Source organism: Mixophyes fleayi, chromosome 6 (assembly GCF_038048845.1).
Source record: "Mixophyes fleayi isolate aMixFle1 chromosome 6, aMixFle1.hap1, whole genome shotgun sequence".
Lineage (NCBI taxonomy): Eukaryota > Metazoa > Chordata > Amphibia > Anura > Limnodynastidae > Mixophyes > Mixophyes fleayi.
In genome coordinates, this window is record NC_134407.1 from 2257760 (window position 1) to 2329848 (window position 72089).

The 72089-nt window shown below is 40.9% G+C and overlaps 2 protein-coding genes across 3 annotated transcripts; both read right to left on the bottom strand.

The window, feature by feature from the left end:
- Positions 1-2967: 2967 nt before the first annotated feature.
- LOC142160707 (pancreatic lipase-related protein 2-like) lies at positions 2968-31677 on the bottom strand. The gene is made up of 13 exons (XM_075215585.1): positions 31603-31677; positions 29062-29147; positions 17521-17675; positions 11953-12078; positions 10199-10339; positions 9349-9457; positions 7554-7664; positions 7367-7471; positions 7060-7178; positions 5294-5417; positions 4419-4530; positions 3561-3728; positions 2968-3399 (listed from the first exon to the last, which is right to left on the bottom strand). The coding sequence occupies exons 2-13, from the start codon at positions 29108-29110 to the stop codon at positions 3279-3281; spliced, it is 1440 nt and encodes a 479-aa protein (XP_075071686.1). The 5' UTR covers positions 29111-29147; positions 31603-31677; the 3' UTR covers positions 2968-3278.
- Positions 31678-43044: 11367 nt separating this feature from the next.
- Positions 43045-70203, bottom strand: LOC142160708 (pancreatic lipase-related protein 2-like). Of its 2 annotated transcripts, none has more exons than XM_075215587.1 (13): positions 70111-70203; positions 62838-62916; positions 57226-57380; positions 55770-55895; positions 54293-54433; positions 53070-53178; positions 48567-48677; positions 48386-48490; positions 47138-47253; positions 44544-44673; positions 44337-44448; positions 44041-44205; positions 43045-43605 (listed from the first exon to the last, which is right to left on the bottom strand). In XM_075215587.1, exons 2-13 carry the CDS (start codon positions 62887-62889, stop codon positions 43524-43526), a joined length of 1404 nt encoding a protein of 467 aa, XP_075071688.1. In that variant the 5' UTR covers positions 62890-62916; positions 70111-70203; the 3' UTR covers positions 43045-43523. The 2 variants fall into 2 exon arrangements, with proteins under 2 accessions (XP_075071688.1, XP_075071689.1); XM_075215588.1 differs by lacking the exon at positions 70111-70203 and adding an exon at positions 68174-68234.
- Positions 70204-72089: the final 1886 nt, after the last annotated feature.

A 72089-nucleotide genomic window follows, 5' to 3' on the forward strand; every position in this document is an offset into this window, starting at 1 on the left:
TATATACTAAGAACATCTCTCTTATCATATTCGCGTTGTCTAAAATAGATGGAAAAACACATTCTGATTGAAATCTATTCAGTGTTTTGAAATTTGAATCTGCTTAAAGATACACATATGTCTGGGATACAAATATACTGAAAATATCTATTTTTCTTTTTTATGGTAACATGCAAACGTGTTAGAGTCTATTATGACATGAAATGCTGTGTGCTCTATTGACCTATTCAATGCATTTCTTTAGGTTAATTCTTGTTTTCATTATTTTCCATATCACCTTTTGTTGCTACAAATGTAATGGTCTCCTAATAGCTATTAGAAGAGCCGAACGCTTAGTTGCCCACGTTTCAATTAAGTGTAAACAGTTTAAAGAGATGTGAAACGAATGAAAACAAGTCGATAATATTCAATAATGACAAATGTCGTGTTTGTGGCTGGATGTGTAGACTCGATCTTGTCCTTTGAAATAGTGCAGAAAAGGCTGACAGATTGGAGAGCTGACAATTGAGCGCTCTCCTTTGTTCTGTGTACAGAAGAGTCTGTTAAGTGAATTCCTCAGCGTGTTAGAGCGTTTGTGCGGTAATGGGGTCGCAGAGGGGCAAGGTAGGTACTTCAAGGTAACCGCGTGGAAGCAGCCGTGGTACGTTGTGTTTTCATTAGCTGGCGCTACCTGGGGAAGAGGTGTAGAGGGGTCACGGATTCTCCCATTCTCTGCCTCAGTAATAACAGCTAGCAGAGTACATTATTACCCTTACAATGGAATTCTCTCACCAGTTGACAATTGCCGCAGTTAGTAAAGAGGGCTTTCATTTTGAGTGGGTTTTTATTCACATTAGTAAAAAGCCTTTCCCTGCTTGTAGCCATGTGCTTCTTATACCCAGCACTTAACCCTCTCTAACAGTACAGATCAGCAGAACCTGGGTCGCCAGCAAGAAGGTTCAATAGGGAGAGATTGGTGACCCCTTTTCTAGCTACAATCTCTCTTGCCCTGATCAGCCGCATGCTCGTCACTCTTAGGGGGGCTGCTGGGGGCTATTGAATAGATTAGGGATGGCTGCTGCTTTGGCTCAGGAGATAAAGGCCACTCCACGATCTAGAATCGGAGCAGAACTGGACGGCACCTCATCCGTCTGCGGAACAGCGACCTGTAAACGGTCATCGAGTGGAGAATGATGATTTACACCCTCGCAAAACACTGGGCCTCATTTAGGAAGCACAAAGCGGTTTACCCCGGTAGGTCTGGATTACTGCCGCAGCGAACAGGCGTTTGGAGCTCACAAAGAGCGAGGCGCCTAGTCTCCGCCCTTGGATATATATAGGCCCCTAAACTAGGAGCTGGCAGCACCAAATGCACCAATTTTCCCATTTCCCATCCATAGAGGTTCTGTGGCTCCTCAGACCAAATGGACTCTGTCCAATAGTTTGAATTGTTGGAATCATCTGAGAACAGGGAACTTATTTTAGAGTGAAGTTCATGTTATATTGATTGGGTAATGTAAGACCACCGCACATCTGTCTCAGGGGCACACTTAGGGCTCTGCGATAGGGGGTGATCGTCCAGGGTGCAGGGCTGAGGGAGGGCGCAGTTTATGAATATTTTAGATTCATTTGGTTAAACTTGAGGGCTAGGTGGCGGCCTTTTTCTTTCTCCCTCCAGGGGGTAAAATTTTAAGCTATGGCTGTGATCTGACTATAGTAACTTATGTAAGGTTTTATAGAGATATCTGCGCTACTTTATTGTGTTATTTTTTGGTGAGATCCTTTCACAATAAAAGCCCATTGGTGATGAGGCCACGGACCACCTCCCCCCTCTCTGCCTCACGCTCATCAGAGATCCTCAGACCAGCTCACCACCTCGTTCCACCAAGGTCTTCAACACCACAAGTATAAGTGGCTGTAATAGACTAGAATTATCTCCCAATGGTGGAGTTGAGACCATTACAGAGCGTCCTACAGATTACTATCTCCACGATCTGTAATACTATAGATCTTAAGGACTCTATGTGGACGATGGTGGGCTCACCGGGACCGCTGGCCTGAAGAACACACAGCACCATGACCACACAGATATCTTACATATAGGGACCAGTGACTGTATATAAACATATATATTTATATTAATGTTGTTTGGGATAAAAAACCTATGAGGAATTTGGTCTGACTTTTTTTGTGTAGTATCAAACTCTGAACTGTGGGAACCTCACTTCTTACTAATCTATTGCAATATCTCTGAAGCTGCTGGAGTGTTATAATATTATAGGTATTGTGCTTTAACGGTGACTTGATTGAGATTATTTACATATATTGTGAGCTGTTGATACACTTGTGAAGTCAAAGTGAAGTAATTCCATAATAAGAACACAATTTTGGGTTGCCCGTCCTTGCTACCTGTGTCCTTATTGTGCATCGTGGGTGAGACAACCAGAGGTTTTCCTGGGTCTACACCGGTGGCTTCAAGAAGAGGGGGACAATACAGACAGGGGGGGGGGGCACTGAAGACGGCAGTGTTTGTTCATCACTTTATGCCCACTGGGTACCACCACCCCGGGGTTTACATTACATTCTGTACTGGAATATAGGAACTGTTTAATGTGACATTAAGGTTTATACTGACAGCAACGGATCTTCAAGCAGTTGGGGGATCTGATCAGTGGATGAACGTGACGCTTGTAGACTGATATTGTATTTATCTAACAGGTAAATATTCATAAATCATTCAATATTAGTTCTATAACTGTGTCCTATAAGGCTCACACATGCACTCGACTAAGCAACTTACCCCGGGGAATCAGTATAATAACTCTCCACTCTGGGCGAGTAGATGCACTGGTGCAAAACCTAGGTCTTTAGTGGTGCACATCATTAATGACCTATCACCAGTAAAAGCGGGCACACTAGCACAAAAGTAGGGACTGGATGGCACGAAACAGCCTTTGTACATTCATTAATGAGCCTTTCTGTTTTTAGCTTAAAATCAAAACAATATATTTTTTATTGAATTGTCTGGTTTATAAAAAGAGCATCTTTCATCCTATTTGTCACGCCTGAAGATCTGTCTGTACCCAGACTGGGTAGTGTCCAGGGGCAGACAGGGGTGGGCGACAGGGGGGCACCCGGCCCAGTCCCATTGAGGACTACCTTGGGCTAGGTCACTGGGCCACGGGCATTTTTTTCATTTAAAATGTTGAATCTTGTCCCCAGAGCGTGTTATGTAGCGGGTGCAGGTGGGGGACGGTTTATGAAGGAATCCAGCGTTCTGCGTGTCGGTGATGATTTGGCTACAAATATTCAACTTGGGATCCGGAGTTGGGGCACAGGTAGGCGACAGGCCGGTCCTTGCAGGGGCCCAGAGACTGCACAACGTTCTTGCTGACAGTTCCAGTTGTACAGAATGAAGATCTGTGGGAAGAAAGCAGAATTCAGCGTCCATCTCACATCATGGAAGTAAAGAGCTTTATTCAGACAGAAAGATCAGAGCAGTTTATTTGCCTCTGTTACAGTTTTACACTTTCCCCTTTGTTTTGCTGAGTATTATAAATACAATATTATAAGATACTTACATGGTTCCGTCTTCCCCTGCCTGTAACTCTATTCTCTCTGCCCCCAACTGGAAACAATAGAAGTTCAGCAGAAGCGGAGTCCAGCGGAAATTCACAGAACTAACGTCATCCAACTTAACATCCGAATCAATAAATCCAAAGTGAGTGTTACCAGGAAGGAAATTACCCCTAGATAAAGACAAATGTCATCATGAATAAAGGATCCGCCTGGGGAATGCAGTGTGAGCTGCCATACAAGTGTCTGACGGAGGTCGGTCTCGCCATATGAAAGGTCTAATGCTATGATTGGCTACAAGTTGGACTAGTCCTTTGATTGTTCTAATGATCTGATTGGTTATAAGTTATTCTTGTTATCATTTATTTATATAGCACCATCATATTCCACTAAGCAGTAAGTATCAGGGAGACACATTTGAACAATAAATTACATTAAATGACACAACTGGAGAATCGCAGACACAGAGAACAAATATCAGGTTTGAGGATAACACTACGGTGGGAGCACAAGAACGAGACATATAGGAAACAGCTAAGATATATTCAGAGATGGTCACTACTAGACTGGGTGAGGGTCTCTGATACAGGGGGCACCGCTGGATATCATAAGCAAAGAAATGGTGCTGAAAACCATCTGATGGTTCTATGAAGAGGAGATAAGAAGGGGACTCATTACTGTCTCTGGTGCAGCCTCAACCTGATACATGAAGTGGGAGGTGGGGGGGGGGGGGGGGGGGGTACTGGCTACAAGGAAACATTGAGAGATTGTTGGTTGACGTACGATCCGATCCGTGATGGTCTCTATATCTCCCCCCATATTTAACACACACTGTTTGAGCTTAGTGTTACATTGTAACTTACTGCACAACCTCATACTCTGTTGTACGGACTCCGTTACCAAACAGGGCTATAAAGATTTGTCCCGAAATCATACATTCTCCACATAAAGAAAGATACAATTTATACCTATAACCTAAAATAAGAAAGAAGAAAATGTGATTGGTTTTGTCAGTTATACAAAGTAGAAGGTTCTATAAAATAGTCAACTATAATCATACAGACCACGTGACCGGGGGTAACTATAATCATACAGACCATGTGACCGGGGGTAACTATAATCATACAGACCACGTGACCAGGGGTAACTATAGCCCTACAGACCATGTGACCGGGGGTGTAACTAAAGCCCTACAGACCATGTGACCGGGGGTGTAACTAAAGCCCTACAGACCATGTGACCGGGGGTGTAACTAAAGCCCTACAGACCACGTGACCGGGGGTGTAACTAAAGCCCTACAGACCACGTGACCGGGGGTGTAACTAAAGCCCTACAGACCATGTGACCGGGGGTAACTAAAGCCCTACAGACCATGTGACCAGGGGTAACTATAGCCCTACAGACCATGTGACCAGGGGTAACTATACACATACTGACCACCTGACCAGGGGTAACTAAAGCCATATGGACCATGTGACCGGGGGTAACTATATGTGTGTATGTAATGGTAGAAGTAAGTAGTGCAGCATACAGCAGCCAATCATATTCCCACATTTTCTTATATAGATTAAATAAAATATAGAAGAAAAGCAAAGATAAGTTGGTTGCTCTGAGCTACGGCACCTTCCATACATCATCCTATACAGCATCTCCCATTACATTGATAAGACAACTAATTAACCACACATCACCTAACACTGTACTGTGACACTGAGGCTTCTATTCCACAAATATTTACTTGAGAAGTGGTTGATTCCCCCAGTGTTTAAATAGAAGGTTTGACGATCAGTGATGCTGTATGATGCTTCTGAGTAATACCCCATCGAAGGGCATCCACCAGCTGGGCAAGGGAAACAGGAGCCCTGGAGAAGATACGTAGATGCCAATCACTATACACAGAGAGTCCGGGTAACTGAGCAGAGTATAATATGGTTTAGAGTATTACATAAAAATCTACATACATACATACATACATACATACTGTACATACATACTGTACATACATACATACATACATACTGTACATACATACATACATACATACATACTGTCCATACATACATACATACATACATACTGTACATACATACATACATACATACTGTCCATACATACATACATACATACATACTGTACATACATACATACATACATACATACAGTACATACATACATACATACTATACATACATACTGTACATACATACATACATACATACAGTACATACATACTGTACGTACATACATACATACAGTACATACATACTGTACATACTGTACATACATACTGTACATGCATACATACATACTGTACATACATACTGTACATACATACTGTACATACATACATACATACAGTACATACATACTGTACATACATACATACATACTGTACATACATACTGTACATACATACAGTACATACATACTGTACATACATACATACAGTACATACATACATACATACATACTGTACATACATACATACATACAGTACATACATACTGTACATACATACATACATACATACTGTACATACATACTGTACCTGCATACATACATACATACATACTGTACATACATACATACAGTACATACATACTGTACATACATACATACAGTACATACATACTGTACATACATACTGTACATACATACATACTGTACATACATACTGTACATACATACAGTACATACATACTGTACATACATACATACATACAAACATACAGTACATACATACATACATACTGTACATACACATATTGGGCAGGAACATTTATTAAACATCTACATTTTTACTTAGTAAAATTTACATAGATTGGGGGTATTTAGTAATCACTTGTGACCATTAAGAGATCATTTACCCATATGGGCAACTTGTGCCTCACAGTGCTGGGGTTGTGAGTTTGATTCTCGACAATGGCCTTATCTGTGTGGAGTCTGTATGTTCTCCCTGTGTTTGTGTGGGTTTCCTCCGGGTGCTCCGGTTTCCTCCCACACTCCAAAAACATACTGGTAGGTTAATTGACTACTATTAAATTGACCCTAGTTTCTCTCTCTCTCTATTTGTGTGCGTGTCTGTATGTGTCTATATGTTAGAGAATTTAGACTGTAAGCTGCAATGGGACAGGGACTGATGTGAGTGAGTTCTCTGTACAGCGTGGTGGAATTAGTGGCGCTATATAATTAACTGGTGATGATGATGATATAGGAATCATTTATCCATATATAGGGATCATATATGCAGCCTTTACACATGTATAGCAGCCATTAATGGTCTCTCTAGCCACTAGCTATCAATCACCTCCGTGTGCATCCCACGGCCATATATTCTGCCCAATTATTTCTTGACTCTCCCTCTGCCTAATGCATTGACTTTGTAGCATCAGGCCAACTGCACCTTCTGCCCTGGTCCATACATTCATTTTCCTAACCAAACAATTTTCCCCAACCTGCCCCTTCATTAATGTCTGTCTCACCGAGAAGAGAACAGTAACTTACTTTTGTGAACATGTCATAGCTTGAACAAGGATAACTAAGGAAGCCCCGGGGGTTTCTGACGCTCTCCGTGAAGTACTTGAGAGGTCGGAGGTGATTACACGCCACAGCTTCAATTAGTGCTACGGAGACAAAACACCACAACACATTGGGTGTCAGGTTGTTAATCACACAACCACCTGCAATGGGATGATGACCCCTTAGAGGTTAGTGCACCCTAGAGAGAGTCTCCCAGGCGAGAGAAACACAACTTGTGCCAGTTATAAGATGAATAAAACTTTGAGTAATGTGATATAAGATGAATCTGTACCGTTCATGTTAGCAATGGAGCTAAACTTGTTCCCACATCCAGTCATGTGGACGCCTCCGTTTGGATAAAAGTCAAAGTGTCCCACTGGTTTTACTATACCTAAACCTTCATGAAGGAAATGGGACAACATTAATGTGCGATGATGGAAACTGTTTCCTTACAGAGCTTTGTGGATCTGTATTATTACCAATAAGTGGGTTAGTGTCAGTGTGGATCACATCAACAAAAGCAGCATCAGATGGATCCAGGGAGACTTCATCAGGAGTGTTCTCGAAATGCAGCCGAGCTGGGTCCAGACCTGGAGGAATCACACAAATATGTATTTCCATCTAATACTCCAATTTCCCTCCAGCCACAACTTTCAGGTAACTATTAGGTATTGCTATATGAATTAAGTGTTAGTCTTGTCAATTATCAGGTGGTGTGCGGCGTAGACATCCTCTCAGTGATATCACTAAAGGCAGAAGAGTGTGGACTTTTATATAACAACTCTGGGTGTCATTCAATCGAATTGAGAAGCTGTCCCCTCCTGCACTTCCTCCAGCATATAGATTATACTATATAAGTGTTCTCTGTAATTGCCACTGTATCACTTTTATTTATTTATTTATTTAATGTTTATTCTATTTATGTCATATGTCATTTATTGTATGTTTTATTATATCCAAAGTGTTTTTTATGTTAAATCTAAAATTTAATAAGTTTATCTATGTTGTGTTAACAAATCCAAAAGCCTTTTAAAAAGAGAAGTATTAGCTTGTGTGTTAACCCTTTGGGGGCGATTAAATTCGGCCACGTTAGTGTAGGAATATCGCGGCGCTAATTGTATTACCGTTAATACAGTAATTTTAACCCAGATTTTTGCTCACGACCCAGAGGACTGCGAGCTAAAACTACCGTACTGACGGTAAGAATGTGCCCTAATACCGTATTAACTGTGATACTTTCAGCAATAACGAAGCCAATTGAATTCCCCCCTTTGATTGCTACGGTATGAAGTGTTAACCCCTTTGATTAACAAAGAGCATAGCGTGTGCATAGTATGTGCATAGCGTGTGCATAGTGTGTGCATAGTGTGAGCATAGTATGTGCATAGCGTGTGCATAGTGTGTGCATAGTGTGTGCATAGTGTGAGCATAGTGTGTGCATAGTGTGAGCATAGTGTGAGCATAGTGTGTGCATAGCGTGTGCATAGTGTGTGCATAGTGTGTGCATAGTGTGAGCATAGTGTGTGCATAGCGTGTGCATAGTGTGTGCATAGTGTGAGCATAGTGTGTGCATAGTGTGAGCATAGTGTGAGCATAGTGTGAGCATAGTGTGTGCATAGTGTGAGCATAATGTGTGCATAGTGTGAGCATAGTGTGAGCATAGCGTGTGCATAGTGTGTGCATAGTGTGAGCATAGTGTGTGCATAGTGTGTGCATAGTGTGTGCATAGTGTGAGCATAGTGTGAGCATAGTGTGTGCATAGTGTGTGCATAGTGTGTGCATAGTGTGTGCATAGTGTGTGCATAGTGTGTGTATAGTGTGTGCATAGTGTGAGCATAGTGTGTGCATAGCGTGTGCATAGTGTGTGCATAGTGTGTGCATAGTGTGTGTATAGTGTGTGCATAGTGTGTGCATAGTGTGTGCATAGTGTGTGCATAGCGTGTGCATAGTGTGTGCATAGCGTGTGCATAGTGTGTGCATAGTGTGTGTATAGTGTGTGCATAGTGTGAGCATAGTGTGTGCATAGCGTGTGCATAGTGTGTGCATAGTGTGTGCATAGTGTGAGCATAGTGTGAGCATAGTGTGTGCATAGTGTGTGTATAGTGTGTGCATAGTGTGTGCATAGTGTGAGCCAGCATGTACATTAATGTGACAGTAACGCCAGCGAGGGCATCCATGACCATTGTATGATAACGTAATCATTTATCATAGTCCTGCAACAAATCTTTATGTCTGAGTGACACAGGTATCACCTACCTGTGATATTCTACCTACCTGTGATTCTCCTAATTCCAAGGTGTCTCTTCCCGGCTTCTGCGGCCACCTGAGCTCCCAGACTGTGCCCAATTATGTGAACGTTTGCTGGAGAATATCCCAGCTCTTCCTAGAGACAGATATATGAATATAAAGGTGCGTTTCATACAGAAATATAATCCAGATAAACTGCAAACATTAATATAGTCACCAACATGTGAATAACATTCCTGCTGCTCACAACTAATACTGATAACTGCAGCGTAAGAGGAAATATAAATATATATATATAGGAGCCTCACGTGCTGCTCTTCCCTCATCTTCTCTATGATTTGTTCAGCAATATAAGTGAATGAGCTCAGCTGATATTTGCTATGCAGAGAGCCAGAGCCGCTTATTATCCTAGAGTCAGATCACCCATTAGGTAACGTTGGCTCCTGCCTACGGCCCAGTAGAGATTGACAGGGCCCAAGTTACTGTAACCCATTTTTATGTGAGTTTTCTTCGGGGATAATATAACATACATGGGGGCACCGTGCTGTCTATGATGACAACTAATCCGATGCTGTCTTATATATAATGCTACAATATCAAACCTGCCAGAAATGTGAGAACAGCTCAGGTTGTGACAGATATATTTTGATAATAAGTAATGTAGTTATGGTGCAGGGGGGGGGGCTCAGAAATATGTTACTTAGATTAAGTAGTGAAAGGACTTTAATAACCATGGTCTGAATTAGTGGTAATAATGGTTACAGAGAGGAGATGATGACGGAAGCTGGAATAGTCCAGATACTGACATAAGTCTCTACCACTATCTGCCGTACTGGATCATACAACCTTCTTCTACACACACATTATCTACCCTCACCTGCCATCTCCGCAGCAGATAGGCCATCTCCGCTCCCACGACACGGATGTTGCTGGTGGCATCTGGGTATTGGAATAAGTTCCCTGAGCCTTGATGCCAGTCCACCCCGACGCAGTTCACATCTTCTGCCAGTAGAATCTCCTGTAGATACACGGACTATGAGAGACGACAAATACGGCAGGTATATTGGTCCATAGTGATTGGTGTGTAACCATCGCGAGTCAGGACATTGGAAGAGACGTACTGATGCCAGGTAAGTTATATTGTCTGGCAGCACTATAGAAGGGACCCCTAAGGGCGCTCCTCCTACACCCCTGGCTGGTGGGCGTGGGGTAATAATAAAAATAAATAAACAGTAATAATAAACCATTTTGTCCGTGGTGTATTACAGGTCCCAATAAGCCCAGGCTGCCTTTATCTGTTTGGGCATGCTGGTGATTGTAGTACTACCAGGGACTTCCTTCTTCTCAAAGCAAAAAACTCAAACCGATCCAGGGAATTCCGTCTTGTCCATGAAAGAAACCAAAATAAATCCAGAGACTATCTGCTTTTCAAAACAAAATACCCAAATAGATCCACAGGATCCTTGCTTGTCAAAAAAAACCATTTCCAATGACGCTTAACTAGCTCCTCACATGAAGAGCTCTCATCGCATAATGAGCTAAGTACACTGCTGGGGCTATTTATAATATGGGGATTTCCTACGACCTCAGTGCTCAGGACATATGTAATTCATAATAGATATAATTACAGTATTCACTGCTGCAATGCTTATCTACTACAGGAAAACTTCATGACCCCAGCACAGCACTGGGATCATGAGTTCAACTTCCGACCATGGCCTTATCTGTGTGGAGTTTGTATGTTCTCCCCGTGTTTGTGTGGGTTTCCTCCGGACGCTCCGGTTTCCTCCCACACTCCAAAAACATACTGGTAGGTTAATTGACTGCTATTAAATTGATCTTAGTCTGTGTGTGTGTTGGGGAATTTAGACTGTAAGCTCTTATAGGGCAGGGACTGATGTGAGTGAGTTCTCTGTACATCGCTGTGGTATTAGTGGCGCTATATAAATAAACAAATGATGATAATGTTTAGATTTTAAATGGTTATTTTTTCCTTCCCCAGCTAGAGGCATCACGATAACCCACCTCGTACAGATCGGAGTCTGTAAAGAGAGAAGGAATAAATCTTCTATATATAAAGGTGTCTCATTGCCCAGAGCAGACACCGTCCCCGGTATCCTTACTGCTCTTTTTAAGAAACAAATGAAAACATTAATATATTCAGGGCTGACACAGAGTCTACAAACACATCTATAAGAAAATATTACACATCCACGAACATCTTTAGTTGGATCGTTCCCTTGACCTCTAAAGCAATTAGTGATATTTTGAGAATCATTTCCCAGTTTCTCACAGCTTTCTACTTAGCACTGAAGACTTTTCAATGCTTGTAAACAAATGGCAGCTAAACAGAAGGTGTGTGCGGCACTGGAGGGGTGTTTTTAGGGGAGAAGCGATGGGCGAGTCACAGGGGGACACCCCCTACTCCTGGGCCCCACTAATCTCCTAAAACACCCCAGGCAGAGGTCTGGGCAGGGGGCAATAAGCAATATAATAAAACACATCAATGTATGTAATTACAGAGAGGGGCGATAAGAGAAACCAGATCACTGTCATCTGGGATAATAAAACCAATATTTAGCAGGTTCTCCCCGTCTCTAGATGTCAGGATTCAGGTATATAGCGACTTACACGGCACAAGACGGGCACCCAGTTATCTTCCGCTCTGTCGTTCAGCCCATGTACGATAAAACACGTCTTTCTGGATGTCAGGAATAATGAAGCTTTAACGTTCATTAAATCCCTCGCATGGAATTCCTAGAGAACAAGATTCAAGTTAATCTTTATTTTTTTTATCTCAAGAGACATAAAATGTCAGATTATGGAGACTATTCCTGCAATCATCATCATCATCATCATCATCATCATCATCATCATCATCATCATCATCAGATAAATCCTCACATAAGTCATGACATAAATCATTAGATAGATTATCACATACATCTTGCATTTACAAAATTATTGTTATTAACCCTTCATTAGGCCCCAACCAGCCAGTCCCTGTTAGTTTTCTGTTGTAGTAAAGAATGGATATTATATTATATATCTTTCTAGTCCTCCCCATACAGAAGTAGGTCGTCCACACATATATCCTGCAATAATCCTTCAGCCCTTTAATAACCGGAGGTGTTACATCCCTCATTGACCAGACCCATTTTCATGTACCTGGATTATATGAGATTTATCAGGAATTCAGAGATTGTTCTCTTAGGATAACAAATCAAAATAAATATTTTTGTTTTACTTTTGTAGAAACGCAGCCACCCCGTCGTTTACCAGGAACATTCATATGTCAGATTACCTGACCGTTAGATACCGGGGGTCTGTTTATCACAACTTATTTTATTCTGTGAGGAGTCTCAGCGCTCAGCTGACCAGTCTGGGATCAATCTGCCTGAGCGCAACTTGGACTTTCAGTTACAGATTCAATTAAAAAAATAGTTTTTTTAAAAAGAAAAATGTAAAAAAATAAAATAAAAAAATAAACTTTATTTAAAAAAAAAAAAGAAAAATTCTTAATTTTAATAATAAAACCTTTTATTTTATTTGTTGTCACTCTGAGATAGCGATAAGGATCCGGAGTACATGGTCAGTACTTGTATCACTGCTGTACATGATAATTAGACATCTCCATCCTTAGCATGGGAAAGTTTAGCCGTCGGTCCTGGTAGTGATACGGGGGCTTTAATAAGTAAGGATAAACCCTAAATCTGACACTGCAGTTTACAATGGATTAGGGGCCTTTATCCTTTAATAAACATTGTCTCCATATTGTTCATTATTAGAATGTTACCTTTTTTTTTGTTTCCACCATATCTGTAACTTTGCAGCATTTACCATGTGCAGCCGGTGACATCTAGAGGCTGTTCTTGGTTACTACATGTTTCTATTATTGTGATGTCTGTGGATATTTATCAAAGGACTATGACTTCTCTTTACTAACACACAATAATAGGCCCATCTACAGCTATGATGTATTATAACCAGATGCTACTGGCCCGGGGTGGTAAGAGGTAAATCACCCCAACGCCGGGCCATTCGGGGGTATCTGCTCATGTGCAGTGCAGATTTGGGCTTTCAGCTCCTCTTCTTAGAATACAAATAATTAAAAAAAGAAACGTATAAAAAAACTAAAATAAAACTATTTTACAATAATTCCCAATTGGCTTTATTTTAATAATATGGCATTTATTACTGATTTTCTTCTGTTATCGCTGATCCTTGTTTAATAGGCTTCCTGATGCATGGGATTGGAAAGCTTTCGCTGGTGAGCCCGGTAGGACCCTTTGTTGTATAGGGCAAAGCTCTAATCCGGGAGAAAATAATAAGAATAATAAATCAAACCCTAAGAACACCAATAAAATAATCAAACAAAACAATCTATTACCACTGGCAATAACCGCGCTAAGTATCACCGGCTGCCAGACTGATGACAGACTCTCCCATGGATAAAAGTGCCGCAGTTCTTGCACCAGCACGACAACGGATACCGGTTATGTTGTGTTAGGAAATTATCTAAGTTACATATTATATATAAATGTGTTTGTGTTTTCTTTAAATACTTTGTGACTGGATCACTTATAAATAACTTATGGTATATATTTATTTAAAGGAAATAGCTCAGGGCACTTATTTATATAATTTCATATGCACTTATTTTTTATATTGTGTATATTTTGATATAGGAGCTCCTTATTTCTGAGACCAGGGGAGAAAATTATTTTTTTCTGTTTTAACCTTGCTAGAGGAAATGCATTATTTCTGATGTATATATCTGATACAATAAGCCTTTGTTTAGAAAGTCTTTTGTAAATTTTGGTGTAAGGAAATGCCTTGTTTGGGGTTTGCAACTTTTCTTTGCAGGAAATGTGTATTCTGCAACTGTTGGAAGAAAGTACCCATGCTAATCTCATGTTGATTAAACCTTTTGATGTGACTGTCCAATATCCCTTAAGGGAAAGGGGTAATTAGACTTGCTGTCAGATGTCCCCTGTAAGATGCAGGAAATCACAGCAAGGTTTTAGGATAGCATAGATAAGCGTAAATATTGTTAGCTTTGCAATGCCTGTAAATCCATGTTTGGATAAACAAAGGGCATCCTGATTCTAAAATTAGCCTGTGAGGCTGTGTCTAAAACTGTATAAAAAGAGAGCCATTGTACATTGAAATGTATCATTCTGATGTTCCATCTGACCTGACCACTGATACCTTTAATCAGTGGAACTGTCCTTGTCAGGACACTTGAGCAAAATAAACATCACTCAGCTTCAAGACCCTGCTTGAAAACTTCTTCAATATCGCTGTAATCCTGTGACCTACAGATTAGACCCTAAATCTAATCCGTTTCTGGCTGTTCTGAGGTTTGGACCTAGCTCCTAGTACCACCGCTCTGCCCACTACCCAGCAGCTCTGGTCAGTGTGATAGGCCAGGGGGATCCATCCACAGCACCCTGATCCATAGTCAGCGGTCAGGGGCACCAGCCCAAGTGTACCAGCACGGGAGTACACTAACAGCAACAGTTACCCAGAAGGAACGTGGTTCTGGATGCCATAAAAGGAGTCCAGTGGTGGCAGCAGGCTCCTCCCACTGCGGCAGGAGGGATAACGAAAGGGGACGATGGCAAAGTAAGCCCAGCCGGTTCCCAGCAACAACAGACAGGGGGGCATAGGTGGTCCATCCTGTCACATACTTCATTATCATTTTTTTTCATTTTGCCAAATCTGAGCCAGTGATCTGGTTTAAGCTTTTGCACAGACACTGACTCTGCAAAGCGATAAGTATCCGTTATCCCTTAAATTATGACCTTTTGCTGCAGTGACACAAAATATGGGTTTATTGAGAGAGACGTTGGCATCAAAAAAATATCTTTGGTTAAAAATATGACATATTTTGTATCTCAGGGAGAAGAGTTTATGTCGGAGAATATTTACAACATGTTTTTTAAAATAGCAACTTTTTTACAGTTGGCGCCTGGACTAGTGAACAGGTGCTGGAGGGTGGGTACGGTTACAGCGATCCTGGCATTGAAGAGATGTAACACAGTGATAATTAGAAGAGGTCCCTTCAGTGATCTGTCTCCGACTTAGAGCCAGGTGTGTGTGTGAACAGCCGGCAGAAGAACAATTAACCCCAAACAATGAGCTGTTGGATTGTGCCAGTTCCCTATAAAAACAGAACAAACATTGAACTATTTTCCTGAACGTCAGCTCTGCTGTCTTCTCCAACAGAGGAAAATTAATTTGCAAAACAGGTTTTTCTTCTTCATCTGCTGTGCACACAAATTATAGGGTCGGAACTTATGATTTAATGCAGCGATGGAGTGGGATTTTATTTAGCTGAGATCCGAAATGTCAGTGTGTCATTGTTCTCCTAACTGAGGTGTCAGTGTGTCATTATTCTGGGACCCCAAGTGTCAGTGTGTCATTGTTCTTCGGGCCGAGGTGTCAGTGTGTCATTGTTCTCCGGACAGAGGTGTCAGTGTGTCATTATTCTGGGACCCCAAGTGTCAGTGTGTCATTGTTCTGGGTCCCCAAGTGTCAGTGTGTCATTGTTCTGGGTACCCAAGTGTCAGTGTGTCATTGTTCTGCAACCACAATGTTAAGGGCAGAGTAGCGTGAGCTCCTCAACTGCTAGAACCGTTTCGCGTTCATCTTTAGCAGCCCCCATTCCACAGTGCTCAGTTGCCCCCAGGACTTAGCCTCTGGTAGTAGCAGTTGTTGACTTAGCACCTGCCCGGTGGAGAGGACAGAACACAGTAGGTGGTAATGAGAAACCAGGATATATTAGCAGAACTCTGAGACAGACAGGCAAGGGTTAATGCACAGTAGTCTGTCTCTTGTCTGATGGAGTGGACAGCTCCCAGTAACAGGTAGGGAGCAACCAGAATGTATTTGGCAGAACTCACAGTGAGATAGGAAGGAATCAGGAGTAGAGAAGATAGCGGAATCCTTTAAACAAACCAGGGGTTAGGGAGGGTAGAGATATGAGAGCAAATCTGTTTAACAAAGGCAAGAGTGAGAAGTGGAGAAGACAGAAATTCCTATAAACAACAGTCCGCGTCAAACACTGATAGCAGAAGAGGTCAGGATACAATGCACATTAGGTCAATTAGAAACTATCACTAGCATTGGTATGCTGCCATGAAGAGGTTTATAAAGGCAGCAGCACCAAATATAACTGCAGGATGTGGTAGGTGATTGCACACCTGAGGTTGCCAGACTGAGAGCTGAGTGATGCTTGTAACTATTTACCTAGCAAGCAGCTGAATCAGTGATCTGTAGGAATGATCTTACACATAGTAGTAGCGGTAACTGCACAGATGATAGATCAAACAAACAGGAGAGATCCCATTTCTTGACACAATCTGTTATTATTTTTGTGAAATTGGGGGAGACCCCATGCATCCCCCTCATTTTGCGGTAACCAGCACTAGCCTGGCAGCTCTAGGGTTAATAATGTTTAGAGGGGGCCCCACACTTTAAAAAAAAAAAAAATCTAATTTAAACACAGTTAGAGCCGGCTGGCCACAGGCTATTACAGGCCGAGTCATTAAGGGGCGCAAAGAATAAAAAATGAGTAACTTTGCACCTCGGCAAAACCATGTTGCATTGGAGGGGGAGGTAAATTTATAATGTGGGGACAGATTTATAGTTAGGATAGGACATGTCCTAGATCAACTTCAATTTCAGTATAAAAATAAAGCTATAATGTATTTGTGTCCTACATGAAAAAACAGCCAGTATTTATCTTATGTGCAAAATAATAAACTAATATCCACCCCTTGTATTGTAACATGGTTTGTCCATTTTTTAGCCTTACTCTCCTTACTGACTCAGCGCCTGTGTAGTAGAGGAGAGAGTGAGCGGCCAAATTCAACAGGCCGCAGGGGCTTGATGAATTCATGCGCACGTAAAGCTGAAATCCATGCGGGAAATAGCGCGGATTGCGCTCAGATTGCGCTCAGATTGTGCTCAGATTGCGCTCAGATTGCGCTCAGATTGCGCTCAGATTGCGCTCAGGCCGTGTAATTGTACAACTGAAGGAAAACATTCACTGAGAACCAAACTTACTTTGTCAAAACTAAAAGGGCCGGGGAGGAATCTCTAATCCCTGTCCCTAATCCTCCCCTGTATTGTGCTGTCACACTAAGTATAATCTCAGAATTTAGGATGCTATATAGACAGGATGGGACTCACCTGGTGCTCATCGGGATTTTCCCTTGTAAGGAGGAAGAAGCGGGTGTTTATTTTTTCGGGGGTCCAGGGCAGGGGTATCCTCAGTCTCTGGGGGGTCCCAGACCAGGGCGGTTTATCTGAGAAGCAGCCGTGCCCATCATAGCAGACTTCTCTACCTGTCAATCAAAGACCAACTCTGGTGACAAACAGATATACTCTCCTAATTTAATATATCATCATCATCATTTATTTATATAGCGCCACTGATTCCGCAGCGCTGTACAGAGAACTCACATCAGTCACTGCCCCATTGGAGCTTACAGTCTAAATTCCCTAACAAATACACATACACAGAGAGACAGACACAGACTAGGGTCAATTTTGATAGCGGCCAATTGACCTACCAGTATGTTTTTGGAGTGTGGGAGGAAACCGGAGCACCCGGAGGAAACCCACGCAAATACGGGGAGAACATTCAAACTCCACACAGATAAGGCCATGGTCAGGAATTGAACTCATGACCCCAGCGCTGTGAGGCAGGAGTGCTAACCACTGAGCCACCGTATACCCTTGAATAAATATTTTTTGTTATTTATAATTTTCTTTTAAAATTAAGTGTTGATGAACCTCCCTCCCTCTGACCTCCGCTTCATCCACCTTCAGAGACTGACCTTAGACCTGGCTTGTCATATCTCCACAAGGGACAAACACTGAATGTTGTACGTTTCTCCGATGGAATTTGGCCATAAATGTTACATGCATTATTTCCTCTATAATTACTATTCCCTCAAGAATCCAATTCTTTCCAGAACTCTATTTATATCATACTTGCCAACTCTCCCGGAACGTCCGGGAGACTCCCGCATTTTGCGTGAGTCTCACGGACTCCCGAGAGAGTGTGGCAATCTCCCTGATCTGCCCAGAAGTGGGCAGAATACGGTTCAAACGCCGCGATTCACCGGGAATCGGCGGGGCTAAAATGACGCGATTTTTGGGGCCCCGCCCCCTACACGCCTACCTCCTACTAGCAGCTCCCGGGAAAAAAAAAAGAAATGTTGGCAAGTGTGATTTATATTCAATAAATTCTGCAAAACGTGAAATCTACAAGTACATTGTGGACTGGAGCTCCTCAAACTGGAGAAACAAAAGCGTAACCTGAGGATTGTATCATCAGAACATCAGCTATATTAATGGGAATCACTATTGTCATATTACTGGGCGTTACTTTTGTCATCATCATCATCATCATACAGAGTTATTATTAATACATAGAAATAAGGTTCTATGAAGTTGACGTAGACGGTGCAGACAGGGGTCCTGATTGTTAGAGGGAGAGGATGTGTGATATCCACACTGGGGCTCATTAATTGAATAGTTTTTTCTGTGCGTTCTTTTGGGATTTTATACCCCACACATGTATTGGACGTATCCTGCAGTGTGATGTCTGTTAGCGCAGAGCGGACCTAGACCCGTATTCATCACCAGACGTATCTATACATCCGCTCCTTGTTCTACATGGACGTGCGTGTACCCGATGTATGTCAGACCCGGCATGTAGAGTACTCACTGAAATCACTTTGTTTATTAAAGTAACGTAAATAAAAAAATGATCACATTTGAAATGTAATATTTATATACATAATACAGTGATAACAGCTGTTATTTTATGATTTATTTATCTTTATATGTTGTGATGTGACCTCTTATTGTACAGACACATGTGTGTCATATTATTGTACAGACGTGTGTGTACTGCAGCCGATGCTGTTTATTTAGTACAACAAGTGACGCTCAGGCAGAGAATCCAACATCCTGATGCAAATCGGTCTGAACCACACACAAGTATCGTGCGCTTTATTCCCCCAATAATAAGAGCACTATTTCCAGCAATGTCTTCACACAGGACACAGCAGCAGGTGGCTGTTCCCATTGGAATCTACCTCTGATAATCCTCATTGTGTGTCCATAATGCATCATATCAGTTCCTATACTGCATCAGTAACGCTTTGTTCTTGCAAAAAAAGTTTGTTCCTCACTATTTCTACAGGTTTTTGTCCAAATTTAAGGTGTGTTTGTCCACTTTTCTAGGATGTCTTCCATTTAGAGTAGACAAGGCTAGTGTAATATATAGCCAATGGGATCCTTAGACTGCTTCTAGAGCAGCACAGAGTGTTTATTTATTTCACTGCCCCTGCATGTGACAGGGGCAGTGACACGATGTGAGGAGGGGAATGGAGGCAGCACGAAGCCACAGACTGAGAGTTATATAGTGGGAGGAGCAGGGTCCCCAGCAGCACAGAGTATATCAGGAGATGAGTGATGTGTTAGTGAGGACAGGGCTGCATGTGACAGGGGCAGTGACATGATGTGAGGAGAGGAATGGAGGCAGCAGGAAGCCACAGACTGAGAGTTATATAGTGGAAGGAGCAGGGTCCCCAGTAGCACAGAGTATATCAGAAGATGAGTGATGTGTTAGTGAGGACAGGGCTGCATGTGACAAGGGCAGTGACATGATGTGAGGATGGGAATGGAGGCAGCAGGAAGCCACAGACTGAGAGTTATATAGTGGAAGGAGCAGGGTCCCCAGCAGCACAGAGTATATCAGGAGATGAGTGATGTGTTAGTGAGGACAGGGCTGCATGTGACAGGGGCAGTGACATGATGTGAGGAGGGGAATGGAGGCAGCAGGAAGTCACAGACTGAGAGTTATATAGTGGAAGGAGCAGGGTCCCCAGCAGCACAGAGTATATCAGGAGATGAGTGATGTGTTAGTGAGGACAGGGCTGCATGTGACAGGGGCAGTGACATGATGTGAGGAGGGGAATGGAGGCAGCAGGAAGCCACAGGCTGAGAGTTATATAATGAAGTTTCCAGTTGTTTTCTCTTCTGAATTCCCCCTGTATTGGGCACACGAACCCTGTGTATAAGGGCATATCTCATGCAAGGTGCACCTACAGTGTTATAGGGGTAACTAGGGGGAACGGCCCATGATTCATAAACTGCCACCAATGGGTTTACACTAAAATCGTGTCTGACTTTGTACATGAGGTTTATGTATTTTCCTACATATATGGCAAAACCGACCACCTGAGAATTGTCCAATCAGCATTAAATCCGGATCCAGAATAATTGCGCAAACTAGTTTCTTACTCCACTTCGATAAGTGTTGCTAATCCTGAGATCTGACACCAGGCTTCTCCTGGGCTGCTGCCGACTTTCCTCTGAGCACATAAAACCTGTTTGTTCTTTCTGCCTCTAGTGATGCGAAATTGCCCAAACTGGCAACAAAGATCAATATTGACCTAACATTTGTGTGGAAATGACAGATAAGGTCGTCTTGTTCCTGCATAACTGAGCATTGTAATATAAGCCAGTTGTTGCTCTATGTGTTGATATCATCAGGTTATAGGAAGTTCTTGGCTTCTATAAAATGTTTTACACTATTGTAGTGTGACTACGGCTGGTACACACTGCAGAACATTTCTCCTAATATGATATCATTAACAATTTTACCAATGATGGAGAAAAAAACCTCCCGATCAGCAGCCAATCCCTGTGAACACACTATACAGGTGACACGTGTTACACGATTTACCTTCAGATCTGTGCTCTTCATCTGTTCCAACCATCTGCTGAAAAGGTTGTGACTGTGAACTCTGTGGAGATCCTGAGTGTGAGTGCGACACTCTGCAGAACTGGAACAATATTGTTCCATCGCTCAACAAGATGTTTAGTTTGGTTTACGATGAGCTTTGGAGCGATCATCGCTCATCGTTGGAGCGAAGACACTAATGTGATATCGGGGTCAACAGTCGTTTATCGTGTGATTGACCCGATAATTGTCTGCCAACACTGTAGTGTGTACCCAGCCTTAGCCAGGGGCTGAAGACATCGCGTCCTCAGCTTGAAAAATGTTTCCATCATATCAAAGTTGTCTGTTTACATACTTATTATAATTATACTGCTGTACGGTACTAATGCTTAGTAATTATATGTTACTGTACAGGTACTAATACTTAGTAATAATTATACTTACAGTACGGTACTAATACTTAGTAATTATACTTACAGAACAGTACTTATACTTAATAACTATACTTACAGTACGGTACTTATACCTAATAATAATTATATTTACTGTACGGTACTAATACTTAGTAAAAATTATACTTACTGTACAGTACTTATAATTAGTAATAATTATACTTACTGTATGGTACTTATACTTAGTAATAATTATACTTACTGTACAGTATTTATACTTAATAATTATACTTACTGTACGATACTTACACTTAGTAATAATTATACTTACTGTACGGTACTTATACTTAGTAAAAATTATACTTACTGTACAGTACTTATAATTAGTAATAATTATACTTACTGTACAGTACTTATACTTAATAATTATATTTACTGTACGGTACTTATACTTAGTAAAAATTATACTTACTGTACAGTACTTATAATTAGTAATAATTATACTTACTGTACAGTACTTATACTTAGTAATAATTCTACTTACTGTACAGTACTTATACTTAATAATTATACTTACTGTATGGTACTTATACTTAGTAAAAATTATACTTACTGTACAGTACTTATAATTAGTAATAATTATACTTACTGTACAGTATTTATACTTAATAATTATACTTACTGTACGGTACTTATACTTAGTAATAATTATACTTACTGTACGGTACTAATGCTTAGTAATTATATGTTACTGTACAGGTACTAATACTTAGTAATAATTATACTTACAGTACGGTACTAATACTTAGTAATTATACTTACAGAACAGTACTTATACTTAATAACTATACTTACAGTACGGTACTTATACCTAATAATAATTATATTTACTGTACGGTACTAATACTTAGTAAAAATTATACTTACTGTACAGTACTTATAATTAGTAATAATTATACTTACTGTATGGTACTTATACTTAGTAATAATTATACTTACTGTACAGTATTTATACTTAATAATTATACTTACTGTACGGTACTTACACTTAGTAATAATTATACTTACTGTACGGTACTTATACTTAGTAAAAATTATACTTACTGTACAGTACTTATAATTAGTAATAATTATACTTACTGTACAGTACTTATACTTAATAATTATATTTACTGTACGGTACTTATACTTAGTAAAAATTATACTTACTGTACAGTACTTATAATTAGTAATAATTATACTTACTGTACAGTACTTATACTTAGTAATAATTCTACTTACTGTACAGTACTTATACTTAATAATTATACTTACTGTATGGTACTTATACTTAGTAAAAATTATACTTACTGTACAGTACTTATAATTAGTAATAATTATACTTACTGTACAGTATTTATACTTAATAATTATACTTACTGTACGGTACTTATACTTAGTAATAATTATACTTACTGTACGGTACTCATAATTAGTAATAATTATACTTACTGTACAGTACTTACACTTAGTAATAATTCTACTTACTGTACGGTACTCATAATTAGTAATAATTCTACTTAGTGTACGGTACTTATACTTAGTAATAATTATACTTACTGTACAGTACTTATAATTAGTAATAATTATACTTACTGTACAGTACTTATACTTAATAATTATACTTACTGTACGGTACTTATACTTAGTATTAATTATACTTACTGTACGGTAGTCATAATTAGTAATAATTATACTTACTGTACAGTACTTAGACTTTGTAATAATTATACTTACTGTACGGTACTTATACTTAGTAATAATTATACTTACTGTACGGTACTTATACTTAGTAATAATTATACTTACTGTACAGTACTTAGACTTTGTAATAATTATACTTACTGTACGGTACTTATACTTAGTAATAATTATACTTACTGTACAGTACTTAGACATAATAATTATTCTTACTGAACGGTACTTAGTCATAATAATTATACTTATTGTACGGTACTTATACTTAGTAATAATTATACTTACTGTGCAGTACTTAGACTTAGTAATAATTATACTTACTGTGCAGTACTTATACTTAATAATTATACTTACTGTACAGTACTTATACTTAGTAATAATTATACTTACTGTACAGTACTTATACTTAGTAATAATTATACTTACTGTGCAGTACTTAAACTTAGTAATAATTATACTTACTGTACAATACTTAGACATAATAATTATACTTACTGAACGGTAGTTAGTCATAATAATTATACTTACTGTACGGTACTTATACTTAGTAATAATTATACTTACTGTACAGTACTTAGACTTAGTAATAATTATACTTACTGTGCAGTACTTAGACTTAGTAATAATTATACTTACTGTACAGTACTTAGACATAATAATTATACTTACTGAACGGTACTTAGTCATAATAATTATACTTACTGTACGGTACTTATACTTAGTAATAATTATACTTACTGTACAGTACTTATACTTAGTAATAATTATACTTACTGTGCAGTACTTAAACTTAGTAATAATTATACTTACTCTACAATACTTAGACATAATAATTATACTTACTGAACGGTAGTTAGTCATAATAATTATACTTACTGTACGGTACTTATACTTAGTAATAATTATACTTACTGTACAGTACTTAGACTTAGTAATAATTATACTTACTGTGCAGTACTTAGACTTAGTAATAATTATACTTACTCTACAATACTTAGACATAATAATTATACTTACTGAACGGTACTTAGTCATAATAATTATACTTACTGTACGGTACTTATACTTAGTAATAATTATACTTACTGTACAGTACTTAGACTTAGTAATAATTATACTTACTGTGCAGTACTTAGACTTAGTAATAATTATACTTACTGTACGGTATTTATACTTAGTAATAATTATACTTACTGTACGGTATTTATACTTAGTAATAATTATAATTACTGTGCGGTATTTATCTTTATAATATTTACCCTTACTTTACGATATACATACTTTATAATAGTCAATATAAGTTACCAGACTCCCAAAATTAATTAGTCTTCTGACTCGTATGAGGGTAGACGATGGGAGAAGTGACAGAGATCTGGGCTCTGGTGATGACGTCTACCTGGGAACAGACTCCGGCAGCCATAATGATATAGAATCTGGTGGGATCTGGAGACAAGTCCCCTGCTGGGATCTGGTGCTATCTGCTCTGCTGGATATTACAGTGTGTTATATTATAGTGTTTGGTATATCGGTGTGTTATATTACGATGTGTTATATTACGATGTGTTATATTACGGTGTGTTATATTACAGTGTTATGTTACGGTGTGTTATATTACGGTGTGTTATATTACGATGTGTTATATTACGGTGTGTTATATTACAGTGTTATGTTACGGTGTGTTATATTACGGTGTGTTATATTACAGTGTTATATTACAGTGTGTTATATTACGGTGTGTTATATTACAGTGTTATGTTACGGTGTGTTATATTACAGTGTGTTATATTATGGTGTGTTATATTACGGTGTGTTATATTACAGTGTGTTATATTATGGTGTGTTATATTACAGTGTGTTATATTATGGTGTGTTATATTACAGTGTTATGTTACGGTGTGTTATATTACAGTGTGTTATATTATGGTGTGTTATATTACAGTGTGTTATATTACTGTGTGTTATATTACAGTGTGTTACACATCGTGCCAACGCCATCATTGCCAGGGTAATATTTCTGTTCAGTGTGGTTCATATTCAAACAATAAAGATATTTCATCAGACAATGAGGATTGTATTCCTGCCCACACAACATAACTCTCAGTATTCAAACATTGTTGTTTGCAATAGTTATTACGTTTTCCCTCAGGGCTATAACTAACAGCCGGTGATATAAGGACAAGTCTTCTCTATGTAGGAGACTCCTGCAGTAGTTACCATGAAGGACATTTAACCTCTCAGATGTCTATGGGATATCGGGGTCTATTTTCCAATATCCACCTATAAGGCTGCTTATTGAGTCAATAAAATATCATTAGTATCTCACCGAGGCAGCTGACCGATACTGGTCCTAGGCATAGCAGTGAGGGTTAAACTTTGTGATCTGCGCATGCGCAGTGGTCCTAAAAGCCCTGTCTTTATACAAAAATATATCTAAAAATACAATAAAAATATGTTTAAAATGTTGCTCAATAAAAAAATGCAGAGTTTTACATAATATGGACCTTCCAATGTCTTTAGCCTGTTTGTAGAATATTGGACAGTGACCAAGCAGATTCGCCCTCCTGCAGCTTTCACTAATTACATTGTTTTCTGGCTTCTACCGTCTGTGTCTTCCAGCAGTGTAGCCAGCATTGGACTGGCCCAGCGGGGTCCTGGGTAGATCCCTGGCGGGCCCCACTCCCCTTCACTAGGTGGTGGAATGCGATCACCAGGGCCCCCACAGAGGATGACGTGTAGGAGCAGTCTGTGCTGCTGGTAATGCAGAGAAGTTTCCTGCTTACTGCCTGTGCTGTGCTCTGATTGGCTAAGCGACTGTCTCAGCCAATCAGAGCACAGACACGCTCCCCACCCATACTGCCATGGAGGAAGCGCTACAGGAAAAGGTAAGTTTGTGTGTCAGTGTGTATGAGAGTGAATGTGATTCAGTTTGTGTGTATCAGAGTGTGAGTCAGTGAGTATGACAAATGTGTGTATGAGAGAAGGGGTGTGAGTCAGTGTGTATGAGAATAGTGTTAGTGTGCATGAGCAATGTATTAGTGTGTGTCAGTGTGTATGAGAAATGTATTAGTTTGTGTCTGTGTGTTGCTATTGATGTAAGATTTGGGAAGGGAGGGCTAGAGCGTTCACTCATGACTCGTCTTTTCATATTTATTGTACCTATCCTGTTCTCCCAAACAGGAGCCCAACATTTCAGGATCGAGACAAGCAACTACTGAGCCTAAGAAAGCAGGAAGTGAAAGCTGATAGAACAGGTAGGAGAGAGCAGGATAGCTGCGAATTGTTCTGATTCTGGTGGGACAGTCCTGATATTGGGTGATTGTTCCGCTTTGTACCGATCTAGGGGCTGGGGCCCAAACTGGGCACTTTTTGCATACACTGCATTCTTATATGCTACACTAGCCATGTCCTCGGTGGGCTAACCATGCCCCCTCTAGTCACACACACAGACTGCTGGCCACACCCCCTCTGGTGGGCCCCTACCATGACACCCCCTCTGGTGGGCCCCTACCATGACATCCCCCGGTGGGCCCTTCATGTCCCAGTCCGACACTGCATGTAGTTATAGCATTAGTCAGCCATTTATTCCTGGACCCGACACATCTCTGATGTCCCCTGATACGGAGATCACTGGTGGTGAAGGCCGAGTTGGGAGCTTTGAAGTCAAAGTTAATGATGAGTTAATCTTCTCTAAACTGGAATGTGTTGGATTTCCATACCCTAAAGATATCATTTACACCATGAAGAAGATGAAAGAAGGGCACCATACTGAGAAGATCGCCAGGAACAATACAGCTTGTACTATCCAGTAGAGCACAGCTGGGATAGAAGAGCACAGACACATGGTCAAAAGTTTTGAGAATGACACAAGTATTGGTTTCCACAAACTTTGCTGCTTCAGTGTTTTTACACCTTTTTGTTAGATGTTGCTATGTTATAGTGAAGTAACATTACAAGCATTTCATAAGTGTCAAAGGATTTTATTGACAAGTATATTACGTTTAAGCAAAGAGTCAATATTTGCAGTGTTGACCCTTCTTTTTGAAGACCTCTGCAGTTCGCCCTGGCATGTAGTCAATCAACTGGGCCACATACTGACTGATGGCCGTCCATTCTTGTCTAATCAATGCTTGAAGTTGGTCAGAATTTGTGGATTTTTGTTTGTCCACCCACCTCTTGAGGATTGACCACAAATTCTCAGTGGGATTAAGGTCTGGGGAATTTCCTGGCCATTGACGAAAAATTTTGATGTTTGACCCCCGAGCCACTTAGTTATCACTTTTGCCTTATGACAAGGTGTCCATCATGCTGGAAAAGGCATTGTTCATCACCAAACTGTTCTTTGGTGGATGGGAGAAGTTGCTCTTGGAGGATGTTTTGGTGCCATTCTTTATTCATAGCTGTGTCCTTAGGCCAAATAGTGAGTGAGCCCAGTCCCTTGGCTGAGAAGAAAGCTCACACATGAATGGTCTCAGGATGCGTTACTGTTGGTGTGACACAGGGCTGATGGTAACACTCACCTTTCCTTCTCTGGACAAGCATTTTTCCAGATACCCCAAACAATCTGAAAGGAGATTCATCAGAGAAAATTACTTTACTCCCGTCCTCAGGAGTCCAATCCCTGTACCTTTTGCAGAATATCAGTCTGTCCCTAATGTTTTTCCTGGAAAGAAGTGGCTTCTTTGTTGGCTTTCTTGACACACCAGGCCATCCTCCAAAAGTCTTCACCTCACTGTGCATACAGATGCACTCACACCTGCCTGCTGTCATTCCTGAGCAAGCTCTGCACTGGTGGTGCCCCGATCCCGCAGCTGAATCAACTTTAGGAGATGGTCCTGGTGCTTGCTGGATGTTCTTTGGAGCCCTGAAGCCTTCTTCACAACTATTGAACCTCTCTCCTTGAAGTTCTTGATGATCCGTTAAATGGTTGATTTAGGTGCAATCTTACTAGCAGCAATATCCTTGCCTGTGAAGCCCTTTTTGTGCAAAGCAATGATGAATGCACGTGTTTCCTTGCAGATAACCATGGTGTTTCCTTGCAGATAACCACCCTCCTTTTAAAGCTTCCAGTCTGTTATTCTAACTCAATCAATATGACAGAGGGATCTCCAGCCTTGTCCTCGTCAACACTCACTTGTGTTAACGAGAGAATCACTGACCTGATGTCAGCTGGTCCTTTTGTGGCAGGGCTGAAATGCTGTGGAAATTTTGTTTTTGGGATAAAGTTGATTGTCATGGCAAAGAGGGACTTTGAAATTAATTGCAATTCATCTGATCACTCTTCATGACATTCTGGAGTATATGCAAATTGTATCATAAAAACTGAAGCAGCAGACTTTGTGCAAAATAATATTTGTGTCATTCTCAAAACTTTTGGCCATGACTCTACTTGCCCACTCTCCAGGAATGTCCGGGAGACTCCCGTATTCCTGGTAAATCTCCCGGACTTCCGGGAGAGCAGGCAAGTCTCCCACATCCTGCAAGTCGGTACCCAAAATGATGTGATTTGTTGCGCCCTGCCCCCTCCCACCCCCCCATCACACCCCCTCTTCCGGATCTCCTGACGGCCAACGAAAGTTGGCAAATATGATATAACAGAATCCATGGATTAGATGTGTGACGTAAGTGTCTCAGAGTAACACACATACATAGCTCTGATGATATAAATATGTGCCTGAAGAACACAGATGGGACAATATAATCCATTATAACTAGTTCAAGTTGCAGGTCCAGTCACAAAATAACATTATTTAACCATGTTCCTATGTTCACAAAATATTTCACTGATTTGGATAATTTCCCTATCAGCAGCTATAGGAAAACAGATTATTATATAATAGTTACCTAGGACTCTCCCGAGGATTAAATGGAAGATGATGAGCAGTATAAACATCTTGGAAAGGAGAATATTATAGATGATAATCTCCGCTCTGAAAATCATAACAAAGTTATAACTACATACATTATATAAGTCATTCGTTATAACTACATACATTATATAAGTCATTAGTTATAATAACTACATACATTATATAAGTCATTCATTATAACTACATACATTATATAAGTCATTAGTTATAACTACATACATTATATAAGTCATTCGTTATAACTACATACATTATATAAGTCATTAGTTATAATAACTACATACATTATATAAGTCATTCATTATAACTACATACATTATATAAGTCATTAGTTATAATAACTACATACATTATATAAGTCATTCATTATAACTACATACATTATATAAGTCATTAGTTATAACTACATACATTATATAAGTCATTCGTTATAACTACATACATTATATAAGTCATTAGTTATAATAACTACATACATTATATAAGTCATTAGTTATAACTACATACATTATATAAGTCATTAGTTATAACTACATACATTATATAAGCCATTAGTTATAACTACATACATTATATAAGCCATTAGTTATAACTACATACATTATATAAGTCATTAGTTATAATAACTACATACATTATATAAGTCATTCGTTATAACTACATACATTATATAAGCCATTACCATTATCCCTCCTCCCCGTCCAGTGTGGTAAGTTCTACAATGTCCGTAGTATTATTTTTATAATGACCAATGATAGGCTCCATGTTATATAATGACCAATAATAGAGCACCTCAGCTTCCCTGCACCCGCCCCGCAGCAGGTTCTGAAATGTTGGTGACTGGTTCAAGATGTCCCTTCTTTCTAGGAAAATTTTAAAGAATAAAATAGCACCAACTTATACCATATCATGCTCCCTCCCTGCCCGAGCCATGATACAGACATGTGGGTATAATGAGGGGTGGGCAAATCTATTGGGGAGTTTGGCAGATTTACAGTAAGTGAATTACCTTAAAAATCACCTGTGATTGGCTCAGAATTCTAGAAATAACGCCCACTGGAGGGCTGACGGCCCCTCGGACGCTCCTTCTAGGCAGAACGTCTGAGGACGCTCTACGTGGTTGAGACTATTATTACTGTATGCGCACATAGCAGCGTAAACATATTATCGTGGCGGAAATGCAGCCGCTACTGGGCCCAGGAATGCGGATATGCCAGACCCCCGCTCTGATCATCCCAGGATACATGAAGAGCGGCCCATGTAGGCCTGTGGCCCTCACCGTGCAGAGCGGAGGCCTGGGGGGCTGAGGTCCACCCTTATATCTTACACCCTATACACCCTCACTATAACATACAACTGTATTCTCTGTTTGTCATTAGCACCATTATCTATCTAGGTGTAGAAACACTGAGGCAGTTCCTTGTTATTTCCACCATTATATTACATACAGTGCACTGACTCCACTTGTCATTAGCACCATTACCAGACCTGTCTACAAGAGATTGGTGTTCCACCTGCATGCACTGATTGGCTGAGTAAGAGGGGGAGGAGCTATTAGTGTTAGGTGCCAGCTAGGTGCCTGGGATTATGTTTTCTATTAAAGTGAAATAACAGGGTGCAGAGAGCCTGTTATTAAAGAGTTCCGACAAAAGCATTTGAATTTCAAGAAACAATAGAAGAAAATTGCAAATCATCCATTCAAGCTCACAAGTCAGCGCCAATGACCAGTGCACACCGGTGTGATTGGCATCTGAACCCAGGCGATCCGATCTGAACAGAATTCTGGGCTCTCACATATTTCTAATAAGAGAAACAATTTAGAAAGTTTCGAGTTTCTACAAATATCGGTTCTATATAGACAGCGAATCAGTTTGTGAAGGTTTCATTGAAACAGTTTTTGGAGGAAAAATGTTTTTCTTTTAAAATTTGTTCTTGAAAAACAAACAAAATAATAATAAAAAATTTAGAACATTATTCATTATAAACGTTTTGTACAAATCATTAAGAACATTATATAAACTGTATCTCCAATAAGAGAAGTAACTAAACGGCCGGGGAATCGCTCATCCCTCCGACATCCCATATATAATAATTAGTCAAAAGTGAAAATAATTAAAAACAAATTGATCTGAATTGATTCTGATATTAAATTACATTCCTATAGTTATTCCTATAAGTTCACAATCTGAATAACATCAGAACAGGTTATAGGATTTAGATTCATGTAACAATCATTGTACATATGGAGGTATCTCAGTCACTACCTGTTACTGCACATTTGCAGCTTATTAATAAATCACCCACAATATATTTAGTTACCAATATCCTAAACTACTGGAGGAATCCCACACCCCAATACTGTCACTGACCCAGGGCTGCTAAAAGATTATTCTAAAGTTTTGGTTTATTCCAAATACTTTATGAGACATGAAAGTTACATCTAACATCATCTTGGTGCTGAAGAGGTTAAACCATTGATCATGTGAACATATGTCAGACAGACGTGATCACTCACCTGTATGGAGGACGCTGTGAGCTGACAGTTCCACCTGGTGTATCAGAGACATACGGACAGATCAGGAACTAGCAGACGAAGCACCAGGATTAGTATGTAAATTCTCTGTGACGTAATGTAATGTACACATCAAACTAATTGCAGACTGTGACCTGCGGATGAAGAGGAGGGTTATTAATGTGAGGTTTCTATTGTCTGTACCCCCCACCCCCAAAAGAGGAAAGTTTACTGCACTTCTGTCCAGCAGAACTAAGAGAGAACAATCCTATATGTCAGTGCTTCTTACAGGACAGGATGTGTTTACTGTAGATTAGAGATGAGCGTTTCGGATGATGTGAAATCCGATGAAATCTGCTGTTGGGGATCCGAGCGAAACCAAGTCGTGACTCAATTCCTCCCGCCAAACTCGGATCTCAAAATGAGGCAAAACGTCATTTCTGGGATTTTTTATTTTTTGTTTTAAAAAATACTCTTGCGAATTTTGGGTCGCCAACTTTTGTATATATAGTCCTCTCTATAGACAGCGTGTACGGAAGAGGATAGCTGCAGTGCTCATAAAAGACCTTTAAGGGTGAACCAGGGACATAGGGAAGCAGTAGAATCCTGTCATTATTGTAAAGCAGTTCTGTAGAATAGTCAGATACAATAGTTTGCTGATCAATTGCTTTTAATTTCAATCTTAATACACTTTACTGAGACTAGTGGCTACTGGTTGTTAATGCATTGTATATATATAATAGTACTAGACAGTATATACAGACTGAGTTAGATGGATATCATTCTGAACTAACTAGTATATTCTTTGAGAAAAACACTGTGCTTTCGATGTCAGAAGCCAAAAAACAAATAGATTTATTTATTTTATAAGTGAACATTTCTCTAGTGACAGTAATGTTGTGCGGGGCAGTGACAGCTGAAATCATTTTGAAAATCCTGGGTGTTTGCGTGTGAGATTGACCAGCAGTTTCACACTCCGAGAACAGGTTATATATTATTATATTCTAATCTTTTCTATTTTTTTTAGATATGTCAGTTTTGAAAGGGTCATTCAGTGGCATTCATATTAGAAAAAAAGGTTGTTTGCGATTAGGGTCAGCACACAGCTGCACACCCCAATGAAGTAAAGAGGGTGTACTTGTCTTTGACTCAGAACAGCACAACAACCCCCCCAATAAAATATAAAAGTTGTTTGTTAGAATTATATTGTGGAGCAGTGTCCTAAGAAGATAACATTCCTTCCTTACCCTACCTCATTGGGCGTTCCCCTGGTGTGGTGACATCTACAAGTAGCTCCAATCTGTTCCAATAACATTACTCCTCTTCAGGGCCGCCATCAGGGGGGTATGACCACTACTGCTGTGAGGGGCCCAGACAGAGTAGGGGCCCGGATAGACCTCTCTGTCTGTCCGGGCTCCCTGAAGAGGGGACATTAACTGTTCCTGGGGGAGGGGAGAAGGGAACATTAACTACTGGGGGGGGGGGCATTAACTGTGATTGGGAGGAAAGAGAGGGGGACATTTACTGTGGGGGGGAGAGAGGGGACCTTAACTATGGAGTGGAAGGAGGACTTTAACTGTGGAGTGGGGACCTTAACTGTGGAGGGGGGGAAGAGGGGGACATTTACTGTGGGGGGAGAGAGGGGACTTTAACTGTGGGGTGGAAGGAGGACCTTAACTGTGAAGGGAGGGAGAGGGGGACCTTTACTGTTCAGGGGGGGACCTTAACTGTGGAGAGGAGGGTAGAGTAGGACCTTGACTGTGGAGTGGGGGAGAGGGGGACCTTAAATGTGGAGGGGGGAGGAGAGGGGAACCTTAACTGTGGAGGTGGGAGGGGTGAAATTAACCATGATTGGTGGGGAGGGGGGCATTAACTGTGATTGGGGGGAAAGTTTACTTTGGGGGAGGAACATTTACTGTGATGAGGGAGTGGGGGGAATGTACTGTGATGAGGGATAGGTGGCACATGTATGGTAACATAGACAAGCATGTGACCATGGATGACCTGCATTGGGTCACACACTTACCTCACACCCATCTTACATCCCCTGATCCAAATCCATGGAGGACGATCTTTTCATTTTCTGCCAGAATGAAAATGTGATTCCCAGATATTTGTTGCTGTGATAACCTGAGAAATTGACATAAAAGTTCACATTTCCTCTTCATATACACAGAGCAGAATATGTTACAGCAGGAAGCTCACCGGTCACGTAGCAGACCTGCTCTGATTATCTCTTCTCATTTACATCACTTTGCATCAATATCTGACATCTTCACATCTTTAAAAACTCTTTATTCCAACTGGGGAGAGCTCCAGGCTTAAGAGATCATTGTTTATATATTATACAGTATATCTGATAATCTGGCCCCTACTGTAAGTTATAAAACAAGTGCTGCCTTACAGATCACCGGAGGCCGAACAGAATCTTAATATACCTAATAAATTAGAGGAGCTCATTCCGTACACGTTATATCACCATTAATTTATAAAAGTGGGAGTGGTTTGATTAACATCACAATAAAACATCTCATTTAATAAGAATTCATTATGTAGTCTTCTTATTTCTGACTTAATCAACTTATCACTTTAAAAATAATAGGAAATCTGGAGACAATTTTAATGATTATTATTCTTCTTATTTTTTATTTATAAGGCGCCACAATAGGTCCGCAGCGCCGTACATGACATATACAGACAGCAGCGATAACACATAAGAGTTTCAGTGGTGAGAAAAGGGTCGAATCTTGGATAAATTCCGCAGGTGGAAGTAGCAGGATTTTGGGAGTGACTGAATTTGAGGTTTGAAGGAGAGGGAGGAATCAAGGATGACCTCTAGACAGTGGATATTAGGAACAGAAAGGAGGTTAGTATTAACAACAGAAAGAGAGAAGGGAGGGGAACCCTGGAGGGGAAAAGAGAATTATTTCAGGCTTGAAAATTTTGAGTTTAAGAAAGTGCTGGGACATCCACGATGAGATGACTGAGAAATAGCAGGAGACACAAGACATAAGTGAAAAGGAGAGGTCAGGAGAGGAAAGCTAGATTGGGTGTCATCAGAACACCGGTGATAATGGAGTCAGCATAGGAGGAAGCGCAGAGGGAGAAGACCAGGGATCCAGTTCCTTGGGGAACTCCAACACGTAAGGGAAGAGAGGGGGATATGGAGCCAAGTGTAGAGACTAAACAGTAGCGGTTTGGCAGGAGAGGACAGTGTTACAGAGGCCTATGGGTTTCAGAGTTTGCAAAAGGAGAAAGGGGTCAATGGTATCGAAGGCACAAAGAGGTCAACACGGAAAAGAAGGGAGACGTGTACCTTAGATATATATGGAAGAGAAGTTTGTTAGCGACCTAGTAAGGGCAGTTTCAGTGGAGTGGAAGTGAGCGATTGGAGTGGGAGTTGAAATGTGGCAAAAAAAGTGATGGGGGTAGGAGAATTGGGAGGTAAATTGAGAGCCTTGAAGTATCACTGTTTAAAGATTGATGGAGGAGGAGAACATAGTAGGATCAATATTGTCCAGGTTACACCTGGTGAGTACTTTAGGGGATAGGTAAGCTGAGAGGAATAGGCAGATGCTAAAAGAAAGGAGATGGTGGTCAGAGAAGGGGAAAGGTGAATTGTTGACGTTGGAGACAGCGCAGAGTTGGGAAAAGACCAGACTATGGAAGTGGCCCCTGCGGTGAGAGGAAGAGGTCCATTGAGAGAGACTTAGGGAGGAGATTTTTTTATAGAACCCTGCCCGATGCGTAGGGGGTTCACTGCCTCCCTTAGGGTGAGATTACGGCCTTGGAAGAGATTCTGTTGCTTCTCATCTGTCTGAGTATCTGTTTCTTTAGGGTAAAGATTCTTTTCCGTTCTGCTATTGCACAATCTTGTCCTAAGAGAAATCCATCTTCTGGCCCAATGGAACTGAATGATTAGCAGCCTGATATAATGTATCACTGTCATAAGCAACCACATGCGCCTTGTAGCACCTCAGTGTTGTAGACTACTAATGTCATCGAGTGGATATAGGGGTGCTGGCAGTTTAGGGGTAAATATAACCATGTAGATTACTCCAAAAGAAACAGTAACTTTTACTCAGTTTCATCTACACTCTGGGAATCCACAGGAGGGACAGGGTTTCCCCCCCCCCCCATTTAACCTAAAACCTTTTTCTTGGCGGTAATGTCGGTGTAGACGACTGGGGTGCCTATTCCTTCACTAATGAGAGGAAAGATAATCCTAGACTGAAAGCTTAACCTGACTGCACACATTGATTTAACTTACAGGTAAAAGGAACACACGCCTTAGTTTTCTCACCTCCTGCAACTAACATAGACAGGCTGGCAAGACTGGAAGTCTGTCAGTCCTGACTTTCAGAAAAGACAGCAAGAACAGCAAGGAAAAGATTGGGAAGCCCAACTTAGGGAATGGCACATCTCCTGATACCTCAACTCCTAAAACTAGCAAGCTAAAATCTAGACTAAACTATAGGTAGAAGCTCTCAGAGTCTCTACAATTATACTAAAGGCTACTTCTTGTGAAGTGGTGTCTAGAATCGGCTGTTTCTGGAACTGATCCACTGAAATGGATTTTTTTTTTGAAGTTTCTCGAATTCCTCAAATTTAAGGTGAAGCTAAATAAGAGACAGGAACCGTTTTCCAATGAGATCAGTGAACCCCAAACTGCGGAATTTGAAACACAGCAAAATTCATTGTTAAAATACTTTATATTATTAAAAATATATACAAAATATCATTTAAATAGTTTAATTAAACATACTAATATTAATGTGCATCGCAAACTGCGAGCTCAAAATCGTCATATATTGAACATGACACCATTCGTGACCACTGATCCAGTGAAATTCTGTCTGTAGTCTATATCTAGAAGGAGTCAGGTTAAAGCTCTATATGGGTGTCTCCTGCCCTCTAGTGGTGAAAGAACAGACACCTCAGTCATTTGCACAGATATTAGGCCATTACAGCACATGCATTTCATAACTTGGATAGTCTTCTGCTGTAAATTTAAACTATATTAACAACCAGATACAGTTTATTACATATGTTGTCAGTGCTTGTTTACTAAACAAAGTAAACAAGCTCTGAAGATAATTAAATAAAATAAAAAAACTAGTGCAATCGGGGATGTCTAGTAATGGATACAAATTTATAACTATTTGCTCCATTTGTATCAAAGACAAAAGAAGTCTCTCTCTCTCTCTCTCTCTCTCTCTCTCTCTCTCTCTCTCCCTCTCTTTCCCTCTTTCTCCCTCTTTCTCTCTCTCTCTCTCTCTCTCTCTCTCTTTCCCTCTTTCTCTCTCTCTCTCTCTCTCTCTCTCTCTCTCTCTCTCTCTCTCTTTCTCTCTCTCTCTCCCTCTCTTTCTCCTCTCTCCCTCTCTTTCCCTCTCCCTCTCTCTCTCCCCTCTCTCTACCTCTCTTTCCCTCTTTCTCTCTCTCTCTCTCTCCCTCTCTTTCTCCTCTCTCCCTCTCTTTCTCCTCTCTCCCTCTCTTTCCCTCTCCCTCTCTCTCTCCCCTCTCTCTACCTCTCTTTCCCTCTTTCTCTCTCTCTCTCTCTCCCTCTCTTTCTCCTCTCTCCCTCTCTTTCTCCTCTCTCCCTCTCTTTCCCTCTCCCCCTCTCTCTCTCTCTCCCCCCCTCTCTCCCTCTCTTTCCCTCTTTCTCTCTCTCTCTCCCTCTCTCTCTCTCTCTCTCCCCCCAGACGTGAATCTCCATATGGATAATCATAAGCTTCATACTGTAATAATTATTTCTAGAATTAATTACACAGTTTAGGAGCAATGTTACATTAGTGAAATCCTAAAGTCATTTATACTAAAGGTTACAATTCGTATTCCGCATTCCCATGGAAACCAGATCAATCACAATTATTACTGAAACTCTGTATAAGCAAATAAATATAATCTGTAAACATGACAACCTCCTATCACAAGCACGGTGATGCCGTCATGTGACCAGTTACAGAAAGACAGGTAACCTGCTCACCTCTACGGATGACTGGTCCACCCCGTGTGTCAGCTATAAGGAACTGACATAGAATACACACAACAGGATTTAAATGCAATGTGTATGTGACGTAACGTAATGTACACACATTAATAATAATTACTGTCCCATGTGTCTGAGATTCTGCAGCCTTCAGGACGGATCTGGTAGATGAGAGGGGGGAATTAGCCAAACATCCCTCTTGTTTCTATCTGAATAATTCCTTGGAATATTATAATTATAAGTAGACTATTACGTGGGGGCTGCACAGGGTATTAACTGCTTTTAATAGCTAATTAGACCCATAAAGTTTTGCACATATGTGTACTTTCACATCAAGGGTGTTTTGGGCATATCCTAAACTACATCCAAATGTTTTAGGGTTTTTTAAAAAGTAAAACAAGCAACTTTTAATTGTGACTTTTTTTTTAAAAAAAAATAATGGGTAATGGGGGAGGAAGGGGTTCAAAACGAGAAGGAGATGGGATGGAGGATATAATGATAAGTGAGACCACTGCTCTAATGATTCAGTAGCAGTATAGGTAGTGACTCACTGCCTGAGCTTAGACGTTCAATAAGATATAACCGCTAACACTGGCTCTATCACAAGAATGGTTAGAGAGGACCTGGCTCTAATGATTCAGTAGCAGTATAGGTAGTGACTCACTGTCTGAGCTTAGACATTTATATATAACACAGTCACCAGCACTTACTTCATAGTGAATGTGATTAGTAGGACTACTGTGCACAGCAAACTAAGAGACTAAACTAGTTGAAGTTAGTAATACTTCTCTCTGTAGAAATCTTCCTGCAATTGGATGACAATCTACATATGTAGTGAATATACTCACCTTAATAATCCTAAGGCTTATGAATCAGTGGAAGATGCAGAATACAGTACAGACCTTCTATAGAGGATGAGACTTTTTGATAATACAATTAGTTACATTAACCCCTTCTATTGAAGGAAAGAAAGATAATAATAATAATGTTATATACTGATTCATTAAGTCACGCAAAGCGAACATAATAATACAATATAATACATTATACAAATGCAGGTAATTCGGACATACACAAGTCCGTGTTCAACTACAAGCGGATCTGAAGATCCTGTAGCACACGTACAAAATACACTATATGGACCAAAGTATTCGGACACTTGACCATTACACCAACACGGACTGTAATTACATTGTATTCAGATACATATTCTTTAATATGGAGCTGGTCCCCCTTTTGCAGCAATAACAGCTTCCACTTCTTGGAAGGCTCCACAAGATGTTGGAGTGTATCTGTGGGAATTTGTGCCCATTCATTCTGTAGAGCATTTATGAGGTCAGACACTGATGTTGGACGAGAAGACCTGGCTCACAATCTCTGCTCCAGTTCATCCCAAAGGTGTTCGATGGGGTTGAGGTCAGGGCTCTGTGCGGGCCAGTCAAGTTCTTCCACACTGAACTCATCAAACCGTGTCTTTGTAGTCCTTGCTTTGTGCACTGGGGCACAGTCATGTTGCAATAGAAAAGGGCCTTCCCCAAACTGTTGCCACAAAATTGGAAGCATGGGATTTGTTAAAATGACTTGGTATTAATATTGCCCTTCACTGGAGATAAGGGGCCTAGCCCAAACACTGAAAGACAGCCCCATACCATTATCCCTCCTCCACCAAACTTCACAGTTGGCATAATGCAGTCAGGCAGGTAACGTTCTCCTGGCATCTGCTAAACCCAGACTCGCCCATCTGACTGCAAACAGAGAAGCGTAATACGTCACTCCACAGAACACGTTTCCAATGCTCCACAGTCCAGTGTCGGTGTGCTTTACACCACTCCATCCCACGCTTGGCATTGGTCTTGGTGATGTGAGGCTTACATGCAGCTGCTCGGCCATGGAAACCTATTCTACTAAACTCCCACTGCACAGTTTTTGTGCTTACATTAATGTCAGTGGAAGTTCAGAACTCTTCAACTATGGAATCAGCAGAGCGTTAATGACTTTTATGCACCATGCGCCTTAACAGTCGTTGACCCCGCTCTGTGATTTTACGTGGTCTTCCGCTTCGTGGCTGAGTTGTTGTTGTTCCTAAACGCTTCCACTTTCTAATAACATCACTTACAGATGACCATAGAATATCCAGCAGGGATGAAATTTCACGAACCATCTTATTGTAAAGGTGACATCTATCACAGTACCACACATCCTATCACAGTACCACACATCCTATCACAGTACCGCACATCCTATCACAGTACCGCACATCCTATCACAGTACCGCACATCCTATCACAGTACCACACATCCTATCACAGCACCACACATCCTATCACAGTACCGCACATCCTATCACAGTACCACACATCCTATCACAGTACCACACATCCTATCACAGTACCACACATCCTATCACAGTACCACACATCCTATCACAGTACCACACATCCTATCACAGTACCACACATCCTATCACAGTACAACACATCCTATCACAGCACCACGCTGTACCACACAGTACCACACATCCTATCACAGTACCACACATCCTATCACAGTACCACACATCCTATCACAGTACCACACATCCTATCACAGTACCACACATCCTATCACAGTACCGCACATCCTATCACAGTACCGCACATCCTATCACAGTACCACACATCCTATCACAGTACCACACATCCTATCACAGTACCACACATCCTATCACAGTACCACACATCCTATCACAGTATCACACATCCTATCACAGTACCACACATCCTATCACAGTATCACACATCCTATCACAGTACCACACATCCTATCACAGTATCACACATCCTATCACAGCACCACACATCCTATCACAGTACCACACATCCTATCACAGTACCACACATCCTATCACAGTATCACACATCCTATCACAGTACCACACATCCTATCACAGTATCACACATCCTATCACAGTACCACACATCCTATCACAGTATCACACATCCTATCACAGCACCACACATCCTATCACAGCACCACACATCCTATCACAGTACTACACATCCTATCACAGTACCACACATCCTATCACAGTACCACAATCCTATCACAGCACCACGCATCCTATCACAGTACCACACATCCTATCACAGTACCACACATCCTATCACAGTACCACACATCCTATCACAGTACCACACATCCTATCACAGTACCACACATCCTATCACAGTATCACACATCCTATCACAGTACCACACATCCTATCACAGTACCACACTTCCTATCACAGTACCACACATCCTATCACAGTACCACACATCCTATCACAGTACCACACATCCTATCACAGTATCACACATCCTATCACAGTACCACACATCCTATCACAGTACCACACTTCCTATCACAGTACCACACATCCTATCACAGTACCACACATCCTATCACAGTACTACACATCCTATCACAGTACCACACATCCTATCACAGTACCGCACATCTTATCACAGTATCACACATCCTATCACAGTACCACACATCCTATCACAGCACCACACATCCTATCACAGTACCACACATCCTATCACAGTACCACACATCCTATCACAGTACCACACATCCTATCACAGTACCACACATCCTATCACAGTACCACACATCCTATCACAGTACCACACATCCTATCACAGTACCACACATCCTATCACAGTACCACACATCCTATCACAGTACCACACATCCTATCACAGTACCACACATCCTATCACAGTACCGCACATCCTATCACAGTACCACACATCCTATCACAGTACCACACATCCTATCACAGTACCACACATCCTATCACAGTACCGCACATCCTATCACAGTACCGCACATCCTATCACAGTACCACGCTTGGTGTCACTGAGCTCTTCAGAACGACTTATTTTGTATCATAAATGTTTGCAAATGGATACTGCATGGCTGGTGCTGGATGTTATACACCTCTGGCAACGGGTCTGATTGAAACACCTCAATTCAATATTAACAGGTGCGAGCAAATACTTTTGTCCATATAGTGTATGTTTTCTTTTTCTCCTTTATAAATAATTAACAAGAAACATTACTTGTTAATTAAATTTTAGATATTTTCACAATTTACCAATAAGTGTTTTTTAAAAGTCAATATTTATTCCACTAGCGCCTAATTATTTCTTTTTTAATAATCAATCTGTGTAGAGATGACTATTGTCCGTCAGTCATTAATATCACATGTGCTTATTGCCAGTTATTGTGTCCAAGGAGGTTAATATAAGTTACACTAAGTTTCCTGGGACGTCCCCAGCAGTGACAGCCGGCTGTGCACATAGGGTAATAATACTACACAGCATCGGTCCTCAGTTACTGGGAAACGTGTGATAATCTCCCTCACTCATTGTATTTAAGGGGGTTCTCTGTGTTCCTGCTCATAGAACGTGGATATTTTCCTACTCTACATAGATATTACATTGTGCAAAGTCTTTATACACCATTTAATTTTCTTTTGCAGAGACTGAGCTGCAGACAGGGACATAATATGAAGCTGATCACTGTACTCTTCTTATTTATCACACTGGGAATAGTCAAAGGTCAGTAAGATAAATTATTCGGGTTAAATTTATCAAGCTGCGGGTTTGAAAAAGTGGAGATGTTGCCTATAGCAACCAATCAGATGTCCTGTTTTCCCCGCAGTCGCTGTGGAGCACAACGATCCCTTAAAAATCAATAATAATAATGGTGTTAAAGGCCCCAATTGGCAATAACCATTTTAATATTTTTACAATAAAATTATACTGACAATCCCTTTGTGACGAGTGGGAGTGTTGGAATCATGAAAATAGGGGTCTAGTCTGCTCTGTACTCCTTGTCCAAACTATGTTTAAAATTGCTTGTAGTGTATTGTGTCAACCATCTATGTGTTTTATGTCCATTAAATGCCAGGTGGGTTTGCACACAATGCTGCTATTACAGCAGAGTGTGCAGCTTTTTGTTTGTTTACTGTAATTTGCCTCCTGACTGTTGCACCTATATATGCACACAGCAGGTGTCCCAGGGAGTCGCATCCTTCTTTAGTAGATAGGCTGGAGCCACCCACTGCAGGGTACCTGCAAGCGAGCTGAGGTCTGGGGCAGCCCCTAGTAACTGAGAACTTGAGAGGGTTTAAAAATACACAGATGAAGGGCAGAAGAGGTATCTCTTTAGGACAGTGCTGGCTAGAAGTCCCTACTCATGTGGGACTGGTCCAGGATCATTTGGTTATCAAAGCCTCCACAGACCTTGCTTTCTTTGTGGACCTGTGAAAAGTAGGAGGACATTGAGCTCAGTCCCTTCCAAGGGGTGAGAGGAGTGAGAAGCATGACTCGGCAGGCGCTCATCGAAGAAGACTGATGAAGACAAGCACTTTAAAATAAGGTTGTAGGAATAGAATCTACTTAATGTCTGAAAGCCATATAAAATTTATTTGTGATACAATCGTTTATGCCAGTTAGGTCAGCATATTCCTCAATAGCTTAAAATATGTTTAAGCTGTGGAATAGGTATCCTTTTGATAAATGGTATGATATTTGATTGATACATGTTTAATTATTACATTATTGCCACACAACAAAACACCACTCTTAATAATGCAGGGGGCTTTCCTGTAACATAAGATTTGATGACTTCATATTTTCTGGAGAAGATTCATAAAAAGCCATATTCACAGGATTAGAGGAGCATCTGAATTCAATTTAATTTAAAAGGTTTTTATCTGATATTGGAAATCTTGAAAAACAGAGCAGATTTTCCACCCCCCTCCAGGTACATTTGATATATCTAGTTGATGCCACTTCCGTGGTCCTGTGATATCTGGAATCATACATTGTAGGATGAGCCAGAAGACACAAATTCTTCTCCTTCATTGATGATTTATAATGAATTTAGAGGCAACATCTGACTACATGATGGAGAGTTCTCCGCAAGGACTCAGAGTTTGTAGGACATTGTTGGTGACTGTTGTATTTGTGCAGAATGAAGATCTGTGGGAGAAAAAATACATCCAATCTGTCATAGCATCCACCTATAAATCACAGCTGGTATCATGAACAGTTGAGGGCGTAAAGCTGCTGCTAATACTGTCATATATTTACAATCTGAGTCAGTGCAAAATGGCAGCTGGGTCTAATATAGTATGAAAAGAATCTTGTAACATTCACACACTCCCGTCTGACAGAACTTGATAACTTCGTTAAGGAGCTGACATCTTATATATCATTAGTTATATGAGATTCTAAGTGGCTCAGGATGAGTAGATCTTTCTCATAAAGAAACTTTAACAGACCTTAGATACAATAGTTCCTGATTAGAGGCAGATGGGTGCACTATAACCCTCCTGTATTTTATATCTCATGTGTTAGGAGTTTAGAGCGAAGAACATTCCCAATAAACTGAAATAAAATATAGTGAGGACTTACATTGTTCCACCTCCCGTTTGTAGGTCTATTCTCCCAGCTCCCAACTGGATCTGGAAGAGGTTGAACAGCTTCGGAGTCCACCAGAATGTCACATTATGAATGGGATCCAGCAATACTCCAGAATCAATAAATACAGAATATGTCTCCCCAGGACGGGCATAGCCACTAGACGCAGCGGAGAACCAAAATTAGTGATGTAGTTAAAGTATTTTACGCTTACGTATGTATGATTGTAACAGGTGGTCAATGATCTCATTGGATCATTGTATGTATTATAACAGTAGACCACTACCCACCTCAACACCTGCTGATCAGTTATATTAGCCCCAGAGCCAAACAGGGAAACATGGATATTTCCATAAGTGGGTGTATTTCCACTCAACGTCACTGAAACGTTATATCTCCAACCTAGGGAGACACAGAGGAGAGGTCCAGGAGATTATCTGAATTACACCATGAAAATAAACATTAGTCCACTGATACAGAGCCCCCAAAATACTCACTTGATAAATGGGTGATATCCGCCCCAGTGTTTAAGTAGAAGGTTTGTCTTTTGGCACTGATGTTGTACGAGGAGTCAGAATGATGCCCCATAGAGGGGCATCCACCAGCTGGACAGGGGAAGCAGGATCCCTGGAGAATATAAGTACAAACCAGTCACTTACTGGCCAGATCTTGCTCCCCGATCACTGATTTTAGAATTGCTGCTGCTTTCTGATAAACTTTTACACGTAAAGATACTGACAGCTAAATTGAACAATAATTATCTCCACTATGTATATTAACCAATGTTAAATACTCTGTTTACTCTCATTATGCTTCGCCTGGCATATAATATTATATGGGATATGTCTGTTTAGTTAATTCCAAATGTAAAGAAGTTTCCCACCTTTAGTTGACTTTCATTCACAGATTTGCACACACCCTGGTGTGGAGGTGGCAGCAGAGTCGTAGTATTTAGGAGGGCCGATAGGCTTGAATAAAGACATGAGTTTTAGGAGCATACTTGAAGCATTGGGGAGTAGCGGCTAATCTGAGTGGGAGATTCCTCCACTGGTGAGCCACACGGATGAAGCCCAGGTGTTGGGAGTGGGATTAGGTAATCAGTGTAATAGTGAGGGGGCAGCCACTGGCAGAGCGAAGGGGTGGGAAGGAGTGTGGGGAGCGATGAGGTTGGAAATGTGATGGGGAGGAAGATGGTTGAGGTCTTTGTAAGTGAGAGTAAGGAGTTTAAATCTAGCTCTGTAGGACACGGCTATCAGTGTAGTATATGACAGAGAGGGAGCAAAGATAGAGCAGCTGGAGAGAAGTAAGACAGACAGCGGCATTGAGGATATACTGTAAAGGGACAAGGAGGGGGTTGGTTAGACCAGAGAGGAGGAAGCTACAGTAATCAAGGTGAGAGATCACAAGGGAGTGAATAAGACTGTTAGTAGATATCATGGTGAGATATTTCTGACTAACACAGTACTGCAATAATAATTTTTTTTGCTACACGTCATGACTCTTATTGCAAAGACCTTTTCTAGTCAGGATTTATTTATCATGTCTCCCCCCTATACCAATCCCTTCACTGGCTCCCCTTCCCCTACAGAATAGTGTTCAAGCTCCTCACACTTACTTTCAAGGCCCTCTCCAACTCCACTGCTCCCTACATCTCCAATCTCATTTCCATCCATGCTCCATCCCGCCCTCTGCGTTCGGCTAATGACCGTCGCCTCTCTTTCTGGTTACCTCCTCCCATGCTCGCATCCAAGACTTCTCCCGCGCTGCCCCCCTCCACTGGAACCAGCTCCCCCGCTCCATCAGAACTTCACCCAACTTGTCCAGCTTCAAACGGGCCTTAAAAACCGAGCTCTTCCTTAAAGCCTTCCAGTCCCCCACCTAACCGACCTCCTTCCAACCTCCCACCTACCGCCCTCCCTATCCTGCCCTCCTCCTACCTCCCTCCTTGTCATTCTCCTCTCCCCCCCTCTCCATCTCTGCCTCCGTTCTCCCCCTTTCCTCCTCCTACCCTTGCGTCTCTGTCCGTCCTACCCTCCCCTTAGATTGTACGCTCCTTCGAGCAGGGCCTCCTCTCCTCCTGTTCTCCACCACCTTAACTCTGCTATCCAGCTCTTTGTCTCCTCCGTGAGGTCCTCCTGCCCTTCTAGCTTCACCGCTAGGGGCTCTCACCTCTCTTCTAGCTGTACATTGAGCTTCCGAGTTATTGTGCTTTTTGTTAACTGTTCCGTGCTGTCTCACCCTGTATCGTGTTTCTGTCTGTCCCTGTACGGCGCTACGGATACCTAGTGGCGCCCTATAAATAAAAATTAATAATAATAATAATAATATCATGTCCTAACTTTTCACCAGATTGGCATACAAATATTAGTTTACCTCCACACAACAGGTCATAAGTTCCCCTTTATCTGCATATCACACATGCCTCCTGCAAGGATGATATTCAGCTTGAATTTGTCAATAACATATATCCCTGTCTCCGCAGCCGGCATGTCTGAGTTTGAGGCATATCACTGTCCTAAAAAGGACGATTTAAAGGCTTTCCTTTGCGACCTGCTATATATAGATACAAGGTGCTAGTCCTACCCATGGATCTGAGCTCTCCTATATACAAGCACCTCTGGGTAGACAGAGGAGTTCAACATAGTCATAGACACACATTGAGTTCTTCTCAGTTTAAAAGAGTTAACCCCTGGCTGTACCCAGCTCCTATGGAGCCATATCAAGGTATCATTAGGAATTAATTCACAAACACATATTTGCAGATTTTCATGCCTAGACATCAGCTTACACATGACACCGATGTTAAGAAGTGTCACCCTGAACATCTATCTATCTCTCTATCTATATATATATATATATATATATATATATATATATATTGTTTTCATACTAGTACACCCTGTTTGTAACTCTTTTTTGTTTTTTACTTTGTTTTTTAATTTTGTATCAACCTAGTTCATGTATTTTTGCTTGTTTAGTGCTTCCACCCGGTGAACAAAGACTAAATAAACAAATGAACGAACAAACAAAAAGAGAAAAAAGTTATTTTCATTTTTTGGCAGCAAACAAGAGTTATCGTTAAGTCACTTACTGAAATAAACTCCTCGTAGTTCTCACAGGGATAACTCGTGAAGCCCTCGGGATGTCTAATGCTGTGCGTATAGTAGTGGAATGAACGGAAATGGTTACACACAAGTGTATCGAAAGCTGATGGGAACAGAAAACAACATTGTGTGCGGCTCCAGAATGGATTTTACTTGTTCTCTATATTTTGTGGATAATTTTTCTATTTAGTTGCAGCAATAAATCTCTCTACACTGTGGAACTGCAGTGGTTATCTCTGTAGATTTCTCTTATAGCTTTAACTTATCACTGAGCTGTAAATCATAGGTGTCTGTATTTTCATTAATAACCTTACACTATAAGTTGCAGGGCTAGTTTGAGTGAACAGAACAAAAGATATCACTGTGCAAAGCTCTAGGGGCAGAATTTGCATTGAACCATAACAATCATTAGTAATTAGCTTTTATCTGCCTAGTGAAAGCGACTTTCCCAGATTAGCTCTTGTGGTTCAGTCAGTGTAAATGTTGCATACACTGGAGATCATTTACAAAGTTCAACATAGACTGATCACACAATAAAGTCAGCGTTTGCACAGACAGAGGGTAGAAGTTGGTTGCAGTGAAGTGGAATGGACTGAAAGTTACATTATATATAGTGTGTATGATGGGTGAGCTGTGAGCTGAGGTCATGTGAGCTGTATATATACAGAATGCTGTAATGGTGATTGTCCAGACCTCCGCTTGTCCCATTCAGTGAATACATTTTTCTAGATGATCAAGGCAGCACTAACCTGTACAACATTCACCACTTTACACCCTAACACGTCAGCTTTATTCATTGCATGTCTCACCCATTTAGATAGTAAGCTCTTCAGGACAGGATCGTCTTACAATATCTTTCCCCTTATTGGACTTGTTGATATGCTGTCTGGCATAGAGTGCTGGGATATTTGCCCTTTTGGCACCTGGCATTTCGCTTGTGTTTTATACACAAATGTGTTTCACCTATAACTCGTAGTTTGAATCAATTGGTTTAAATACTGTTTAATAATTTTTGAGCAAACATTTTCCCACTCAGTTTGGTGCCATTTGACTGTTGTAGAATCGGCACAGTTTGTTTGGTAGGTCTCTGTGTCTTTTTACTGTGTAAGTGAATATTTTATCACTATTACTAATATTAAACACATTACCAATCTGTCCTGTGACCGGCTGACAACAGTTTTATCTTTGTCTTACATGTATATTTCACCTAACCAGACATTACAACCAAATCTTACCATTCCCGTTAGCGAGGAAAGCGAACTTGTTTGGACATCCAGCCATGTGTCTTCCTCCGTTTGGGTAAAAGTCAAAGTGTCCGATTGGTTTTGCTATGCCAGCACCTGATATAAATACAACATACAGCATTTACAATCATTGTTTTATGCTTTGCAAAGATGTGCAACTATGTAGAATTACCAAAGAACTGATTGGTGTCAGTATGGATCACATCAACATAATCGGCATCAGATGGGTCAAGAGAGACTTCATCAGGAGTGTTCTGAAATCTGGGACGAGCTGGGTCCAGACCTGTGAGGACAAAAACTCAGGTTACAAGAGATGAACCAGCTCACAATGTTGTAGGTTTACATTTGTGGGTTTCAGGAGGTTCCCATTCTCGTCAAATCTGGATTTGGCATCAAGCACATTAGATCTGTGCTGATAGGCAGCACAACCGGAATGTCAAGAGCAGGTAAACTGTAGAACATTTGTTACTGGTCAAACCATGCTGCAATACAAGGAGTATGAATCTGATTTTCTTACAAAGTGGTGGCAAATTGCAGTTGAGTTGAACAAAGAGTGAAAATACTTCTGTCCATAACAATGGTCTCAATTTTTCCGGATTCAAGATGGCAGTGGCCTTGATGGTACAGATTCCTGGAAGGTCCAGTTTGTGCAGAGACCTAGAGGCCAATTTGGTGCCCAAAACAGGTGATGCCGGGAATTGAAAGGCGAAGGTGCAGTCATCCACTCTGATGCGTCTTTGTTTCAAGCACCACGATGAGTCTGACCGATCCTTATCCCGCCGCTGAGGTCAGCTCTTCACCACTCCTCCCATGTGGTAGGGAGAAGGCCTAGTGTCATCTCACTTTCTGTGTATCACAAAGCGGCCAAGTAAATGGAAGATTCAGAACATTATTGGTGCCGCACCAGCACTGGGACATTCAGGGGTCAGACTTAGCATTAGTGTCCCTCTCGTTAAGAGTTCTGCTTTGACATCTGCTATAACCAGAGACTGCAGTCTTCAACTCACCATCATGGACAATGTTACTCACTGATTTTATTTCTCTGTATTTGCTTTGTTTATTTGTCTTAGTGCCTTATCACTTGTTCTAAAATGCCTATTAAATCTCACAATGTTTACCCAACCGTCTTCTGTGGGAACCTTAAATATATCACCTCTCTCCCTTGACTTTAAAACTCCTTTAAATGTGTCCTATTGAGTGCACACTCAGAGTAGCCTCCAACTGTAACCTCCTTCTCTCAATCAACCTAAACCTTCTGGCAATAACAGAAACATGACAATCAGACACTGCCTCACCTGCAGCCCTCTCACATGGTGGTCTCCATCTCACCCACACCCCCAGACCGGGAGGCAGACAAGGAGGGGGGTCGGACTACTTCTCTCCCCACAGAGCACGTTCACAGTTCTACCAAATGTCCCATCATTCACGTTCACATCTTTTGAAGTACTATTTGGCTTTTTAAATACTTCCCTGTGCATGATGCTGGGATCTATCATCCCTCTGGACCAACCAAACAATTTCTTGAATAGTTCTCTGCCCAGTTAATTAATTTCTTATCCTGTGAAATTCCCAATATAATACCAAATCTTAATCAAACACTGGATAATAACCTTGGATCAAGCTGCTCTAATTACTCTCTCATCTCGAAATTGACCACAATCTCAGCCTAAACATATGCAATGCATTCAAAAAACGATTCCACGTATAAAAAAGCATTGGTGAATGTCTTGTACTTCTCATGATGTCCTCAAATATACTAATCTACCTCTTCTATATAAATGCTCTGGACACTGCCAAACAAATACACATCCAATCTCCCGACCTGTCATCAGAAGCTCCCTAACTAGCTTCTCTCCCGTTGACCATACAATTATTCTCACCATTAAGCTCACTGCCTTGGTCATAGACCTGTTCTTTGTTCCCCACATCCAATCTGTATCCAAACCCTGTTACACACATCAAAGTAATATCTCACACAACACACTGCAGAGAATAATTTTACATGAAAAACGTCTACTGCTGCTCTGTCATGTCCTACATTGGATACCAGCACTTTACCAAAGCCAATATAAAATATTTCTACTAACATAAAAGGTCATTAACAAAGCTGTCTCAAAATATCTCCCCTCAGTCCAAGATCTGTACGTGTCTTATCCACACTCATCACCTGGTCCCATCCCCGGATACATGATGTCTTTTCCTTGCCCCACTCTGTGGTTTCCCTGCAATATTCTACATACCTCAATTATTCTACAAACCTGTCATATTCTACATACTTGCATTATTGTACATCATCATCATCATCATCATTTATTTATATAGCGCCAACATATTCTGTAGTGCTTTACAATTGGGGACAAACACAGTAAGAAACAAACGGGGTAAAACAGACAAAAAGGTGAGAAGGCCCTGCTCGCAAACTTACAATCTGATGGATATTTACCTGTGATATTCTACATACCTGTGATATTCTACATACCTGTGATATTCTACATACCTGTGATATTGTACACACCTGTGATATTGTACATACCTGTGATATTGTACACACCTGTGATATTCTACATACCTGTGATATTCTACATACCTGTGATATTCTACATACCTGTATTATTCTACACATCTGTGATATTCTACATACCTGTGATATTCTACATACCTGTGATATTGTACACACCTGTGATATTCTACACATCTGTGATATTCTACATACCTGTGATATTCTACATACCTGTGATATTCTACATACCTGTATTATTCTACACATCTGTGATATTCTACATACCTGTGATATTCTACACACCTGTGATATTCTACATACCTGTATTATTCTACACATCTGTGATATTCTACATACCTGTGATATTCTACATACCTGTGATATTGTACACACCTGTGATATTCTACATACCTGTGATATTCTACATACCTGTATTATTCTACACATCTGTGATATTCTACATACCTGTGATATTCTACATACCTGTGATATTGTACACACCTGTGATATTCTACATACCTGTGATATTGTACACACCTGTGATATTCTACATACCTGTGATATTCTACATACCTGTGATATTCTACATACCTGTGATATTGTACACACCTGTGATATTCTACATACCTGTGATATTCTACACACCTGTGATATTGTACACACCTGTGATATTCTACATACCTGTGATATTCTACACACCTGTCATATTCTACATACCTGTGATATTCTACATACCTGTGATATTGTACACACCTGTGATATTCTACATACCTGTGATATTCTACATACCTGTGATATTCTACATACCTGTATTATTCTACACATCTGTGATATTCTACATACCTGTGATATTCTACATACCTGTGATATTGTACACACCTGTGATATTCTACATACCTGTGATATTCTACATACCTGTATTATTCTACACATCTGTGATATTCTACATACCTGTGATATTCTACATACCTGTGATATTGTACACACCTGTGATATTCTACATACCTGTGATATTGTACACACCTGTGATATTCTACATACCTGTGATATTCTACATACCTGTGATATTGTACACACCTGTGATATTCTACATACCTGTGATATTCTACACACCTGTGATATTGTACACACCTGTGATATTCTACATACCTGTGATATTCTACACACCTGTCATATTCTACATACCTGTGATATTCTACATACCTGTGATATTGTACACACCTGTGATATTCTACATACCTGTGATATTCTACATACCTGTGATATTCTACATACCTGTGATATTGTACACACCTGTGATATTCTACATACCTGTGATATTCTACATACCTGTGCTATTCTACATACCTGTGATATTCTACATACCTGTGATATTGTACACACCTGTGATATTCTACATACCTGTGATATTCTACATACCTGTGATATTGTACACACCTGTGATATTCTACATACCTGTGATATTCTACATACCTGTGATATTCTACATACCTGTATTATTCTACACATCTGTGATATTCTACATACCTGTGATATTCTACATACCTGTGATATTGTACACACCTGTGATATTCTACATACCTGTGATATTCTACATACCTGTATTATTCTACACATCTGTGATATTCTACATACCTGTGATATTCTACATACCTGTGATATTGTACACACCTGTGATATTCTACATACCTGTGATATTGTACACACCTGTGATATTCTACATACCTGTGATATTCTACATACCTGTGATATTGTACACACCTGTGATATTCTACATACCTGTGATATTCTACACACCTGTGATATTGTACACACCTGTGATATTCTACATACCTGTGATATTCTACACACCTGTCATATTCTACATACCTGTGATATTCTACATACCTGTGATATTGTACACACCTGTGATATTCTACATACCTGTGATATTCTACATACCTGTGATATTCTACATACCTGTGATATTGTACACACCTGTGATATTCTACATACCTGTGATATTCTACATACCTGTGATATTCTACATACCTGTGATATTGTACACACCTGTGATATTCTACATACCTGTGATATTCTACACACCTGTGATATTGTACACACCTGTGATATTCTACATACCTGTGATATTCTACACACCTGTCATATTCTACATACCTGTGATATTCTACATACCTGTGATTCTCTTAATTCCGCGCTGTCTCTTCCCAGCTTCTCCCGCTATGTGAGCTCCCAGACTGTGCCCAATTATGTGAATGTTTGATGGAGAATATTCCAGCTCTTCCTAATGACATATAAATAAATATATATATTTGTTCTATAAGATGACAACAATGGGAGCGATGTTGAGGTAAAACCTTAATTACTAGGACATGTTAGACAGTGAAATGAGCTACAATAATTTGTTTGTGTCTTAATTCTAAACACAATCTTCAGTCATCTGAGGGAATATCCCCAATCTAGAAGCAGTTTACTGGTTTCCTGAGGAGCTCACACAGGATAATATATATATGAGCTGAAATCATATTAATAGAAAACTAACAGTAAATGGGTTAAACCAGGCAGAGCGGGTCTGAGGGCCGGTCCTACTACAACGTTGTCCCATAAAGTCCTCGGAGGCCTCTAAGATATACAAGTCCATGTTATCTGTGATCCAGGAGCACCTCAAGGAGGTGCTGAGGGTCCGTGACCCCAGGATCTCAGGCATCAGCCATGTATTATCATACAATACTATAACTTGGTAGAGATGAAGGGGAGGCAGGAAGAAGAGGAGATCAGTTACCTAAAAACAGTGTTTCTTTTCCCAGGTAGGAAAACTTAATTCATATTAAAAAAGGGAGAAGATTTCAGGACTTACATGTAATAGACCTTTTTAATTGTCAATTAATACAATAAAATAAAGCAGCCACATCCTCAACCTTTGCTACTACAATCTTTCCTAGTTCCACTCTAAAAATCACCTCTAAGACACTAAATCATTACGTTCTTCTCACTCTCCAACTTCCTGCTGCCGTGAAGTAGGATGTACCCACGTCAATACCTCATTACTTCTCTTCCACGTCACTATGTCCTTCTACCACCAAACAGGGGACCTCTAGGACATGGCCTGATCCCACAAACAGGACTCCTCCAAGATACCAGCTTATAGAGGGGAACAAGTTCACACTTTGGGGTAGATTTATCAAACCTTGTCCAAAGAAAAAGTGGATTCTAGGTCTCATATATCTAGTACGCTCCAGGGGGTACATGTATTTAGGATTCTAGAACCACTGCAGTGAAGGGGACCTGACACAATTATTTTTTTCCATTTATCTCTTTTTTTTAAACACTTATCTTATCATGTAACCATTAATCTTTACACTAATTTAAAGTTTTATATTGAGCAATTTATTACTTACCTGCCACCTTTTAAGTAAATAGGCAATTTCAGCTCCCACAAGTCGAGCATTGCTTGCAGCCTGTGCGTATAGTTGGATGTTTCCAGAACCCCGACGCCAGTCAACCCCGATACAGTTCACGTCTTCTGCTCGTAGAATCTCCTGTGGCGGAAAGATTTGTGCAGGAATTGTAGAACTGGGTCGTTATTACACAACATTTCTTTTAAGATAAACCTATGAAATCCAAGGGAATCATTTCCTGTTATATTAGTTATATTATATGTTATATTAGTTATATTATATGTTATATTAGTTATATTATACGTTATATTAGTTGGGCTTTGCTCTACAAGGGTGACAGAGAACAGCTCTGAAAGTAGTAGTCAGAATGTCCCTAGCACTAAATCCACCCACAGCCCCTGTAGTTTGGCCATTTCTCTTCAATAAGAGCGTCCGCCAGACCATGTGGGGTGTAGTTACTATAACTCATGAATAAATAAGCCCTTTTCTGTCCATTCATAAACCATGTTCACTAAATAATAATAAGAATTTAAATCCAGCACCCAGTTGTTGCTGTCAGTAGTTTCCTGTCTGTCAGTGTTCCCCCAGCCGTCAGTGCTCCCCCAGCCGTCAGTGCTCCCCCAGCCGTTAGTGCTCCCCCAGCCACCAGTGCTCCCCCAGCCGTCAGTGCTCCCCCAGACGTCAGTGCTCCCCCAGCCGTCAGTGCTCCCCCAGCCGTTAGTGCTCCCCCAGCCACCAGTGCTTCCCCAGCCGTCAGTGCTCCCCCAGACGTCAGTGCTCCCCCAGCCGTCAGTGCTCCCCCAGCCGTTAGTGCTCCCCCAGCCACCAGTGTTCCCCCAGCCGTCAGTGCTCCCCCAGCCACCAGTGCTTCCCCAGCCGTCAGTGCTCCCCCAGACGTCAGTGCTCCCCCAGCCGTCAGTGCTCCCCCAGCCGTTAGTGCTCCCCCAGCCACCAGTGCTCCACCAGCTGTCAGTGCTCCCCCAGCCGTCAGTGCTCCTCCAGCCACCAGTGCTCCCCCAGCCACCAGTGCTCCCCCAGCCGTCAGTGCTCCCCCAGATGTCTGTGCTCCCCCAGCCACTAGTGCTCCCCCAGCCACCAGTGCTCCACCAGCTGTCAGTGCTCCCCCAGCCTTCAGTGCTCCTCCAGCCACCAGTGCTCCCCCAGCCACCAGTGCTCCCCCAGCCACCAGTGCTCCACCAGCTGTCAGTGCTCCCCCAGCCGTCAGTGCTCCTCCAGCCACCAGTGCTCCCCCAGCCACCAGTGCTCCCCCAGCCGTCAGTGCTCCCCCAGCCATCAGTGCTCCCCCAGCCTTCAGTGCTCCCCCAGCCGTCAGTGCTCCCCCAGCCATCAGTGCTCCCCCAGCCACCAGTGCAGCAGTTGTAGCGATTGGTATCCCCAAGTTGGGCCCCCTGAAAGGACACATGATGGGAGTTATGTCTGAATAACAATGGTTTATAATAAAATAAAATCCACTTACTTTGCACATGTCTGACACCCAGTTGTTCTCTGCTTTGTCCCCCATCCCATGTACAATGAAACGTGTCTTCCGGGATGTCAGGAATGATGAGGTCTCCATGCTTGTTAAATCTCTTGCACTAATTTTCTGCAGAAATCAAACATGAATATTACATGACAATCAGTGGTCGAAGTGGAAGTGTAGAAGTGGCGGCATGAAAAATGTAATGTGAGTGTAAGGGAAGGGAATGTGATAGTGATACAATGTAGCAGTAGGAGAAGTGATAGTATGACATACCCCGTATACCCCCCACATCAACACTGCTGACAGGAATACAGCACCTACCCCTTGTACTGTAGGTTTGCTCGGGGAATCCATTACAATGTAATAGTATATAAAGATATGATTAGCAGATAGAAAACTGGAAAACAATCATATACTTTCTTTGGAGTAAAAAAGGTTATATTATGAAAATAGCTGATCACAGAGGACAGTAGCTCATACACTCTCATACACAGCCAGTGTAGAATGTTTAATATACAAATATCTGCATCTAGAACCATTTACTATATTTCTGAATGTCTGAAAGAAAATTCTTCATAATTGATCAGCTTCTATCTTGTTTCAGTGACCATTTATTATGACAGAACTAGGATCACTCATGTGGAACTTGTCCAGTATTATGACAAACAATTCTTTATATGCAGAATATACTTCCAGCCATCCAAGGCCCTGGACAGTTCCATGATCGTCCTTCAATTTCCTTACTGATGGGGAGTTTCTTGTGCATAGAATGTGCCACCTCACAATCATCTGCCCCCTCACAATCATCTGCCTCCTCACAATCATCTGCCCCCTCACAATCATCTGCCCCCTCACAATCATCTGCCCCCTCACAATCAAAGCCCCTCTCAAAAATATGTTTAGTTCTGATAAAACCCTGATACTTTTGTACCATTCCAGATAAACACATTATATATTTGTGAATCTTATCTACTAAGTTGCTTTATAGGAATCTTACTAACAATCCTCAGTCTGTGTGAGGATTTTAATCAAAGATAGGAGGATACAAAAACATTCTAGATTACCGAAACACAGTTTATAGCCCCCAGCACAACACCGACCTCAATGTATCCGTCCTAATGCTGGATGTGTCATGTGCTCAACTCCCATTCCACCCTAGAACGCCCATCCCAGCCAGACGCATTCCGCCATATCTGTGTGAACATACCTCCCAACTGTCCCAATCTCAGTGGTACAGTCCCGATTTTAGGACTCTGTCCCATCCAGGGACATATTTGTCCAGCGTGTGAGAATGTTTGGAGAGATATGTAATGGGCGGCCCCCAGCACATCGTGGCCACTTACCCATTTACCCTTTCCTGCTGGTGGGGACAGTCAACAGCGGGAAATTGAAAAATTTTAACATGTGCAAATTTGGACTGGAGAAGGTACAAATACAGACGGTAATGACGCACTTGGTGCTGGTTGACATTGTCCCTTGTGAAGAGGAAGAAACGAGTGTTTATCTTTTCCGGAGACCAAGGTAACGGTTCTGACGGTCTTTGTACGGTTCCCGACCAGGGCCGATCATCGGAGAAGCAGCCGAGGGGATCATAACAGACCTCCTTTCCTGGGGGACATAAATAAAACACTTTACTAAGAGATAAAGCTGTAACATTTCCACAGATTTGTGCTGAAGAAAAGAACAGAGAGGCCAATGTTATTTCACCACAAGAGATTCATATTCAAACACGAATACGGACAGGACAGGTGTCCTCTGAGCGCTGCGCTCTTATTTCATCAGCTGGAATCACCTTTATTAGATTACTGAAAATAACAGCAACTCCTTTAACATGGGAAATATTAAAATAGTGGATTAAGGATGTGAAAAGAATTGGAAAATGTCATTATAACTGTTGTTGGGACCTGGGGATGTTATTATGTTCTCAAAGTTATTTCATCCAGGTTGTATTTATAGGGAGAAAATGACATGGGGCCTGATCTTAAATGAAGAGGTATCTTATTTCAGTCTCCTGGACAAAACCATGTTACAATGCAAGGGGTGCAAATTAGTTTTCTGTTTTGCACATAAGTTAAATACTGACTGTTTTTTCATGTAACACACAAATACTTGATAGCTTATTTGTAGACTGAAATGTAAAGTTGATATTTGCGTGCTACATAAAAAAAAACAGTCAGTATTTACTTTATGTGCAAAACAGAAAACTAATTTGCACCCCTTGCATTGTAACATGGTTTTGTCCAGCAGACTGAAATAAGAAACTTCTTAATTTAAGATCCTTAATGAATCAGACCCCTTATCTTGTGAAAAAGTTAAGATGCATATTTTTAAGAAAAAACAGGAGATAAGAGTAAAGTTAAGATGGATTTTCATCTTAACTTAAGAAATTCTTCACTTACGCAGTGGATTTTGCTTCTTTTATCTCTTTTCTGTGCATGCACAGAGTGGATTTGCTTAAGATAATAAAAAATGGCAGATAAGATCACTAATGAATCAGGCCCTTGATCCGTTTTTATATATCAATATCCCGTACCTTATAATTTCAGTAAATGTCTGTAGTTCTCTGTTATTATGTCAGTGTTGTTACTTTTACTTTATCTGGAAATTACTGAGCAGCAACATTGTGATATATTAATATCTAAGCAGAGCTTTCATGTCTATATATCGCTGCAATTACTATCAGTGAGGAGCGATATTGATTTATCCCCATCGTACATTTCATTTCTCTTTCTGTTAGGTCTAACAGATGTCTGTCTCCACCATGTACCCCGCACCTTGTTAGATATCACATTATCTACGTCTCCAGAGAGAAGTTCAGGAACTGCAGGTTTTACACATTTACATTAAAATCTAAATTAATTTATGATTATTTTATATTTTTAATTCATGAAAAAACATCAGTTGTTATAAATTCTATAACAGATAAACAAAACGACCAATATACGGTAAATATAATAATGTGCTGGATGTGTAGACTCCTGAGTAAAATTTTATGTAAATTGATTTGATTGATAATTACAAACACAACTATTTGGTAAGTGTGACAATCTATCTAGCGTGACGCTCAGGACGGGATTTACTAACAGGTGTTCTGATGAAACTGACAATTTTCAACGTTTTTCCGGTGGTTTTACTAAAGGACAAACTACGGGTTAAAAGGGCTGAAAACCACAGTTTTTCGAACCAACACCTAACAAATCACCAGCCGACCTTTAACGTGATCAAAATACAACCAGCCAGAAGAGAGAGGCTGAACCTGCTGAGTCCAGACCGTAAGAGGAGGCAGCACTGACTCATACATTATGGGGCAATCATTATTGATTAAGGGGCAAAATTAATTTATAATTAACTTATGGGGGCAAATGTTATTTTTTTATCATATTAAGAGTCCAATATTATTGTATTATATTATGGAGGCAATATGAATATAAAATTATATTAAGGGGGTAATACTATTTGATTGTTAATGGGGCAATAATTATTTATGATGCACACATATGTCACCTCATATTGCCCCATAACATAATAATATAATAATATAATGAAAAATAAAAGTAAATTGGTAATTAATTTTGCCCCTTAATCAATAAGTAATGATTGTCCAGATAATTCATAAGTCAATAGGGCCTCCTCTTATGTTCTGATTGGCCAGATAGATCAAACAGCCAATCAGAAGAAGGTATAAGAACTAGAGATGGGCGGGCTCGGTTCCCTGAGATCCGAATCCATCCTAATTTCGCCTATCCGAGTACCATGCCGAGAACACTCGGGACTCTCCCGCCCATTTGGAATTGAAATCGAGGCAAAACGTCATTGTGACGTATTCGTATTTCTGAGCTCGGTTCTCGCGAGATTTGAAAAGCATAAATACCTCCACAGCAATCCATCGCCATGTGACAGAGGGAGAGAGCAGGGTTAGGTCAGAGGCTGTATCAGCGCAGGGACAGAGCAATAATTGGACACATTATTGTTTCAATTCTATTCTAAACAATTCTATTATTATTAACACCAATTCTATTAGCAATTGTTAGAGCAGCAAGACAGGAGGATAGAGGAGGCTTATTTTTCAATTTTTTTGCACTATAAGTGCTTTGGGGTCTCCCATTTTCCCCAGTGTTTAACACTAATTGTTCTGGCTGTCAAAAAAAGTCATATTTGTCAGCAGTATCTATATAAGACAATACTTTCCACTACAAGTACTTTGGGCTCATTAAAATGGATTCAAAGCAGTCCACATATGAGCAGAATCAGCAAGCAGGTGCTGGCACCAGTCCTGATGGTAGTGTTCCCAGTATGTCATCTGGTAAAGCCTATGTAAAAGTACATAGTCTTTTGAAATCAGGAAAAAAAACACACACACAAAATTTTTTTACCGTGTTGAAGCGAAAAAGAAGTGTAACTGAGGAAAAGTTAAGTGCCGATAAAAAAAAAAAATTGCCAACATGTCATTCTACACACGCAGTGGCAAAGAGAGAATGAGGCCTTCACCTTTCTCTATTAGTGGCAGATCAAAAAATGTTACTGAGCAAGACCAAGTAATTTGGAATCTAAAAGTGGTGCACAACTACTGTTACGCGGGAAAGCCGAGCTGCAAGAAAACAGGAAGGCATTAGAGGATAATGTATGCTCAGAATCAGAAATGACACCAATCTCTGTGGAGAGTCCATCCAACAGTGGTATGTCTAATCGTGAGCGTTCTGTTAGTGTACCCATAAAGAAGGGTCCTTTCAGCAGTTCTGCTGATGTGTGCCTGAACAGCCCGAGTGTAGCCGGTGATACACTAATTGAGGATGCCACTTTGGAATTAGAAGAGGATGAGGGGGAGATTTGTGTAGGCGACGAGGGCGCTAATGATGATGTTGATGAGGATGATGCAGACAGATACCAAATTACCTTTCTCAATTTCTATTTATATTCTAGAGTCTATAACGGCTGAATAGTTTTCTATTTTACTCCTAGTGGAGAGGGACAGATACCAAACTGCCTATGTCCATTTCTTTGTATATTCTAATTCTACAGTCTATGCAGGCTGCTTTTTTTTCTATTCAACTACAAGTGGAGGGCGGGGGGGGGGGGGGTCGGGGTCATAGATAACCACCAAACTACCTTGGTCCATTTATTTTTTATATTGTTCAGTCTATACAGGCTGCTTTTTTTCTATTCAACTACAAGTGGAGGGGGGGGGGGGGGGGCTATAGAGACTGAAACCAAACTGCCTTTGTCCATTTTAATTTATATTGTACAGTCTATAACGGCTGAATTTTTTAGTATTTTCTACAAGTGGAGGGGGGCCTAGAGAGACAGAAACCATACTGCCTTTGTCCATTTCTTTATATAAGTGTAGGGTGTAATATACACCCAAAGACGATGGCTGCATTGCCAATAGGCTGAGATGAAGAGGAAGACAATCAGGTTTGTGTGCAGAATTAAGGTTGGCCTACCAGGGATTAAACTGTTTTCTTCCTAATTTATTAGCTTTAGAATTACCTTACTTATCCAAGAAACAGGTGGAGCACTAAATTAGGTTATTTTATGCCCAAAAACATTGATAAACAAAATTGCAAAACAAAACCAAACAAAACCAAAACACGCAAGGGCGGTTTGGCAAAATCAAAACACGATGGTAATCCAGATCCAAAACCAAAACCAAAACACGGGGGTCAGTGAGCATCTCTAATAAGAACCCTGTCTTGTTCCTGGCGGATGAGCTGTTTTGAATCCACCACACATCGGCCGTTTAACACCCCGGCCTCAAACCGCCCCGTAGTATATGTATAACTCACCAGCCATGGGCTGCAGGTTAACTGACATGAATTGTAATAAATCTACCCCTCAGTCTTTATTACAGTAAAATCTGTTTTGAAGGATATAAATAGTAAATATACAGTAATGTAATGCACAATACCGGGGTAGATGACGCAAGTACCTACACTCACAAAAGTCTGCGAGTATATGGGGGTTATTCTGCAAAATAGAAGAAATCTGAAAATGCTTTTTAAAAAATCTGATGTAACAAAAAGGAATCTCAAATTCTATTATTTTATTATGCTGACTTCATAGTACAGGTTTAGGGTGGGTGGGCTGTATGTACCTAGATTATCTGGTCTGGGAGACTCCCGAAATTCGGGTCAGGACTCCTGGGAGAGCTGGCATTTCCCCCGCATCCCGCAATTCCCTTGTTAAAATGACGCAATTCACCAAGAATCGCGTCATTTTTGTCCCACCCCCGTGACAAAATGTAATCTTACTCGTGGTGTGGGGCCAAAATGACGCGATTTGGTGTGCCCCGCCCCCTCCTGCCCTCTAGTCACGCCCCTCTCCCGAAGTATGACCTAGATTAACTGTATAATATAATATATATATCATTATATTGCAAGTTTTTATTTCAAGAACACATTTTGCCTGTTTTCCCCTCGGTTGTTTCATAGTAGAGACCAGACCTAACCCTACATAGAAACTAGGGAATGGAGGGACTGGGTACAAAGACATGGTAGAAATCTTACCCCAGACAATGAAGCATCACATCAACTGATATAATAATGTCTGGAACCCAACCCACCAAGTCACCAAATTGAAGTAAAAGAAAACTTTACACAACTTTACATAAGACTAAAAAGACTGCAGTACCAAGTGCGACCACAAGAGGTCAGATCACCTTATCCAAAAATAGAGGGATGGAGGTTTAAAAATTATTCTAAAGAATATTCACCTTATACCACATGTGGGTGCTGAATATTGCAAACTACAATAATGTCATCACTTCCTTATGCTATAATAATATAATCACCTCATTCTGCTATAATAATATAATCACATCACTCAGCAAAACACATTACAGACACTCACAAGTTTTCGTTTCAACAAGACCAAGGGCTAGATTTACTAAGCTGCGGGTTTGAAAAAGTGGGGATGTTGCCTATAGCAACCAATCAGATTCTATGTATCATTTATTTAGTACATTCTACAAAATGACAGCTAGGATCTGATTGGTTGCTATAGGCAACATCCCCACTTTTTTAAACCCACAACTTGATAAATTTACCCCAAATCATTTATCTTACTGACCTTTGACTGTTCCCAGTGTGATAAATAAGAAGAGTACAGTGATCAGCTTCATATTATGTCCCTGTCTGCAGCTCAGTCTCTGCAAAAGAAAAATAAATGGTGTATAAAGACTTTGCACAATGTAATATCTCTGTAGAGTAAGAAAATATCCACGTTTCCCAGTAACTGAGGACAGATGCTGTGTAGTATTATTACCCTATGTGCACAGCTGGCTGTCACTGCTGGGGACGTCCCAGGAAACTTAGTGTAACTTATATTAACCTCCTTGGACACAATAACTGGCAATAAGCACATGTGATATTAATGACTGACGGACAATAGTCATCTCTACACAGATTGATTATTAAAAAAGAAATAATTAGGCGTAGCGGAATAAATATTGACTTTTAAAAAACATCACTTATTGGTAAATTGTGAAAATATCTAAAAAACCTGCAGTTCTCTAATTAACAAGTAATGTTTCTTGTTAATTATTCATAAAGAAGAAAAAGAAAACATACACTATATGGACAAAAGTATTTGGCCTCACCTGTTAATTATTAAATTGAGGTTTTTCAATCAGACCCGTTGCCAGAGGTGTATAACATCCAGCACCAGCCATGTAGTCTCCATTTGTAAGCATTTGTGATACAAAATAAGTTGTTCTGAAGATCTCAGTGACTTCAGGCGTTGTACTGTGATAGGATGTGTGGTACTGTGATAGGATGTGTGGTACTGTGATAGGATGTGTGGTACTGTGATAGGATGTGTGGTACTGTGATAGGATGTGTGGTACTGTGATAGGATGTGTGGTACTGTGATAGGATGCGTTGTACTGTGATAGGATGTGTGGTACTGTGATAGGATGTGTGGTACTGTGATAGGATGTGTAGTACTGTGATAGGATGTGTGGTACTGTGATAGGATGTGTGGTGCTGTGATAGGATGTGTGGTACTGTGATAGGATGTGTGGTGCTGTGATAGGATGTGTGGTACTGTGATAGGATGCGTTGTACTGTGATAGGATGTGTGGTACTGTGATAGGATGCGTTGTACTGTGATAGGATGTGTGGTACTGTGATAGGATGTGTGGTACTGTGATAGGATGTGTGGTGCTGTGATAGGATGTGTGTTACTGTGATAGGATGTGCGGTACTGTGATAGGATGTGTGGTACTGTGATAGGATGTGTGGTACTGTGATAGGATGTGTGGTACTGTGATAGGATGCGTTGTACTGTGATAGGATGTGTGGTACTGTGATAGGATGTGTGGTACTGTGATAGGATGTGTGGTACTGTGATAGGATGTGTGGTACTGTGATAGGATGTGCGGTACTGTGATAGGATGTGTGGTACTGTGATAGGATGTGCGGTACTGTGATAGGATGTGTGATACTGTGATAGGATGTGTGGTACTGTGATAGGATGTGTGGTACTGTGATAGGATGTGCGGTACTGTGATAGGATGTGTGGTACTGTGATAGGATGCGTTGTACTGTGATAGGATGTGCGGTACTGTGATAGGATGTGTGGTACTGTGATAGGATGCGTTGTACTGTGATAGGATGTGTGGTACTGTGATAGGATGTGCGGTACTGTGATAGGATGTGTGGTACTGTGATAGGATGTGTGGTACTGTGATAGGATGTGTGGTACTGTGATAGGATGTGTGGTACTGTGATAGGATGTGTGGTACTGTGATAGGATGTGTGGTACTGTGATAGGATGTGTGGTACTGTGATAGGATGTGCGGTACTGTGATAGGATGTGTGGTACTGTGATAGGATGTGCGGTACTGTGATAGGATGTGTGATACTGTGATAGGATGTGTGGTACTGTGATAGGATGTGCGGTACTGTGATAGGATGTGTGGTACTGTGATAGGATGCGTTGTACTGTGATAGGATGTGTGGTACTGTGATAGGATGTGCGGTACTGTGATAGGATGTGTGGTACTGTGATAGGATGTGTGGTACTGTGATAGGATGCGTTGTACTGTGATAGGATGTGTGGTACTGTGATAGGATGTGTGGTACTGTGATAGGATGTGTGGTACTGTGATAGGATGTGTGGTACTGTGATAGGATGTGTGGTACTGTGATAGGATGTGTGGTGCTGTGATAGGATGTGTGGTACTGTGATAGGATGTGTGGTACTGTGATAGGATGTGTGGTACTGTGATAGGATGTGTGGTACTGTGATAGGATGTGTGGTACTGTGATAGGATGTGTGGTACTGTGATAGGATGTGTGGTGCTGTGATAGGATGTGTGGTACTGTGATAGGATGTGTGGTACTGTGATAGGATGCGTGGTGCTGTGATAGGATGTGTGGTACTGTGATAGGATGTGTGGTACTGTGATAGGATGTGTGGTACTGTGATAGGATGTGTGGTACTGTGATAGGATGTGTGGTACTGTGATAGGATGTGCGGTACTGTGATAGGATGTGTGGTGCTGTGATAGGATGTGTGGTACTGTGATAGGATGCGTTGTACTGTGATAGGATGTGTGGTACTGTGATAGGATGTGTGGTACTGTGATAGGATGCGTTGTACTGTGATAGGATGTGTGGTACTGTGATAGGATGTGCGGTACTGTGATAGGATGTTTGGTACTGTGATAGGATGTGTGGTACTGTGATAGGATGTGTGGTACTGTGATAGGATGCGTTGTACTGTGATAGGATGTGTGGTACTGTGATAGGATGTGTGGTACTGTGATAGGATGTGTGGTACTGTGATAGGATGTGTGGTACTGTGATAGGATGTGCGGTACTGTGATAGGATGTGTGGTACTGTGATAGGATGTGCGGTACTGTGATAGGATGTGTGATACTGTGATAGGATGTGTGGTACTGTGATAGGATGTGTGGTACTGTGATAGGATGTGCGGTACTGTGATAGGATGTGTGGTACTGTGATAGGATGCGTTGTACTGTGATAGGATGTGCGGTACTGTGATAGGATGTGTGGTACTGTGATAGGATGCGTTGTACTGTGATAGGATGTGTGGTACTGTGATAGGATGTGCGGTACTGTGATAGGATGTGTGGTACTGTGATAGGATGTGTGGTACTGTGATAGGATGTGTGGTACTGTGATAGGATGTGTGGTACTGTGATAGGATGTGTGGTACTGTGATAGGATGTGTGGTACTGTGATAGGATGTGTGGTACTGTGATAGGATGTGCGGTACTGTGATAGGATGTGTGGTACTGTGATAGGATGTGCGGTACTGTGATAGGATGTGTGATACTGTGATAGGATGTGTGGTACTGTGATAGGATGTGCGGTACTGTGATAGGATGTGTGGTACTGTGATAGGATGTGTGGTACTGTGATAGGATGTGCGGTACTGTGATAGGATGTGTGGTGCTGTGATAGGATGTGTGGTACTGTGATAGGATGCGTTGTACTGTGATAGGATGTGTGGTACTGTGATAGGATGTGTGGTACTGTGATAGGATGCGTTGTACTGTGATAGGATGTGTGGTACTGTGATAGGATGTGCGGTACTGTGATAGGATGTGTGGTACTGTGATAGGATGTGTGGTACTGTGATAGGATGTGTGGTACTGTGATAGGATGCGTTGTACTGTGATAGGATGTGTGGTACTGTGATAGGATGTGTGGTACTGTGATAGGATGTGTGGTACTGTGATAGGATGTGTGGTACTGTGATAGGATGTGCGGTACTGTGATAGGATGTGTGGTACTGTGATAGGATGTGCGGTACTGTGATAGGATGTGTGATACTGTGATAGGATGTGTGGTACTGTGATAGGATGTGTGGTACTGTGATAGGATGTGCGGTACTGTGATAGGATGTGTGGTACTGTGATAGGATGCGTTGTACTGTGATAGGATGTGCGGTACTGTGATAGGATGTGTGGTACTGTGATAGGATGCGTTGTACTGTGATAGGATGTGTGGTACTGTGATAGGATGTGCGGTACTGTGATAGGATGTGTGGTACTGTGATAGGATGTGTGGTACTGTGATAGGATGTGTGGTACTGTGATAGGATGTGTGGTACTGTGATAGGATGTGTGGTACTGTGATAGGATGTGTGGTACTGTGATAGGATGTGTGGTACTGTGATAGGATGTGCGGTACTGTGATAGGATGTGTGGTACTGTGATAGGATGTGTGGTACTGTGATAGGATGTGTGGTACTGTGATAGGATGTGTGGTACTGTGATAGGATGTGCGGTACTGTGATAGGATGTGTGGTGCTGTGATAGGATGTGTGGTGCTGTGATAGGACTGCATGACTACAAAGACATGGTTTGATGAGATAGATGTGGAAGAACTTGACTGGCCCACACAGAGCGCTGACCTCAACCCCATTGAACACCTTTGGAATGAACTGGAGCAGAGATTGTGAGCCAGGTCTTCTCGTCCAACATCAGTGTCTGACCTCATAAATGCTCTACAGAATGAATGGACACAAATTCCCACAGAAACACTCCGACATCTTATGGAAAGCCATCCAAGAAGAGTGGAATGTTATCCCTGCAAAAGGGGAACCAACTCCATATTAAACTATATGTATTTGAATACAATGTTATTACAGTCCCTGTTGGTGTAATGGTCAAGTGTCCAAATACTTTTGTCCATATAATGTATATGAGCACGCTGGTAATTAGTCTAATAATACCAAATTTATTGTAAAATTGCTAAAAAATAGCATGTAAAAAACATAATTATGGGCAGCACGGTGGCTCAGTGGTTAGCAATTCTACCTCACAGCTCTGAGGTCATTAATTTGATTCCAGACCATGTCCTTATCTGTGTGGAGTTTGTATGTTCTCCCTGTGTTTGCGTGGGTTTCCTCCGGGTGCTCCGGTTTCCTCCCACACTCCAAAAACATATTAGTAGGTCAATTGGCTGCTATTAAATTGCCCTTAGTCTGTCTCTGTCTGTCTGTGTGTGTGTGTATATATATATATATATATATATATATGTTAGGGAATTTAGACTGTAAGCCCCAATGGGCCAGGGACTGATGTGAGTTCTCTGTACAGCGCTGTGGAATTAGTGGTGCTATATAAATATCTGCTGATGATGATTGATGATAATCCGCACATTGTGACAGATAATCATCTCAATATAAAGCACACAGGAGTCCAGATCAAATATATACTAATGCTCAATTATTATGACACATTAATCACAGTTCTCAAAATAATGGAGTAATTGTTCAATAATTTGCCCTAAGACAAAGGTTAGTAGGAGGTATAATATAGTGTGACCCTTGTAGGGAAATGATACCAGCTGTATTAAGCTGTAATCACAGATTTAAGCACAGTTATAATATATCATATATCAGCTTGTCAGTAATACAATCCCTGCACCTTGTGGAGATCAGTTGTCTCCTCAGTATCCTCAGATTGTGCCGCTGGTGTCAGATGGGGGCTGAGATCTCTCCATATAGTGAGAAGGAGACGTCTGATCTCCTCCCCAGATCTTACTGTACAGTGAGATCCTTATCAGTCACACTGAGGGATTATGGGTCATTATTACTTCATATTTACTTTAAAAACAAACATCTATTTTTCAGTTTAACGTTTGATTGACTTCCTGGGATTTTCCCAAACAAAAGAAGCAAAGAAACAAAAGGCAAATGGATGTTATGTAAGTGTGTGTGTGTGTGTATGTGTGTGTGTGTGTATATGTGTGTGTGTGTATATGTGTGTGTGTGTTTATGTGTGTGTGTGTGTGTTTATGTGTGGATGTGTGTGTGTGTGTGTGTGTGTGTGTGTATATGTGTGGATGTGTGTGTATGTATGTGTCTGTGTGTGTCTGTGTGTGTGTGTGTGTTTATGTGTGGATGTGTGTGGATGTGTGTGTATATGTGTGGATGTGTGTGTGTGTATATGTGTGGATGTGTGTGTGTGTATATGTGTGTCTGTATATGTGTGTGTCTGTGTATGTGTGTGTGTGTGTATATGTGTGTGTGTGTTTATGTGTGTGTGTGTGTGTTTATGTGTGGATGTGTGTGTGTGTGTGTGTGTATATGTGTGGATGTGTGTGTGTATGAGTGTGTGTGTATATGTGTGTATGTGTGTGTGTGTATGTATGTATGTATGTATGTATGTATGTATGTATGTATGTATGTGTGTGTCTGTGTGTGTGTGTCTGTGTGTGTGTTTATGTGTGTGTGTATGTGTGTGTTTATGTGTGGATGTGTGTGTGTGTGTATGTGTGTGTGGATGTGTGTGTGTGTGTGTGTGTATGTGTGTGTTTATGTGTGTATGTGTGTGTGTGTGTATGTGTGTGTTTATGTGTGTATGTGTGTGTGTGTGCGGGGGGGGGGCAGAGTGTAAGGAAAATGCTTTGACAGTTTGTAGCAATAGCTAAACTGTGCTTAAATATGTTTTTTTGACTGTTGGAGATAATTGGCCTCATCTGCTGTTTGTTTTCCATGAAATAACTGTTTTGCTGTGTGAGGACGATGACAAAGAACAGATTCCGGCAGCTCCGGTTGGGTCTCATATTTACCAGGAAAGTCCCTTAATTTTCCCCAAATCTGTAACTCACATTTTCTTATGTTCCCAACATTCACCCTCCTGCAGCCCCAATGTAACAGGATGTAACCCCCGTGTATCCAACATACAGTATGGGGGGGATTAGTGGCGCACAGTTACTGTAATACTACGTACACACAGGAGTTATAGACAATGATTGTTGTCACCTCAGTAACCAGAGGAGCTCAGAGACACCTTCATTATACAATCTCTGGGATAATACACTATACAGCGCTTCACAGACATGAAATGAGCACAACATAGTACTTCCTTTTACTAAGCGTTAACGTTAGACGCTATTAACAAGACACAACGCTAAGTTAACATCAGATATGTGTGTGCGCAGGTCCTTCTGATGTTTTCCGAAGAGCGTTACATGCACTTGATTGTAAGCTCCGTTTGTATAAGCCATAAAAAATTACAAAAATCACCAACAAATGTGATGAATGCACAATGCTGGAACGACAACCTTAAAACAGAGTTTTTTCAGATTTATTTTCAATCTGCACCATTGTTTATAAAACAATATATTTAGGAAGTGACAAAATGCTGTATACGGGAGTGTGATAGATAAATGATTGGTAGAATCTGTATCCACAGCAGAGAAAGAACAAATATTTGGGGGGTGGTTGATGACCTTGGTGTGAAATCACTGAATTATTAAGGATTACACTACAAGTTTGCTGAATGTTTACACTCATATCTCTTTCAATGCCAGCAAGGGGTTAAACTGTAAATGACGGAGATGATATAAGATAACTCACCTGTACAGGTGACCGGTCCACCAGGTGAATCCTCTCTCAGGACAGAGATATAAGGAGAGGTCTCTTCTAGTATCCAGAGTGTATGTGATACAATGTAATGTATTATTCACTTGTGTCTGATGTTCTGTATTGTGGGATTGGCTGTAACACAAGTAGAATTCTCTCCCTGCGACATCTGAGACAAGATGTGGGTTTGGCATTTGCTGTAAAAGATCAAACGTTCCAGAATAATTATGATCTTGTAATAAACCGCAGAGCAGATTATATCCCTTTATATGAGAGTTTCCTGTATGCTTAGAATTTGCTGAGCTCGCTGTGAGTTTGGGATAATATTACAGATAGAATTAGGTACAGGTTTAGGGCTCATTCTAATGTTAGGTCTGGTATTAGGGTTGGGGAGATGTTGACCTTCTAGATTTCAGTTATGGGGGGTATTCAATTGTCAGCGAGATTTGTTATACCGCCGCGTTAATCAATTTTCACGCTGTTTTTTTTACATTTTCGAGCGTGTTAACTTTACCCGCAGCTCAATTATCTTTTTAACGCAGTGTTTTTTTCAGGAAACGGTCCTCTCGCGCTCCAGTAGAAGTTCTATTGAGAGGAGGAGATTCGATTGCCAGCGAGATTTTTTTTGTCCCAGCGGCATAAAAAAAAAAAAGTCCCGCGCGGGTTTTTACCTGGTAGAGTGACCGTTATTACTTAACACAGCGTTAAAACTCGTGCAATTCAATTAAAAATCTTTTCAACCACGCCCTCGCACGCTAACGATTGGTCCTGAGCGAGTTTTGTCGTGGGAGTGGAGGAGGGTTTAACGCGGCCATCTTGACTATATACAAATTAATGCAGCCATCAGCTAACAGTGTTAGATGTAAGTCAGATCTAGAGTTAAATCTTTAATGTTAAGGTTCATATTTTATTTGAAGAAGGACAATATCAATAACCAGGGCACAGACAATAATTATTATTATTAGTGACATTTATTTATATAGTGCCAACATATTCCGTAGCGCATTACAACACAGTAATAAAACGAGACTGAGGCAAGTGTACAATACCTTATATTCTCCGCTATCTCTCATTGGCACGCCTGGTGGTGGGTCCTTGTTCTGATGGGGCGTAAAACCTTATTTATCACAAAAGAACTGCCCCAATACCTGACGGAAGGATAACAGTTCATGGATCAATCACAATATTGGGGTTCGCTCCACATGTGCTCCCCACATCCATCACTGGAGATGAACAAAATTTGCAAATCTGTTCTGAGAAGTAGGTTGTAAAAGTTTAAAAATTTGCTGTTGGATTTTGGCCTCACGTATTCCCAGTCCTATCAACTGTGACGGAGCGATCGCTCCTGAATGCGGCGTGAATTGGCCGCGGTCTCTAATGACTGTCATTCGGGCAGGTACAGTATTAACCCAAGTTATCGATGCTCTACAGGGGGTCAGCAAAGCTGGGCACATCTTCCCCTCTTAACAAACTTGTTTTTATGGTGTAAGAACTAGGAGCTGCTTAGACTATTGTTTAATTAATATCTCTTAAGGTCTCCTGTACCTTTGGGGGTAAAGTCTTCTCTAGCCGAACACACTGGAAATTTATCTTTTTCTACTAAGTTGATTCACTAAGGACAAATCTCTCTTCCTGCTCCAACACATTGGGGGGGATTCAGTTAGCGGACGGTCTGGAAACACTTCTCTGCGGAGACTTTTACAGAAATCTTCCCTCAATTTTCCTCACCCCCCATAGAGGTGCAAGGAGCAATGAGCGAAGATTTGTACTGTAATCGCTGCCAATGTGCGCGGTACGATGTCCGCGTGTTACATCCCCGGGAACTGAATTCCCCCCATGGAGTTACAGACATGGGGATCCAAAATAAGGCTGAGTAGATAAAAGTGTAAATGTTGTAACATGTAACATAGGTAATTGTCATCTATATTGAAATTATATTATATTTACTGTTTATGTTAATGAAATTATATGAT

Coding starts and splice junctions, on each gene's coding strand:
- LOC142160707 (XM_075215585.1), bottom strand. CDS start 29,110: ATGTTTATACTGCTCATCATCTTCCATTTAATCCTCGGGAGAGTCCTA. Junction 17,676..29,061: donor AATCCTCGGGAGAGTCCTAG/GTAACTATTATA, acceptor TTTGATTGACAG/GTAGAGAAGTCTGCTATGAT. Junction 4,531..5,293: donor GGGAATCAACCACTTCTCAA/GTAAATATTTGT, acceptor TTCTTATTTTAG/GTTATAGGTATAAATTGTAT.
- LOC142160708 (XM_075215587.1), bottom strand. CDS start 62,889: ATGAAGCTGATCACTGTACTCTTCTTATTTATCACACTGGGAACAGTC. Junction 44,674..47,137: donor ACTACGAGGAGTTTATTTCA/GTAAGTGACTTA, acceptor TATATTCTCCAG/GGATCCTGCTTCCCCTGTCC. Junction 44,206..44,336: donor ACTGATCAGCAGGTGTTGAG/GTGGGTAGTGGT, acceptor CGCTGCGTCTAG/TGGCTATGCCCGTCCTGGGG.